This window comes from Mesoplodon bidens (genome assembly GCF_964165515.1).
Source record: "Mesoplodon bidens genome assembly, contig: HAP1_SCAFFOLD_146, whole genome shotgun sequence".
Classification (NCBI taxonomy): Eukaryota; Metazoa; Chordata; class Mammalia; order Artiodactyla; family Ziphiidae; genus Mesoplodon; species Mesoplodon bidens.
The window spans coordinates 603,821-664,037 of record NW_027672719.1 but is presented as its reverse complement, the minus strand read 5'-3'; the positions used below and the strand labels follow the sequence as shown (position 1 = coordinate 664,037).

General features: G+C 45.5%; 4 protein-coding genes and 1 long non-coding RNA gene across 5 annotated transcripts; 4 read left to right on the top strand and 1 right to left on the bottom strand.

The window, feature by feature from the left end:
- Positions 1 to 821: 821 nt before the first annotated feature.
- Positions 822 to 29,453, top strand: LOC308609773 (interferon regulatory factor 6-like; the record flags this gene model as incomplete). The annotated part of the gene is made up of 4 exons (XM_081259068.1): positions 822 to 1,063; positions 26,449 to 26,555; positions 27,580 to 27,708; positions 29,245 to 29,453. Exons 1-4 carry the CDS (start codon positions 1,032 to 1,034, stop codon positions 29,451 to 29,453), a joined length of 477 nt encoding a protein of 158 aa, XP_081115194.1. The 5' UTR covers positions 822 to 1,031.
- On the top strand, positions 17,850 to 19,878 carry LOC308609755. Its single transcript, XR_014014340.1, has 3 exons — positions 17,850 to 18,124; positions 18,651 to 18,690; positions 19,395 to 19,878. It is a non-coding gene; the product is annotated as an uncharacterized lncRNA (long non-coding RNA).
- A 13-nt stretch (positions 29,454 to 29,466) lies between the features above and the next one.
- On the top strand, positions 29,467 to 38,447 carry LOC308609772 (BCL-6 corepressor-like). Its single transcript, XM_081259067.1, has 5 exons — positions 29,467 to 29,634; positions 30,296 to 30,349; positions 30,820 to 31,006; positions 36,664 to 36,909; positions 38,169 to 38,447. The coding sequence occupies exons 2-5, from the start codon at positions 30,296 to 30,298 to the stop codon at positions 38,327 to 38,329; spliced, it is 648 nt and encodes a 215-aa protein (XP_081115193.1). The 5' UTR covers positions 29,467 to 29,634; the 3' UTR covers positions 38,330 to 38,447.
- A 42-nt stretch (positions 38,448 to 38,489) lies between these two features.
- On the top strand, positions 38,490 to 45,516 carry LOC308609764 (BCL-6 corepressor-like). Its single transcript, XM_081259061.1, has 3 exons — positions 38,490 to 38,935; positions 43,829 to 43,995; positions 45,146 to 45,516. Exons 1-3 carry the CDS (start codon positions 38,852 to 38,854, stop codon positions 45,330 to 45,332), a joined length of 438 nt encoding a protein of 145 aa, XP_081115187.1. The 5' UTR covers positions 38,490 to 38,851; the 3' UTR covers positions 45,333 to 45,516.
- A 12,163-nt stretch (positions 45,517 to 57,679) lies between these two features.
- On the bottom strand, positions 57,680 to 58,900 carry LOC308609771 (transcription initiation factor TFIID subunit 7-like; the record flags this gene model as incomplete). Its single annotated transcript, XM_081259066.1, has 2 exons — positions 57,974 to 58,900; positions 57,680 to 57,895 (listed from the first exon to the last, which is right to left on the bottom strand). The coding sequence occupies exons 1-2, from the start codon at positions 58,727 to 58,729 to the stop codon at positions 57,680 to 57,682; spliced, it is 972 nt and encodes a 323-aa protein (XP_081115192.1). The 5' UTR covers positions 58,730 to 58,900.
- Between the last annotated feature and the right edge of the window lie 1,317 nt (positions 58,901 to 60,217).

Here is a 60,217-nt window from a genome sequence, read left to right as displayed (position 1 = left end):
TCATCCCTGCAGCTGACCCACTGTTCAAGCTAGGCACTGCCAGCACAGAGGTTCCTTGGGTTCAGTGTGAACCCTCAATGCCAAAGAGTGGGAACCAAGGGTGTTCACCCCACTCCCAGCTCCTCCTACGGAGCCCCAGTGCAAGCTCTCATCCCCTCCCCTATCCAGGAGCTGCAGAGCGTACTCCCTTCTCCTAGAAACCTTTTAATTCCTACTCTAAACCCCTTTCTACACATTCGCATCCCTTCTAAGGACCCAAGGAGCACAGCTTCTCTCCTTTATAAGCTTACTGTGAAGACAGACCCTTCCCTCATGGCAGAGCCTCACTAGATTCACTGGAGGTCAAGTCTAAATTATCTGGCTCTTAGTCGGAACTGGCTCAACATTGAGTAAATATAGGGATCAGGTGGTATTCTCCTAGGAAAAATACCATACAAATTAAATGATCACTTACCCATCATTTATAAAGAGAACTTAATAGCCTTCATAATGTCATGGCAATTGATTCTTAGAACAGCCTTTGAAATACGCAGGAAAGATGAGAAACCAGATTTTATAGTGGAAGAAGCTGAGGCTCAAAACGTTGAATGACTTGATTCAATATCCCACAAGTAGTGAAATGGAAAGACCGAGGTTTATAACTTAGACCTTCTAAGTTTTAAGCCCTCCTTCTTCTAAACTACCTGGCCTCTCTTCTCAGTGTTGAGTCCCAAGAGAAGTTATTTTTTATAGAACTCAATACCCCCTCTTCTTTCTAATGCTTTACTGTTCCACTGGGTGGGCAGGAAGACTGTGCTGAGTTTATATCTTTTGTTCTCTGGGTTCTTTCTAGGGACAGCATTTCTTGCTTTATTTACCAGTCTTCAACTTTGTAAGCGAGGCGACTTTCAAGTCGACTATCGCTTTTAGGGTCCAGCCCGGAACCTGGCACACTGTCCACCTTCTCCCCAGCAGCTGGGGCCTCACCTGGGTTAATGATAGAGCCCTGGGGCTGGGAGATGTCACACACTTGATATATCTTCACTGGGTTCATGGGCACCTCCTTGGTGCCGTCGTACATCAGGTTGAATTCCCTGCTCTTGTTGAGCGCACAGCGGAGCTGGGCCTTCCATTTAGCTGGGTCGGGGTCGTCCACCCCTTCCTGGTACTTCCCCTGTCTCCACAGCCCAGGCCTGAGGGATAGGAAACTGCAGTGAGTGCCTGCTTGTTGCCCAGAAACACTGGAAAGTGTGCCCGCCCTCCCTCGTACAGACACAGATACACACAGCCCTGCCTGACCGCCCCATCACCCCAACTCCAATTTACAGAGACTGCAGCAGAAAACACCATGTTGGGGACCAGGCAAGGCAGGGCCTGAGAGAAACTAAGCCAAATGCAAATACAGTATTTTAAAAAGAGGAGCCTCATCTCAAGTGCTTGTGCCAGCATCATTTGTCAAGACTACAATGGCCTTAATGAAGGGTTGAAAATAAAGAAAAATCTGGAACACGTATACACCAAAATACTAATGGTAACTTTTGGATAGCAAGACTTCAGGTAATTTTGTTTTGTTTTGCTTGCCTTATTTGTTTTTCACATGAATTGCTTATATAATAAGAAGAGAAAGGGAGGTGGCGTATGATATGAAGAATTTAGGCTTGCTGTTCCCTCTCCCTTCAGTCTTTAATCTGATGCACAAATAACTGTTGAAACCAAGTACCTTTAGGAGTAGCAGCCCATAGGAGGGCAGGAAGCACGCTCTGGGGGTTCAGCTGGCCTCAGTGCGAGGCTGAGGGCCTCAAGTCCTAATAAACTCATACCACCTGCCTTTCCCTGCTTCCTCAAACTCCCACATTGGGAACATTTTGCTGGGAACACCAGTGGCTGGTGGCCTGGGCCAAAACCAGTGTGGCCCCGCCTCTCTGGTTTTCAATTTCCAGGTCTAACAGGCATTTATGTGTCTGTTCACGGGATATCAGCCCTCCCCCACTGTTAACCTATCTCAGATGTCTACACTTTCTTCAGGGCTGTGACGTATGTGCTGGTGCAGAAAAGGGGGATGTCTTTTGCAGAGGACTCAAGATCAAGAGAACGAGATGGACCGGCCAGACTGCTCCCACTTGATGTTAGGAAGATAAGGTCGCCATGTAGTTAGAATTCTGCAGCGGAACATAGCCTATAGAGTCTATGGGTTTGTGGATCCACAACTTTTATTTTTTCAGTAATGCCAACCAAGCTCGTAAGAGACTGACATATAATCCAGAATGCCAGTCTACTCGTTTTCAAAGGGGGATAAAGCTGGTCAGTGACCAGCATGGTTAAGTCCAATAACCTGGACATAACCATGTATGATCTCAACCAGTAACTCCTGTGTCTGGTTTCTAATGACAATTCCAAGAACATAAGACCCACTCAACATTTAAATCCAAATTTTCAGATGACTCCAAAGCTAAATGGAAATGATTTGATATTGAACTCTAAATCTGCATTATCTAGACTATCTCTTACCCAGTTGGGTAACCCAGAAGCGACAGTAAAAGGCTCCTGCTTTCCCAAAAATCACAGGGCGTAAAAATGAAAAGCACTGGAAAGGCAAGACTCCCAGTGAATTTGCAAAGCTGCTCTTGTGTCTTTTTCTTTTTGACCTTGAAGCCAGGAGAAATTCTAAAAATACAAATGTATTAATTTTTAAAACTTCACTTTACTGAATATTGTTCAGATCCCCAAGCCTACAAAAATAATTTTATTTTTTTAAAAATGCTCCCTCTTCAGACTATACTACAAAGCTACAGTAATCAAGACAGTGTGGTACTGGCACAAAAACAGAAAGATAGATCAATGGAACAGGATAGAAAGCCCAGAGGTAAACGCACGCACATATGCTCAACTTATTTTTGATAAAGGAGGCAGGAATGTACAGTGGAGAAAGGAAAGCCTCTTCAATAAGTGGTGCTGGGAAAACTGGACAGGGACATGTAGAAGTATGAGATTAGATCATTCCCTAACACCATACACAAAAATAAGCTCAAAATGGATTAAAGACCTAAATATAAGGCCAGAAACTATCAAACTCTTAGAGGAAAACATAGGCAGAACACTCTATGACATAAATCCGAGCAAGATCCTTTTGGACCCACCTCCTAGAGAAATGGAAATAAAAACAAAGATAAACAAAAGGGACCTAATGAAACTTAAAAGCTTTTGCACAGCAAAGGAAACCATAAACAAGACCAAAAGACAACCCTCAGAATGGGAGAAAATATTTGCAAATGAAGCAACTGACAAAGGATTAATCTCCAAAATTTATAAACAGCTCATGCAGCTCAATAGCAAAAAAACAAACAACCCAATCCAAAAATGGGCTGAAGACTTAAATAGGCATTTCTCCAAAGAAGATATACAGACTGCCAACAAACACATGAAAGAATGCTCAACATCATTAATCATTAGAGAAATGCAAATCAAAACTACAATGAGATATCATCTCACACCAGTCAGAATGGCCATCATCAAGAAATCTAGAAACAATAAATGCTGGAGAGGGTGTGGAAAAAAGGGAACACTCTTGCACTGCTGGTGGGAATGTGAATTGGTACAGCCACTATGGAGAACAGTATGGAGGTTCCTTAAAAAACTACAAATAGAACTACCATATGACCCAGCAATCCCACTACTAGGCATATACCCTGAGAAAACCATAATTCAAAAAGAGACATGTACCAAAATGTTCATTGCAGCTCTATTCACAATAGCCCGCAGATGGAAACAACCTAAGTGTCCATCATCGGATGAATGGATAAAGAAGATGTGGCACATATATACAAATGTATTAATTTTTAAAACTTGACTTTACTGACTATTGTTCAGATCCCCAAGCCTACAAAAATAATTTTATTTTTTTAAAAATGCTCCCTCTTCAGACTATACTACAAAGCTACAGTAATCAAGACAGTGTGGTACTGGCACAAAAACAGAAAGATAGATCAATGGAACAGGATAGAAAGCCCAGAGATAAACCCACGCACATATGCTCAACTTATCTTTGATAAAGGAGGCAGGAATGTACAGTGGAGAAAGGAAAGCCTCTTCAATAAGTGGTGCTGGGAAAACTGGACAGGGACATGTAGAAGTATGAGACTAGATCATTCCCTAATACAATACACAAAAATAAGCTCAAAATGGATTAAAGACCTAAATATAAGGCCAGAAACTATCAAACTCTTAGAGGAAAACATAGGCAGAACACTCTATGACATAAATCACAGCAAGATCCTTTAGGAGCCACCTCCTAGAGAAATGGAAATAAAAACAAAGATAAAGAAATGGGACCTAATGAAACTTCAAAGCTTTTGCACAGCAAAGGAAACCATAAACAAGACCAAAAGACAACCCTCAGAATGGGAGAAAATATTTGCAAATGAAGCAACGGACAAAGGATTAATCTCCAAAATTTATAAACAGCTCATGCAGCTCAATAGCAAAAAAACAAACAACCCAATCCAAAAATGGGCAGAAGACTTAAATAGGCATTTCTCCAAAGAAGATATACAGACTGCCAACAAACACATGAAAGAATGCTCAACATCATTAATTATTAGAGAAATGCAAATCAAAACTACAATGAGATATCATCTCACACCAGTCAGAATGGCCATCATCAAGAAATCTAGAAACAATAAATGCTGGAGAGGGTGTGGAGAAAAGGGAACACTCTTGCACTGCTGGTGGGAATGTGAATTGGTACAGCCACTATGGAGAACAGTATGGAGGTTCCTTAAAAAACTAAAAATAGAACTACCATATGACCCAGCAATCCCACTACTAGGCATATACCCTGAGAAAACCATAATTCAAAAAGAGACATGTACCAAAATGTTCATTGCAGCTCTATTCACAATAGCCCGGAGATGGAAATAACCTAAGTGTCCATCATCGGATGAATGGATAAAGAAGATGTGGCACATATATACAACAGAATATTACTCAGCCATAAAAAGAAACGAAACTGAGCTATTTGTAATGAGGTGGATAGACCTAGAGTCTGTCATACAGTGTGAAGTAAGTCAGAAAGAGAAAGACAAATACCGTATGCTAACACATATATATGGAATTTTTAAAAAATGTCATGAAGAACCTAGGGGTAAAATGGGAATAAAGACACAAACCTACTTGAGAATGGACTTGAGGATATGGGGAGGGGGAAGGGTAAGCTGTGACAAAGCGAAAGAGAGGCATGGACATATATACACTACCAAATGTAAGGTAGATAGATAGTGGGAAGCAGCCGCAGAGCACAGGGAGATCAGCTCAGTGCTTTGTGACCGCCTGGAGGGGTGGGATGGGGAGGGTGGGAGGGAGGGAGATGCATGAGGGAAGGGATGTGGGAACAGATGTATATGTATAACTGATTCACTTTGTTATAAAGCAGAAACTAATAAAAAATAAATAAATAAATAAAATACAAAAAATACAAAAATAAAAATGCTCCCTGCCTCAAAGGAGTTTACAATCCCTTAAAGGAGACAGATGAGTCCACAGATCAGAAATACAGATACTATGTGAACACCAGTAAAACTGCCTAATCCATAAAGAGTCGGGGGGTAGGTATGGTTGGCCAAGTTTATCAGAATTTATGATTCTAGGGCTGAATCTTGAACATGGGTAGAAGTTAACCAGGTGAGAAGCATGGGTCACGATACTCTAAGCAGAAGAAGCTTTATGGGCAAAGGCAGAGGCTGAAAAGCACAGTGCTTAGGGGACCTACAAGCAGTTCAGCTTGCGTGGAGGCAGCATGAGATGAAAGTCTGGGCTTGTAAGTAGGAACCATGCCAAGGAGTTTGGACCTGATTCTTAGAACACTGAGAACCACTGAGAGATTTAAGCAGGTTGTGATGGGATCAGATTTAAGTTTTAGAAAGAACCCTCTAGCTGCAGGACTGAAAAGGGTTTGGAGGGAGGCAAGGCATGAAGATAACACATAGTCTCTATATAATCCATATAATAGTGTCACTAGGGTCTGAACTAAGGAGGTGGCGGTAGGGATAGAGGATACAGGTAACGAAGGAGCCGTTAAAGACGCTGACTTGACAGAGCTTGATGAGGAACTGAGTCCTTGAAGAAGGTGAGAGAGAAATCAAGGATGATTCCCTGGTTTAGGGTTTGGGAGACTGGGTGGGGGGTGATGCTGGCCACTGAGATAGGAGCAGGTTTAGAAAGATGATTTCCCTTTGGAAATGTCGGAGTTCAAATGCCTGTGGAAGGCCTAGGGGAGGAGGCCCAGCATGCCCAGGGCAGTGTTTTATCCCCACTCACCTCTCACATCACCTGAGGGACTCTCCCTGCCTGCCTCCAGCCTGGACGAAGGTCCACCAGATTACTGACATCTCTGCCCTGTGGGCAAGGACCAATTTCTTTTCATTTCTGTATCCCTGCTCAGGCTTTAGCACACAGTTGGTCAATGTGTATTTGTTGAATTGCCTCAAATTTACAGAAATACACTTCTTGGGGAATGAATAAGTTGCTATTACAGATGCAAGACCAGAAAAACAGCCATGAGCAGAAGGCCAAGGAGACACTGCAGAAAGTGCTGGAGGAGAAAATGTGTTGCAGAACAGCAACTGCAGAGCAAACAGGTGTGGGGATGCTCCATAATCCTTGGGGCTGGGAACCCTGGGGCAGTCTGGGTGGCAAGGGAGCCAGCTGCACAACTCCCTGGAACCCCCAAGGCACCACCCTCTCCTCTGATCTCCCTCAGCGGTCCCTGGTCCTGGCCGAGCACAAGTGTGAAGAGTGGAAGAGCCAGTACGAGAGTCACCCCAGCATGCAACTGTCCCCTACCCTGCCAGCCCAGTAATCATGAATGCCGTCTTCCTTCTCTTTTTTACAATGTGGTACATATGGATTTTTTTTTGAATGAGATTTAACCAGCTTTTAAACCTTTCTTCTTTCTAACAATATCAGTACTCTCTGACTCTCCAAATGCGCCTTTTCAAGTTGATTTAATTTATGGAAAAATCACCCTTCATACTTTCCCTTTCTTTTTTAAACCTCCCCATGGTAGTGTAATGTAGTAGAAGGAGATTTGGCCTGGGAGTTTGGACACCAGGGTTCTAGCTGCAGTAACCCACAGTTACACACGTTATATTATTAAAGAAAAAAGTAACTTACAGAAATGTATGAGGCCATTATGCACATACACACAAACATATATTCACTCATATATCCATAAAAAAGTAGTCTGGAAGGTTCTATAAAATGTTAAAGGTGTTCATCCCACGGTGGAGGAGATATATGTTAACTATATTACCGTCTTAAATTTTTACAGTAAATATATATTACTATTATAATTTAAAAAGCCAAACTTTTCATTTTTAAAAACCTAAAACATGAAAGAAAACTGGAAAACCAACAAAATTAAAACAATCCCTAAGTCTGAGGCAACGATTTTTTTATCCGAGTCCAAGTGATGAATGAAAATACTAAGAATGGTGTGTGACACCTCAAAGTATAGAAAAAAATACAGTAAGGCAAGTAGGCATTAAGATAATAGAATATAAAAAGTTACCCAGATATATTCAGACAATGGACTACTATTCCAGTAATAAAAAGAAATGAATTACTAATATGAGCTACACGGATGAGTCACAACAACATGAGGAGCCAAAGAAGCCACGTGCAAAAGGGTACTTGTTGTATGCTTCCATTCATATGAATTTCTAGAATAGGAAACACTAATACATAGTGAAAGAAAGCATGTCAGTGGTTGCCTGATGCCAGGCCTGGGAAACTGACTGTAAAAGGACAAGAAGGAACTTTTTGCAGGTATTGGAAGTGTTCTGTATCTTGACTTTGGCGATGACAATATAGATATACACATTTGTCAAGACTTATCAAATTACATGCTTAAAACGGGTACACCTCGTTGAATGTAATTCATACTTCAATAAAGTTGATTTTAAAGTTAAATTAAAAAGTCACCTATGGGGACTTCCCTGGTGGCACAGTGGTTAAGAATTCGCCTGCTAATGCAGGGGACGTGGTTTCAAGCCCTAGTCTGGGAAGATCCCACATGCCGCCGAGCAACTAAGCCCGTGCGCCACAACTACAGAGCCTGTGCTCTAGAGCCCGTGAGCCACAACTACTGAGCCCGTGTGCCACAACTACCGAAGCCCACGTGCCTAGAGCCCATGCTCCACAACAAGAGAAGCCACCACAGTGAGAAGCCGGCGCACTGCAACAAAGACACAATGCAGCCAAAAATAAATAAATTAATAATAATTTTTAAAAAAATAGTCACCTAGACGTCTGAGTGAGACAGAGTTCCTTTAAGCTTTCAGTCCCAGCTCTTCTCTGAAGCCTCCCCTCATTCACCCTGGCAGCATGTGACCACTTTGCATCTCTTTAACACCTTATATTTATCGGTTCCATTCAGATTGGATGCTTGAAAAGTTTTGTATATTTTATGTCTATCTTCCATTCAACTTGGTTCCTCTAAGGCAGGAACAATCATCTCTTTCATAAATTGAGACCATTACAAAAACAGAATTATGTTCCCTTTCCTCTCAATCAGGGGAATTTGAAGTAGGATTGATGAAATCCTGGAAATCATAAGCAAAAATGTCATTTCTGCATTTTTATGGCCACAGGGTCCTGTTTTCATCAGATTCTTGAAGATATCACAGAGCCCAACAATGTTAAGAATCTCTGCTTTGAATCCATGTGCTTTCACCCAGCTCTGTGGTACAAGGCACCCTGCCCCTGGGGCAATCTGTCTGTGGTCCCTGCAAAGATGATAAACCCACATCAGAGACACTCACTCTTCTGCATGTCAGTGGACTCCACTGCCAGCTCTTCCTCCACAATGACGTCACTCTCGCCATCTTCAAGATTCATTTCTGTCTCATCTAGAACACTGTCTTCTTCCTCTTCCTCCTCCTCATCTTCCTTGGAGACATCCTTTAATGTGGCAAGTAGTCTGTTGTAACCAGAAACTTGTTCTGGTTCACTCTATGCTTCACTTTCAGAACTTGAAGTATCTATAAACTCTCCGACTAAAAGGAAAATGGGGATTTTAAAAACAAAAATTATACTGTTCTTGTTGCTACCCCACGACTATCATCAGGCCCACAGTGGAACCAAGTTCAGACTTTTCTAGATAAAAACTAGCTTTTCTGCAAATATCCAGTCCTATCTATTCAACCAGACCGAGCACCAAATTTGTTTCAAACAGCTAATCTAGCTATGATTCTAGAAGCGCTTCCTCTTCTTTGAACTGCTCATGTTCCACATGGGAAGACAGCAAACTAAACACATGGAGCTTTAGGTTATAAGGTGATCTAACCTATGTGTCAGACATTTGGCACCTTTAAAGGAGCAACAGGAAAACTTACAACAAAAAAGTGTACTTTATTTCTGAGTCTGTGGTAATGAAATAAGACCTTTGATGATTTTGCACTCTACTTTATGTTAAGCAAACATGACATTCCATCTTAGGATTCACCAAGAGCCCTCTGGTAAGCCTCCTTAACAGGTTCTAACAGGCTAATCTCTCAGGACAGTTCCATACTCTATACTATATTAGTTATCACAATGGCATTTTAACAGACATCTGCACTTTAAACTAAGCAATATTACTAAAGTATAGCTTACAACTAAAATCAAAGAGAGTGGAAATGTAGCCAAACTTTACTACCATATATAATCTTAAAAGTAACAGTCCAGAATCTACTATCATAAAGAAGGATAAAGCATTACCAGTTGACAGGTCTGTGGTTTTGCTTCCTTTCTGGAAACCCTGAGAAGAAACAGGCAATGTTAAACTTTAACTACTAGTATGTAGCAATTAGGAAAAGTCTAATGATACAACTTTAAATGAACATGGCAGACTATACCGTTATAACTACATTATATCTATTGTCAAGTAAAAACTCCATATGCATTTGGACAGGTTTTGGAAGGATATGCCAAATAGATAATAAGAGACGAATGAAAAAGTCTAACAAGACCACATGACAAATACTACAGTCACACAGTAACAGGCTCTCATCCAAAAGACGGGAAATTTTGGCAAATAAAAGCCCTCAGGGTTCACCTTTTCTAGCAAATTTCTTAAGTAGACTATCCCTCTAACTGTTGATAAAGCAGCCCAAAGGGGTGGGATGAGCACTAAGATCATAACTGAGAGTCTGGACACTTAGAGAGGAACCCACAACTACCCAAACATTAGTTTCCTCATGGTCATTGAATAGATAGGTGATGTCGAGGGTCCCAAGCAATTGTTTTTTTATTTTTTTTAACTTATTTATTTATTTTTGCCTGCTATGGGTCTTTGTTGCTGCGCCCGGGCTTTCTCTAGTTGCGGCGAGAGGTGGCTTCTCTTGTTGCGGAGCAGGGGCTCTAGGCTCGTGGGCATCAGTAGTTGCACCACCCTGGCTCAGTAGTTGTGGCTCGCGGGCTCTAGAGTGCAGGCTCAATAGTTGTGGCGCACGGGCTTACTTGCACCGCGGCATGTGGGATCTTCCCGGACCAGGGCTCGAACCCCTGTCCCCTCCCTTGGCAGGCGGATTCTTAACCACTGCGCCACCAGGGAAGCCCCCAAGCAATTCTTTAAAAACATAGAAAACGAACACAAGCTTATAAAATCTCTGCCCAGTCGCCACACAGGAGACGTGCCGTCTAGCATAAAACTACAGGCTCAACAAAGGGTAGGAAGACCGGCGAAGAACCCCACCTCAGGCGGGAAGCCGCCAGGATCCCCGGGCGAGCTAGGCCGGCGCCGGGGCAGCGTGGCACGCGGCGGGAGCTGCCCTGTCACTACCCCCGGGGCACCGGCGGACCAAACGCGGGGACACGCGGGCTCCCACCGAGAAAGGACGCCGGCAGCGCCGGTCCCAGCCTCGCCTCTCCATACCTGTCATAGAAGGGATGCTCCTCGCCGAAATCCCTTAGATGCTTCTTCTGCTTTTTAGTTAGGGAGTTGAGCAGCTGGCTCTGGCTCCGGCTCCGGCTCCGGCTCCGGCTCCCGCGTTTGCCCATGGGGAAGACGTCAAGTCAGCCAACCTCCAAGAATCGCGTTTTTCACCTGGCAGTCGTCTCGTCAACCCACTCACGCGGGATTGCCAACGGCGCTTTACGGCGGAAGCAGGGTGCCATAAAGCAGACCCGCTTTACGTCGCGCTTGTACGACAGGCGTGGCTGTGAGAATCAGCCTGCATAAACGTGTAGTAACTGAGATGGTTGAATGCAGTGCCTTTCTATTATGCCATAATACAAATACCAACTAACATTTAAGGCTGCCGGTGCATCTCAATTCATCCTCACAACAGTAAACAAATAGGCCTTGTTAATAAGCCTGATATTGGAGATGAGAAAGCTGATGCTTACAAAAGGTTACACACACACTAGCAAGAGAGGAGATGGAAACCTAATTCTCTCTGATGCGACCACAGGCTTTTCCCACTAGGATCTGCCACGTGCGTGTGCTATGTGAAGAATGAGGACGCAAGGCTGAGATTCCCGCCCTTACCCTACCCCCTCATTTTCTGAAAGTATTGCAAGGGCCCTTGGTAACACATCTGTTCTGGCATTTTTCATGTTATAAAAGCAAAAACACATCCAGAGAGGTAAAGTGACTTTCCTAAATCACCCGGAGAGTCGATGTTAGAGAAAGCAGTAAATCTCAATAAAGTGTCTCAAAACTGAATTGGGGCAAATTGGGATGGAAAACTTTTAAAGGGTAAGTAACTTTTCTATATCTGGGTCGTGGTGGTGGTTACACCTGGTATACAATTACCAAAATTAATCAAACTGTACCTTTGAAATTGGTACATTTTAATGCAAGTAAATAATAATCTCAATAAACAAAGAGGTAAAAACAGCGCAACTGGACTTAATACTCTAGAGACAGGCAGAGTGTGCAGGGATACTTAAAAACCACAGGATAGGGCTTCCCTGATGGCGCAGTGGTTGAGAGTCCGCCTGCCGAGGCAGGGGACGCGAGTTCGTGCCCCAGGTCGGGAAGGTCCCCCGTGCCGCGGAGCGGCTAAGCTCGTGAGCCATGGCCGCGGAGCCTGTGCGTCCGGAGCCTGTGCTCCGCAACGGGAGAGGCCACAACAGTGAGAGGCCCGCGTACCGAAAAAACAAAACAAAAACCAAACGATAAACACAGAGACACTTTTTTTCTAATAGTAACTTACAATGTCAATCATAAACCACAGAATTCACCTGAATATTTAAGGTAAAATAGGAGCCATCAAAGATAGTGTTCACTGCCTCTGCTATTAGAGGAGTGTCTGTGAGAGAATTGGAGCTTTGTCCAATACCATGTCACACCTATAGAAGTCGCACTACAACTATTAACATCCTAGTTTTGTCGTCCTGGGGACCATCTACTCCTAATTAGATTCTGGGAGCTTAGGGTGGCATACAGAGGCAAGGGGAGGGAGTATCAAGAAAATGTGCAAACAGCAGGTAGTGCCAGCAGATGGCCCAGCCAAGGAACCCAGAAACAAACAGACATGTGTCTTCTGTCTCATTTCAAGATAAAAAGTACAGTCACTTACGTAAACAAAAGGCTGCTTGCAAATGTCATCATACATACTAAGGCACTAACCACAGTATAACCTGGCTATGACAATAAAGTCATACAATGTTTTTTCTCCTCCCACCCTATTCCAAGTGCCCCAGCTTCCCTCCCCAGAGGAAACCAGTTTCTTGGTGTTCTTCCAGAGATCTGCTATAAAAAGCTATACTCTTGAGCACTTGATGTGACTCTTTACTCTCTCCTGCTTTCCATGTCATTGTAGTCCTATGGACAGCTCTAGACTGTTCCCAGGTTCAGACACAACTGTGCCCTAGCTTCACCCAAGTGCTCTCATCATTGGCTCACTGAGCCCGCTTCTGAAAATATTTATATTAGCCTTTGACAACATAAAAGGGGATGCTTTGTGAAATTTTAACCTGAGAGTTCGGAATTGAAACATATTTTTCATGCCTCCAGTGAAAGTTCTCTTAGTAAAACCCACACAAAGAAGATGCATGTGCCAACTAGTGAAGGCCCTGGGAAAATTGTAATAAAGGCAAAATTTGTTCTTCCCTTTCTTCTTCTCACGCTCAGCCCTTCCTTTTCCCTCCTGCAGGGTTTTCTTTGCCCTTTTGCCCTCAGGGACTCAGTATTTTCTGGGGTAAAAACAATCCAGGAAATAATCTTTTATACTAGTTTGTAAAGAGAGGCTGATGAATTAATGTTACTTGGGTACTTTCAATTCGGGGAGACTCCCTAGGATAACGATCTCAAGGGGTGGGAGGGGGGTGGCTGTCCCTTAAGACAAGATGGTCCGAATATTCAGAAAAGTGTTAGTTTTTCTTTATTAAAAACTTTTTCTTTGGAAAATTTCAAGTATATACAAAAGTAGACAAAACAGTATAATACACTCCCATGTTCCCATCCCTCGGCTTCAATGCAAGGTATGCCCACCCACTACCCCTACCTCCCGCCCCTGTATTATTTTTGAAGCAAATCCCAGACATTGTATTATTTTATCTGTAAATATTTATTTCTAAATATCTAAAAGATAAGGGTTCTTTCTTTAACATAGCTACAATGGCACTATTTCACCTAAAAAAAGATGATAACAATTATTTAATATCATCATGTAACCAGTCAGTATTCAGATTTCTGATTGTCTCATAAATGTCGTCTTTTTTTTTTTTTTACACTGTTAGTTGAACATGTTCTGCTGTTCTCTGTGTCTCTCGCGAATACATTGTGGGATTTAGAACTTTGATCAGATTTCATTATAGCTGATGTTTTATACTTCCATCAGGAGGCGTATACCGTCTGGTTGTCTTTCATTTTGTGATGTTACCAGTCATTGGTAGTCAATGTCTAAATTCGTTAATTCATTAGAGGTCACATTCTAATTCTATCATGAGGTGATATTCTAATTCTATCATTTCTTCTTCACTTACTTGCTGGACTATTTCTATGAAAGCAAGCTTTTCCTTCCCCTAAATTTTGCTTACCCAGTGGTACTGTTTGTATAGGAAAAGCAGAAGAAATGCTTGATTCTCTCCCTTCATTTACTAATTTTCAACACAAGGAGTCAATTCACTGGATCTTCTCATGTTGACCAATCAAGTTTTTTTTTAAATTTTTAGTATCATTATGAACTCATGGAATTATACAAATTGATGTGTTTTAATCCCTTGCAAGTATTATGGTGTACATGATTTGAAAGCGCTTATTTGACATATAGTGATGTATTTGAAAAGACAAACTATGTCCTAATACAAACCACAGAAAGTAAACAGGAGTCTATCTGAGATTCTCAACAGAGCAGGAATGGGAAGGTGGGGAAGGAGCACAATTTGAGGATACAGATCAGATGCTGGGGAAGTTTGAGTTTTGAAATCTATGTGATAATATAAGTGGTAACAAGGGCACATGTGTTCAAGATATGTTGACAGGGAGCCATAAATAATCCAAAGGTATGACTCTCTAATTATGAAAGCTCTGACACCTCAGCTACTGATTTGGGAAGATTCTGGGGAAGGTGTGTGTGCACCCACACATCTGTCTCCTCCTAGATGCCTCAAATCAGACAGTCTCCTCCACCACATGTATGCATACATGACTGTCTACACCCCAAAGCCATCCAGCCTCTTCCTGAGAGGGCTGGCAGAAATCAGTCTCTCGCTACCTGTATAATGAAATGAGCTTGTTTATTCATTAAAAACATGTACTAAACACCACGTGCCAGGTGCTGTGCTAGTAGCTGAGGCTGGGGGAAGAATAAGATCCATTCCAGCCTCTGCAAGGAGCTCTCAGCCCATCCAGGTATGGATACGTATGCAGACTCTGACGATACACTGTGATGAATGCTAAACTGATAGATGCTGGGTGCTAAGGAAGCAGCTCAGTCAGAGTTTTGGGGCTGGTGGGGGTTGGGGGCCAGGGGGGAGGGTCATCTGCTGCCTTTGAGCGTTTGTCAGCCTGTCACGCTCATTGAACATCGGTATTGAACTTGAGACTAATCTAGATTCTAGATTTTAGGCTGTATGAGTTGTTTCAGCTGACTTCATGAACAGCATGTATGTGTGTTCAAGACAGGGTATGAGGGATATAGGGCAACAGGAAATTAGAGAGCTGGGTAGTCATCGGATTCCACAGCGTTTATTGTGTAAGGAGCAATGAGCTTTCTAGGTGGAGCATGTTTTAGATAACGAGATTATGTCTGAAAAGAGAAAAGCTTTGTAATGCATTTCAATGCACTCTACATAACTTGAAAATGTAAAACACTATTATATATAGTGCCTATTCATATTATATATAGTGCCTATTCATTCACTTTCTATTCATCTGTACCCAGAAGAACTATCCATTGTGAAACCCAGAGACTGGCATAGAGTGACCTGTAATAATTATGTTTCCTCAAGCTTATCAGAGGTTGTTTTATATTAGGCCTAGCCTAAAACTGAAATATTTTATCAGATTATATTCACCTGACTGAGAACAAGGCTAAAATGCTACACTAGAGGGGATAAAGTTTTACCTCCCTCTCTCTAGTGGAATGTTGGTGTAACTACATTCTGTTTTTCACATTTTTCTGGCAGAGGCTTAGCAGGCAAACCTTCATTCATTTATCAAACATTTTCTAAACAGTTACCATGTTCCTGTCATAATGTTAGGCATTAATGATTTAAAAAGCTCAGACCTCAGGCTTTCCCCTTGAAAGACCTCATAGTCTAGTTGGGGGAGACAAAGCAAGGAACAAATAATTATGTTGTCATGGGCTAGATTAGAAGGGTGTCTACAAAGGGTTTTAGGAACCCAGAAGATAAAGAAGCTCCTCTTTCTGTGGAGGAGAGAGGAAAGGTCATGGGGAGTTGCACAGAGGATGCACTGAGTCAGGGTTTCCTGGGAAAGAAGGTTCCAGGGAGAGGGAATAGCATGAGCAAGGTGGAAAGATGTGTTTGGAGAACTGTCTGTGGACCCTGTTGCTGAGGTGGGTGAGTGGGAGTAGAGAGGTTGGAGAGACGGACAGGTGAGGATTCAGCCCACTAAAGGCCTTGCATGCCTTGCTGGGGCATTGAGGCCCAATCCCATGTAAGGTGAGGAACCCTTAAAGGATTTCAAGCAAGGGGGTTATGTGAACCGATTTGGACTTCAGCGAAATCACGGTGATGTCTGTATGGGTGACAAGGACATTAAATCTTCCTTTCCGACGCCTTCCTGGAGCAGCCGATTCGCTACTGATGCTGCCCACCTCCAACAGACTTTGGAGACTTTTTCATGTTTTGTTTGTTTGTTTGTTTTCGGTACGCGGGCCTCTCACTGTTGTGGCCTCTCCCGTTGCGGAGCCCAGGCTCCGGACACGCAGGCTCAGCGGCCATGGCTCACGGGCCCAGCCGCTTCGCGGCATGTGGGATCTTCCCGGACTGGGGCACGAACCCGCGTCCCCTGCTTCGGCAGGTGGACTCTCAACCACTGCGCCATCAGGGAAGCCCTATCCTGTGGTTTTTAAGTATCCCTGCACACTCTGCCTGTCTCTAGAGTATTAAGTCCAGTTGCGCTGTTTTTACCTCTTTGTTTATTGAGATTATTATTTACTTGCATTAAAATGTACCAATTTCAAAGGTACAGTTTGATTAATTTTGGTAATTGTATACCAGGTGTAACCACCACCACGACCCAGATATAGAAAAGTTACTTACCCTTTAAAAGTTTTCCATCCCAATTTGCCCCAATTCAGTTTTGAGACACTTTATTGAGTTTTACTGCTTTCTCTAACATCGACTCTCCGGGTGATTTAGGAAAGTCACTTTACCTCTCTGGATGTGTTTTTGCTTTTATAACATGAAAAATGCCAGAACAGATGTGTTACCAAGGGCCCTTGCAATACTTTCAGAAAATGAGGGGGTAGGGTAAGGGCGGGAATCTCAGCCTTGCGTCCTCATTCTTCACATAGCACACGCACGTGGCAGATCCTAGTGGGAAAAGCCTGTGGTCGCATCAGAGAGAATTAGGTTTCCATCTCCTCTCTTGCTAGTGTGTGTGTAAGCTTTTGTAAGCATCAGCTTTCTCATCTCCAATATCAGGCTTATTAACAAGGCCTATTTGTTTACTGTTGTGAGGATGAATTGAGATGCACCGGCAGCCTTAAATGTTAGTTGGTATTTGTATTATGGCATAATAGAAAGGCACTGCATTCAACCATCTCAGTTACTACACGTTTATGCAGGCTGATTCTCACAGCCACGCCTGTCGTACAAGCGCGACGTAAAGCGGGTCTGCTTTACGGCACCCTGCTTCCGCCGTAAAGCGCCGTTGGCAATCCCGCGTGAGTGGGTTGAGGAGACGACTTCCAGGTGAAAAACGCGATTCTTGGAGGTTGGCTGACTTGACGTCTTCCCCATGGGCAAACGCGGGAGCCGGAGCCGGAGCCGGAGCCGGAGCCGGAGCCGGAGCCAGAGCCAGCTGCTCAACTCCCTAACTAAAAAGCAGAAGAAGCATCTAAGGGATTTCGGCGAGGAGCATCCCTTCTATGACAGGTATGGAGAGGCGAGGCTGGGACCGGCGCTGCCGGCGTCCTTTCCCGGTGGGAGCCCGCGTGTCCCCGCGTTTGGTCCGCCGGTGCCCCGGCGGTAGTGACAGGGCAGCTCCCGCCGCGTGCCACGCTGCCCCGGCGCCGGCCTAGCTCGCCCGGGGATCCTGGCGGCTTCCCGCCTGAGGTGGGGTTCTTCGCCGGTCTTCCTACCCTTTGTTGAGCCTGTAGTTTTATGCTAGACGGCACGCCTCCTGTGTGGCGACTGGGCAGAGGTTTTATAAGCTTGTGTTCGTTTTCTATGTTTTTAAAGAATTGCTTGGGGGCTTCCCTGGTGGCGCAGTGGTTAAGAATCCGCCTGCCAAGGGAGGGGACAGGGGTTCGAGCCCTGGTCCGGGAAGATCCCACATGCCGCGGTGCAAGTAAGCCCGTGCGCCACAACTATTGAGCCTGCACTCTAGAGCCCGCGAGCCACAACTACTGAGCCAGGGTGGTGCAACTACTGATGCCCGCGAGCCTAGAGCCCCTGCTCCGCAACAAGAGAAGCCACCTCTCGCCGCAACTAGAGAAAGCCCGGGCGCAGCAACGAAGACCCATAGCAGGCCAAAATAAATAAATTAAAGAAGTTAAAAAAAATAAAAAAAGAATTGCTTGGGACCCTCGACATCACCTATCTATTCAATGACCATGAGGAAACTAATGTTTGGGTAGTTGTGGGTTCCTCTCTAAGTGTCCAGACTCTCAGTTATGATCTTAGTGCTCATCCCACCCCTTTGGGCTGCTTTATCAACAGTTAGAGGGATAGTCTACTTAAGAAATCTGCTAGAAAAGGTGAACCCCGAGGGCTTTTATTTGCCAAAATTTCCCGTCTTTTGGATGAGAGCCTGTTACTGTGTGACTGTAGTATTTGTCATGTGGTCTTGTTAGACTTTTTCATTCGTCTCTTATTATCTATTTGGCATATCCTTCCAAAACCTGTCCAAATGCATATGGAGTTTTTACTTGACAATAGATATAATGTATTTATAACGGTATAGTCTGCCATGTTCATTTAAAGTTGTATCATTAGACTTTTCCTAATTGCTACCTACTAGTAGTTAAAGTTTAACATTGCCTGTTTCTTCTCAGGGTTTCCAGAAAGGAAGCAAAACCACAGACTTGTCAACTGGTAATGCTTTATACCTTCTTTATGATAGTAGATTCTGGACTGTTACTTTTAAGATTATATATGGTAGTAAAGTTTGGCTACATTTCCACTCTCTTTGATTTTAGTTGTAAGCTATACTTTAGTAATATTGCTTAGTTTTAAGTGCAGATGTCTGTTAAAATGCCATTGTGATAACTAATACAGTATAGAGTATGAAACTGTCCTGAGAGATTAGCCTGTTAGAACCTGTTAAGGAGGCTTACCAGAGGGCTCTTGGTGAATCCTAAGATGGAATGTCATGTTTGCTTAACATAAAGTAGAGTGCAAAATCATCAAAGGTCTTATTTCATTACCACAGACTCAGAAATAAAGTACACTTTTTTGTTGTAAGTTTTCCTGTTGCTCCTTTAAAGGTGCCAAATGTCTGACACATAGGTTAGATCACGTTATAACCTAAAGCTCCATGTGTTTAGTTTGCTGTCTTCCCATGTGGAACATGAGCAGTTCAAAGAAGAGGAAGCGCTTCTAGAATCATAGCTAGATTAGCTGTTTGAAACAAATTTGGTGCTAGGTTTGGTTGAATAGATAGGACTGCGTATTTGCAGAAAAGCTAGTTTTTATTTAGAAAAGTCTGAACTTGATTCCACTGTGGGCCTGATGATAGTCGTGGGGTAGCAACAAGAACAGTATAATTTTTGTTTTTAAAATCCCCATTTTCCTTTTAGTCGGAGAGTTTATAGATACTTCAAGTTCTGAAAGTGAAGCATAGAGTGAACCAGAACAAGTTTCTGGTTACAACAGACTACTTGCCACATTAAAGGATGTCTCCAAGGAAGATGAGGAGGAGGAAGAGGAAGAAGACAGTGTTCTAGATGAGACAGAAATGAATCTTGAAGATGGCGATAGTGACGTCATTGTGGAGGAAGAGCTGGCAGTGGAGTCCACTGACATGCAGAAGAGTGAGTGTCTTTGATGTGGGTTTATCATCTTTGCAGGGACCACAGACAGATTGCCCCAGGGGCAGGGTGCCTTGTACCACAGAGCTGGGTGAAAGCACATGGATTCAAAGCAGAGATTCTTAACATTGTTGGGCTCTGTGATATCTTCAAGAATCTGATGAAAACAGGACCCTGTGGCCATAAAAATGCAGAAATGACATTTTTGCTTATGATTTCCAGGATTTCATCAATCCTACTTCAAATTCCCCTGATTGAGAGGAAAGGGAACATAATTCTGTTTTTGTAATGGTCTCAATTTATGAAAGAGATGATTGTTCCTGCCTTAGAGGAACCAAGTTGAATGGAAGATAGACATAAAATATACAAAACTTTTCAAGCATCAAATCTGAATGGAACCGATAAATATAAGGTGTTAAAGAGATGCAAAGTGGTCACATGCTGCCAGGGTAGATGAGGGGAGGCTTCAGAGAAGAGCTGGGACTGAAAGCTTAAAGGAACTCTGTCTCACTCAGACGTCTAGGTGACTATTTTTTTTTTTTTTTTTTTTTTTTTTGTGATACGCGGGCCTCTCACTGTTGTGGCCTCTCCCGTTGCGGAGCACAGGCTCCGGACGCGCAGGCTCAGCGGCCACGGCTCACGGGCCCAGCTGCTCCGCGGCATGTGGGATCCTCCCAGAGCGGGGCACGAACCCGCGTCCCCTGCATCGGCAGGCGGACGCTCAACCACTGCGCCACCAGGGAAGCCCTAGGTGACTATTTTTTAAAAAATTATTATTAATTTATTTATTTTGGGCTGCATTGTGTCTTTGTTGCAGTGCGCCGGCTTCTCACTGTGGTGGCTTCTCTTGTTGTGGAGCATGGGCTCTAGGCACGTGGGCTTCGGTAGTTGTGGCACACGGGCTCAGTAGTTGTGGCTCACGGGCTCTAGAGCACAGGCTCTGTAGTTGTGGCGCACGGGCTTAGTTGCTCGGCGGCATGTGGGGTCTTCCCAGACTAGGGCTTGAAACCACGTCCCCTGCATTAGCAGGCGAATTCTTAACCACTGTGCCACCAGGGAAGTCCCCATAGGTGACTTTTTAATTTAACTTTAAATTCAACTTTATTGAAGTATGAATTACATTCAACGAGGTGTACCCGTTTTAAGCATGTAATTTGATAAGTCTTGACAAATGTGTATATCTATATTGTCGTCGCCAAAGTCAAGATACAGAACACTTCCAATACCTGCAAAAAGTTCCTTCTTGTCCTTTTACAGTCAGTTTCCCAGGCCTGGCATCAGGCAACCACTGACATGCTTTCTTTCACTATGTATTAGTGTTTCCTATTCTAGAAATTCATATGAATGGAAGCATACAACAAGTACCCTTTTGCACGTGGCTTCTTTGGCTCCTCATGTTGTTGTGACTCATCCGTGTAGCTCATATTAGTAATTCATTTCTTTTTATTACTGGAATAGTAGTCCATTGTCTGAATATATCTGGGTCACTTTTTATGTTCTATTATCTTAATGCCTACTTGCCTTACTGTATTTTTTTCTATACTTTAAGGTGTCACACACCATTCTTAGTATTTTCATTCATCACTTGGACTCGGATAAAAAAATCGTTGCCTCAGACTTAGGGATTGTTTTAATTTTGTTGGTTTTCCAGTTTTCTTTCATGTTTTAGGTTTTTAAAAATGAAAAGTTTGGCTTTTTAAATTATAAAAGTAATATATATTTACTGTAAAAATTTAAGAGGGTAATATAGTTAACGTATATCTCCTCCACCGTGGGATGAACACCTTTAACATTTTATAGAACCTTCCAGACTACTTTTTTATGGATATATGAGTGAATATATATTTGTGTGTATGTGCATAATGGCCTCATACATTTCTGTAAGTTACTTTTTTCTTTAATAATATAACGTGTGTAACTGTGGGTTACTGCAGCTAGAACCCTGGTGTCCAAACTCCCAGGCCAAATCTCCTTCTACTACATTACACTACCATGGGGAGGTTTAAAAAAGAAAGGGAAAGTATGAAGGGTGATTTTTCCATAAATTAAATCAACTTGAAAAGGCGCATTTGGAGAGTCAGAGAGTACTGATATTGTTAGAAAGAAGAAAGGTTTAAAAGCTGGTTAAATCTCATTCAAAAAAAAATCCATATGTACCACATTGTAAAAAAGAGAAGGAAGACGGCATTCATGATTACTGGGCTGGCAGGGTAGGGGACAGTTGCATGCTGGGGGTGACTCTCGTACTGGCTCTTCCACTCTTCACACTTGTGCTCGGCCAGGGCCAGGGACCGCTGAGGGAGATCAGAGGAGAGGGTGGTGCCTTGGGGGTTCCAGGGAGTTGTGCAGCTGGCTCCCTTGCCACCCAGACTGCCCCAGGGTTCCCAGCCCCAAGGATTATGGAGCATCCCCACACCTGTTTGCTCTGCAGTTGCTGTTCTGCAACACATTTTCTCCTCCAGCACTTTCTGCAGTGTCTCCTTGGCCTTCTGCTCATGGCTGTTTTTCTGGTCTTGCATCTGTAATAGCAACTTATTCATTCCCCAAGAAGTGTATTTCTGTAAATTTGAGGCAATTCAACAAATACACATTGACCAACTGTGTGCTAAAGCCTGAGCAGGGATACAGAAATGAAAAGAAATTGGTCCTTGCCCACAGGGCAGAGATGTCAGTAATCTGGTGGACCTTCTTCCAGGCTGGAGGCAGGCAGGGAGAGTCCCTCAGGTGATGTGAGAGGTGAGTGGGGATAAAAAACTGCCCTGGGCATGCTGGGCCTTCTCCCCTAGGCCTTCCACAGGCATTTGAACTCCGACATTTCCAAAGGGAAATCATCTTTCTAAACCTGCTCCTATCTCAGTGGCCAGCATCACCCCCCACCCAGTCTCCCAAACCCTAAACCAGGGAATCATCCTTGATTTCTCTCTCATCTTCTTCAAGGAATCAGTTCCTCATCAAGCTTTGTCAAGTCAGCGTCTTTAACGGCTCCTTCGTTACCTGTATCCTCTATCCCTACCGCCACCTCCTTAGTTCAGACCCTAGTGACACTATTATATGGCTTATATAGAGACTATGTGTTATCTTCATGCCTTGCCTCCCTTCAAACCCTTTTCAGTCCTGCAGCTAGCGGGTTCTTTCTAAAACTTAAATCTGATCCCATCACAACCTGCTTAGATCTCTCAGTGGTTCTCAGTGTTCTAAGAATCAGGTCCAAACTCCTTGGCATGGTTCCTACTTACGAGCCCAGACTTTCATCTCATGCTGCCTCCACGCAAGCTGAACTGCTTGTAGGTCCCCTAAGCACTGTGCTTTTCAGCCTCTGCCTTTGCCCATAAAGCTTCTTCTGCTTAGAGTATCGTGACCCACGCTTCTCACCTGGTTAATTTCTACCCATGTTCAAGATTCAGCCCTAGAATCATAAATTCTGATAAACTTGGCCAACCATACCTACCCCCGACTCTTTATGGATTAGGCAGTTTTACTGGTGTTCACATAGTATCTATATTTCTAATCTATTGACTCATCTGTCTCCTTTAAGGGATTGTAAACTCCTTTGAGGCAGGGAGCATTTTTATTTTTGTATTTTTTGTATTTTATTTATTTATTTATTTATTCATTTATTTTTTATTAGTTTCTGCTTTATAACAAAGTGAATCAGTTATACATATACATCTGTTCCCACATCCCTTCCCTCATGCATCTCCCTCCCTCCCACCCTCCCCATCCCACCCCTCCAGGCCGTCACAAAGCACCGAGCTGATCTCCCTGTGCTCTGCGGCTGCTTCCCACTATCTATCTACCTTACGTTTGGTAGTGTATATATGTCCATGCCTCTCTTTCCCTTTGTCACAGCTTACCCTTCCCCCTCCCCATATCCTCAAGTCCATTCTCAAGTAGGTCTGTGTCTTTATTCCCGTTTTACCCCTAGGTTTTTCATGACATTTTTATTTTTTTTTAATTCCGTATATATGTGTTAGCATACGGTATTTGTGTTTGTCTTTCTGACTTACTTCACACTGTATGACAGACTCTAGGTCTATCCACCTCATTAAAAATAGCTCTGTTTCGTTTCTTTTTATGGCTGAGTAATATTCTGTTGTATATATGTGCCACATCTTCTTTATCCATTCATCCGATGATGGACACTTAGGTTGTTTCCATCTGCGGGCTATTGTGAATAGAGCTGCAATGAACATTTTGGTACATGTCTCTTTTTGAATTATGGTTTTCTCAGGGTATATGCCTAGTAGTGGGATTGCTGGGTCATATGGTAGTTCTATTTTTAGTTTTTTAAGGAACCTCCATACTGTTCTCCATAGTGGCTGTACCAATTCACATTCCCACCAGCAGTGCAAGAGTGTTCCCTTTTCTCCACACCCTCTCCAGCATTTATTGTTTCTAGATTTCTTGATGATGGCCATTCTGACTGGTGTGAGATGATATCTCATTGTAGTTTTGATTTGCATTTCTCTAATGATTAATGATGTTGAGCATTCTTTCATGTGTTTGTTGGCAGTCTGTATATCTTCTTTGGAGAAATGCCTATTTAAGTCTTCTGCCCATTTTTGGATTGGGTTGTTTGTTTTTTTGCTATTGAGCTGCATGAGCTGTTTATAAATTTTGGAGATTAATCCTTTGTCAGTTGCTTCATTTGCAAATATTTTCTCCCATTCTGAGGGTTGTCTTTTGGTCTTGTTTATGGTTTCCTTTGCTGTGCAAAAGCTTTTAAGTTTCATTAGGTCCCTTTTGTTTATCTTTGTTTTTATTTCCATTTCTCTAGGAGGTGGGTCCAAAAGGATCTTGCTGTGATTTATGTCATAGAGTGTTCTGCCTATGTTTTCCTCTAAGAGTTTGATAGTTTCTGGCCTTATATTTAGGTCTTTAATCCATTTTGAGCTTATTTTTGTGTATGGTGTTAGGGAATGATCTAATCTCATACTTCTACATGTCCCTGTCCAGTTTTCCCAGCACCACTTATTGAAGAGGCTTTCCTTTCTCCACTGTACATTCCTGCCTCCTTTATCAAAGATAAGTTGAGCATATGTGCGTGGGTTTACCTCTGGGCTTTCTATCCTGTTCCATTGATCTATCTTTCTGTTTTTGTGCCAGTACCACACTGTCTTGATTACTGTAGCTTTGTAGTATAGTCTGAAGAGGGAGCATTTTTAAAAAACTAAAATTATTTTTGTAGGCTTGGGGATCTGAACAATATTCAGTAAAGTCAAGTTTTAAAAATTAATACATTTGTATTTTTAGAATTTCTCCTGGCTTCAAGGTGAAAAAGAAAAAGACACAAAAGCAGCTTTGCAAATTCACTGGGGGTCTTGCCTTTCCAGTGCTTTTCATTTTTATGCCCTGTGATTTTTGGGAAAGCAGGAGCCTTTTACTGTCGCTTCTGGGTTACCCAACTGGGTAAGAGATAGTCTAGATAATGCAGATTTAGAGTTCAATATCAAATCATTTCCATTTAGCTTTGGAGTCATCTGAAAATTTGGATTTAAATGTTGAGTGGGTCTTATGTTCTTGGAATTGTCATTAGAAACCAGATACAGGAGTTACTGGTTGAGATCATACATGGTTATGTCCAGGTTATTGGACTTAACCATGCTGGTCACTGACCAGCTTTATCCCCCTTTGAAAACGAGTAGACTGGCATTCTGGATTATATGTCAGTCTCTTACGAGCTTGGTTGGCATTACTGAAAAAATAAAAGTTGTGGATCCACAAACCCATAGACTCTATAGGCTATGTCCCGCTGCAGAATTCTAACTACATGGCCACCTTATCTTCCTAACATCAAGTGGGAGCAGTCTGGCCGGTCCATCTCGTTCTCTTGATCTTGAGTCCTCTGCAAAAGACATCCCCCTTTTCTGTGCCAGCACATACGTCACAGCCCTGAAGAAAGTGTAGACATCTGAGGTACGTTAACAGTGGGGGAGGGCTGATATCCCGTGAACAGACACATAGATGCCTGTTAGACCTGGAAATTGAAAACCAGAGAGGCGGGGCCACACTGGTTTTGGCCCAGGCCACCAGCCACTGGTGTTCCCAGCAAAATGTTCCCAATGTGGGAGTTTGAGGAAGCAGGGAAAGGCAGGTGGTGTGAGTTTATTAGGACTTGAGGCCCTCAGCCTCGCACTGAGGCCAGCTGAACCCCCAGAGCGTGCTTCCTGCCCTCCTATGGGCTGCTACTCCTAAAGGTACTTGGTTTCAACAGTTATTTGTGCATCAGATTAAAGACTGAAGTGAGAGGGAACTGCAAGCCTAAATTCTTCATATCATACGCCACCTCCCTTTCTCTTCTTATTATATAAGCAATTCATGTGAAAAACAAATAAGGCAAACAAAACAAAACAAAATTACCTGAAGTCTTGCTATCCAAAAGTTACCATGAGTATTTTGGTGTATACTTGTTCCAGATTTTTCTTTATTTTCAACCCTTCATTAAGGCCATTGTTGTCCTGACAGATGATGCTGCCACAAGCACTTGAGATGAGGCTCCTCTTTTTAAAATACTGTATTTGCATTTGGCTTAGTTTGTCTCAGGCCTTGCCTTGCCTGGTCCCCAGCGTGGTGTCTTCTGCTGCAGTCTCTGTAAATTGGAGTTGGGGTGATGGGGCGGTCAGGCAGGGCTGTGTGTATCTGTGTCTGTACGAGGGAGGGCGGGCACACTTTCCAGTGTTTCTGGGCAACAAGCAGGCACTCACTGCAGTTTCCTATCCCTCAGGCCTGGGCTGTGGAGACAGGGGAAGTACCAGGAAGGGGTGGACGACCCCGACCCAGCTAAATGGAAGGCCCAGCTCCGCTGTGCGCTCAACAAGAGCAGGGAATTCAACCTGATGTACGACGGCACCAAGGAGGTGCCCATGAACCCAGTGAAGATATATCAAGTGTGTGACATCCCCCAGCCCCAGGGCTCTATCATTAACCCAGGTGAGGCCCCAGCTGCTGGGGAGAAGGTGGACAGTGTGCCAGGTTCCGGGCTGGACCCTTAAAGCGATAGTCGACTTGAAAGTCGCCTCGCTTACAAAGTTGAAGACTGGTAAATAAAGCAAGAAATGCTGTCCCTAGAAAGAACCCAGAGAACAAAAGATATAAACTCAGCACAGTCTTCCTGCCCACCCAGTGGAACAGTAAAGCATTAGAAAGAAGAGGGGGTATTGAGTTCTATAAAAAATAACTTCTCTTGGGACTCAACACTGAGAAGAGAGGCCAGGTAGTTTAGAAGAAGGAGGGCTTAAAACTTAGAAGGTCTGAGTTATAAACCTCGGTCTTTCCATTTCACTACTTGTGGGACATTGAATCAAGTCATTCAACGTTTTGAGCCTCAGCTTCTTCCACTATAAAATCTGGGTTCTCATCTTTCCTGCGTATTTCAAAGGCTGTTCTAAGAATCAATTGCCATGACATTATGAAGGCTATTAAGTTCTCTTTATAAATGATGGGTAAGTGATCATTTAATTTGTATGGTATTTTTCCTAGGAGAATACCACCTGATCCCTATATTTACTCAATGTTGAGCCAGTTCCGACTAAGAGCCAGATAATTTAGACTTGACCTCCAGTGAATCTAGTGAGGCTCTGCCATGAGGGAAGGGTCTGTCTTCACAGTAAGCTTATAAAGGAGAGAAGCTGTGCTCCTTGGGTCCTTAGAAGGGATGCGAATGTGTAGAAAGGGGTTTAGAGTAGGAATTAAAAGGTTTCTAGGAGAAGGGAGTAGGGTGTGCAGCTCCTGGATAGGGGAGGGGATGAGAGCTTGCACTGGGGCTCCGTAGGAGGAGCTGGGAGTGGGGTGAACACCCTTGGTTCCCACTCTTTGGCATTGAGGGTGCACACTGAACCCAAGGAACCTCTGTGCTGGCAGTGCCTAGCTTGAACAGTGGGTCAGCTGCAGGGATGACAGTGCAACGTGAGCGCCTCACTTTTGACCTTTGTGTGTGTGTGTGTTTCTCGGGTAGGATCCACTGGATCTGCTCCTTGGGATGAGAAAGATAATGATGTGGATGAAGAAGATGAGGAAGGTGAGCTGGACCAGTCACAGCACCACGTTCCCATCCAGGACACCTTCCCCTTCCTGAATATCAATGGTGAGTGGGGTGGGGGGTGGGACAGAGGCATGGAGAGGATGTAAGGGGCTTTGATTTTGCAACCGTTGACACCATATCCACCATTGCACTGGGAGCAGCGACCAGGCCCTGGGGCCAGGCTGCCAGTCTGTTAGCAAGTAGGAGTTATAGGCAAAGAAACTCTGTAGGCATAGTTATCCCAGTGGGGTGGCTTCTAGGCAGAGAGAGCATCTTCTGAATCTTATGTGATAATTCAGAGAAATTAAAAAATGAAATTCATTCTCAATCCCGCATACAAATACACAAGCTGTTACAAATTTTGCTGATTTCCTTCAGGCCAAGTGCAGGGATCCTTTTCGTGAATTGTAGGCAAACTCTTCTGCTATTTCCCTCGGTACAAATTTTCTGTCACTGCCTTAACAGCCTCTGCTAAGGCTGTATCGTGGGAAACTTGTGGCTCTACAGCTCTTAATACTAGGCTCTGATAAAATTTCTCTACTAGAGACGTTTATCTTTTTAAAATTTATTTATTTATTAATTTATTTTTTGTGGTACGCGGGCCTCTCACTGTTGTGGCCTCTCCCATTGCGGAGCACAGGCTCCAGACGCGCAGGCTCGGCGGCCGTGGCTCACGGGCCCAGCCGCTCCGCGACATGTGGGATCTTCCCGGACCGGGGCACGAACCCGTGTCCCCTGCATCAGCAGGCGGACTCTCAACCACTGCGCCACCAGGGAAGCCCTCTCTTTTTTTTAAATTGACTCTTTGAATTCAGCTTCCCAGGAAAGATGCGTTTAGAGGTTGGAGGGTCCCTGTGAGACAGAGCAGGTACTGCACCTCCCATTGCACGTTCTGAGGACGCTCAACCACAAGGTGAACTGCTCTTCCACAGCATCTTCACGTGAACTTTTCACTGACATGCTCCTAGTCATATGACTTGCATTCAGTTGAGTAGCTTTTCACTACTTTTCTAAGTTCCATCTGGCTGCTAGGGTCAAATGAGATACTTTTGCCACCTTGAAAATTTAGTATATGAAGAGGATTCCTGTAGGATTTTGGAGTCCCCTTCCCTAGGTGATGCCCCTTCTTTTGAGAATCAGGAAATGACTCTTATCTGTCTACTTGCCCTCCTTCACTTACCCTGTCATTTAGAACCTTGCAACCAAGTGATGAGTAAAGACAACGATCATAGAGCTCTCTCAGGTTAATACTGCCACAGCTACATTCCCACTTGGTGCAATTTTAAGATTTGGACATTTGGAAATGTGAGATCCTTTCCCAAATCTTTGGCTCACTCATTCTGTTATTCTCACCCCTTAAACGGATGCAACCCATTTCCAGGATCATGATTTCCCTTTTTTTTTTTTTCATGTTTTTTTAAAGCTAATATTGTGTGTCCGTACGTTATGGGCCACCTTGGATCCTTTATGGAAACATGTGAACATATATTAAAAATAAAAAAGTAAAATGTGGCCCTACAGCCACACCGGGATTTCATTGCCCTGAGAGAGGAGTTGGGGCACATCAGTGACTTCCACGAAGCCTATACTTTCAAACAGGCTCCGGGCCAGCCAGTTTCCGGCTTCAGCAAGGAGAATGTTCCAGCGGTAACCAACAAGGAGAACCTGGCGACGCCGGTCTCGACTCCATTCCTGGAGCCGACCCTGGGGAGCGACGGCTCTGCGGTCACGTTCGGGAAAACCCAAGAGGATCCCAAACCATTTTGCGTGGGCAGTGCCCCACCGAGTGTGGACGTCACGCCCACTGACACCAAACACGGAGCTGACGAGGCAGGATCAACCGATGGCAAAGTTCTGAACCCGAAGCCATCTAAGCTGGCAAAGAGAATCGCAAACTCCGCTGGTTACGTGGGTGACCGGTTCAAGTGTGTCGCTACCGGACTGTACGCAGACTCTAGTCAGCCTGGCCGGGACCAGCGGGCATTGCAGGTGAGCCCCCCCCCAATCCGAATTTCAGGAGCCTGACCAGTTGTCAGGTTTTTTTAATGTGTGAAGAGGAGGGGGCCGGGGGTATGATAGGGCAGGACACCGGGCTGATTTGGTTAATGAAGCTTAGGGTAATTGAAATGTTTGAAATGTGTCCAGTAAGGGGACGTAAGTGGATACTTGAAGTTATTCTGTAGATTTTAAGCGAACTCCACTCGAATGCTGATAACGGAAGTTTTAATTATTGCGAAGGATGTCTAAAAGACTGCATGACATTTACCTATCAATCGCTTTGATTTCTCTGCCGTTACTGTACGTTAACAAATATACCTAAAAGCGCTGCTTAGAATGCCTTACGTGATACTTGGTGGAGGTGTGTAGCGGCCGCATGTCTGTGAGATTCGTGCAATTTTTTTTTCCACCCAAAAAACAAACAAATAAACAAAACAAAAAAACAAACCTTGCTTAAAGGGATAGAGTATGTATTTAACTTGCTAGTGAATGATAGATGTTGTATAGGAATTTCCTTAAGATATTTTACTTTTAATTAAAAGACAAATAAAGCCAAATTGTTTTGCAATGTTAAGAAAAAAATTGGTTTATGCTTATAAAAATGGCTGAAGTTATCTAAATGATCCATTGAGTGCCCATTTTAATTACATAGATGGAAGGATTACAAGAGGACAGTATTTTATGTCTACCCGCTGCTTACTGTGAGGTCAGTTCTTCAAATTTTTATTACTAGAATCTTCCATAAACCTTTTGAGTTAAATTTCATTTCCAAATATACAAAGGGAAGTTTGTGGGCCATGGTCGTCTTTATTCACTGTGCATTTGTTTTCTTTTCTGTTGTGTTTTTGTTTCGTTTTCTTTGCGTTGTGTTTTTGTTTTGTTTTATTTACCTTCGAAAGAGAATGTCTGTCTCTATGCCACAGTGTATGTATGGCTATACATACACACCACATATATCTCTACATACATATGGCTTTACAAAGAAAGAGTGTGTGACTAGTTACACATAGACACTCTTACGTTTTATCGTTCAATTTTAAAATATCTCAGTTGTATCATAAATTGTGGTTGGTTTTGGGCAAACTTTTCTTTGAAGATACTTTCCTTTAAGGTAAGGGCAGTGAAATAGCTTTGGTGGTAAGGTGTGTCTTTTTTCCATCTCCGTTCTCTTTGTAGCGTGCAGTGATGCGCTTCTCAGAGTTGGAGATGAAAGAGCGAGAAGGTGGCCACCCCACGACCAAACACTCCGAGGTGCGCAAATTCAGCCCCGCTGACTGGGAAAGGCTGAAAGGAAGTCAGGACAAAAAGCCAAAGTCGGTCGCCCCGGAGGAGGCCATTGCCGACCAGAACGACAGTGAGAGATGTAAGTGAACCCAGGCGGCTCGCGTGTGGTACCACGTCGGTGGGAACGGGGCGCTTCCGCTCCCAGTGCCGAGGGAGGTGAGAGGAAACAGTACGCTTCCGACGGCCCAGCGTCTGGGTGCTGGCTGTTCGGAGAACGGGCTGCTCTGGGCACCCTTCCCAGCTGTGGATTGCAAGGCTGGTTGTCCTTTGGAGCGTTGCGGCATCCAGGAGTGAAGCACCTATGAAATGCTGTTTCCTGGCACGCGTCTCCTTTTTCCGGAGCAATGCTAGTCCTGTAGTTAGTAATAGTCTGATACAGTAGAGCAGAGGAATGGCAGTGCAGGACCTCCGGCGTAGCAGGTATGTGTTCTGTTGTGTAGCAGGTACGGACACGGGTTTTTGGTAGCAGTGGGATGACACTTGCAGCCAGAGCCAGACCCTCCAGAGTGACAGTCTCCTGTGGGAGGGGGTGGAGAGTACTCGGACTCTCCCTCCAGAGGCAGAGGTTTCGTTCACGTGCGATGAGGGCTGATGAAGGCCCCAGAGAGATGAGCATCATTGTGTTCTGTGGAGGCTCGTTTGCAGTCAGGAGGAGCTGACACCACGCTCCCAGGCCGTGGGATCAGCGAGGCCGTTCTTCCCACCAGACGGGTGTGTTCTGTTCTGGAGGCCGAACTGGAGAGAAAGCTCGTGTTGGCCTCGAGTCACACTCTGCGGTCCCCTCGGCTGCTCCCCCACTGGGGTTGACTTCGGGCTTTGCCCTCGAGACTTCCTGGGCTAATGAGATGCGTTGGCAGCAAGTGGAGGTCTTTCTCCCGCTTTCTTCAGTGTGCGTGCTTGTGGCCTGTGGCCTGCAGCCTGCTCCGGACCCCAGAAACCTCACCGGTGATGGTGAGTGAGGGCACCTCGGTGAACGTCGAGGACAGGGTGGGCGTGCAATCCTCCTGAGACGGGACAGTCGGGGGTGGTGGGCACGTTTGGGAGGCCCAGGCCCTTGGACCCAGTTGTAGGGTCAGCGTTGGCCCGCACGCTTAGGTCGTGGGTGCCTGATGCAGTTCGGGAAAATTGTGGTCAGCAGCAGCGTGTGCTTCTCTCTGCTGCTTGGAGCACTGCCCTCCCCCAGCTTATGTTTGGGGTCAGAGAAAGGCCTGTGGCCAGGGTTCTGGGTAAGCCACAGCGGGACCGGTGTGTCCCACGTGGCTCCCATAGAAGGGGATTTCTGGGGCTAGTCAGTGGCGGCCTTACCCGAGGGATGGGGCTCTTGATGTGCCTGGAGTAGACGATTCCGAGCTCCTCCCCCTCGGGATTGGAATGAAAAACGGAGGGTCCAGGCCACCCTGGAGTGAAGCAGCAAGAAGGCCTCCCTCCTTGCCTGTGCTCACAGCTGACACGCAGCCCTTACCCTCCTGAGTGGCCTCATAACTCAGCTCCTAGGGAAGTTTCTCAGAGAGATGTGGTAAAAGTGGGCAAGGCCAAGTTCACGGGGATGCACTTTTCTGAGGAGGGAATCTGCCTGTTGCGGGTGGATGGTGAGGGAGGCTGGAGGAAGGGAGCGGGCAGTTAACCGGCCTCGAGTCTTCTCGCCCTTTTCTCCAGCAACGTGGCCAAACCCAGGGTGGCCGCTGCCCTTCATGTCTCAGTGGCCTCACCCACCCTTCTTCCCAGAGACGTTAGTGTGCGTCCTTCCCAGTCTTTCCTGCTGACCGTGGAGACGAGAACTCGGTGTGGCTGATGGGGAGCAGGGCCTGAGCCCCAGATGATTCCGAAAGCCCCCTCCCCCCACCGCCTGCCTCCAATCTCAGACCGACCGACGGGTCTCTTCCTGGAGCACCCGGGACGTGGCCCAGTGAGCCATGAATCGCCACCATGGGAGGGCAGGAGAAGGGTTGGGGAAGGTGAGGGGCTCCGTTTGAAAGGTTGGGGCAATGGAGGTGGGTTCCCCACCCACCCTCTGTCTTGTAGAGACGTGGGGTTTGTAAATAGCTGGTCAGGAAAGGTCACCTGAAGGGGCCACTGTTCTTACTGCAGCCTCCACGTCCAAGGCCCAGCAGGTGTTCATTCCATTCAGCTGGATATGAACGGGCCTTCTTGTTCTTGGGCCATCACGTCTTCAGCTGATATGGGCTCAGGTCCTTCTCATGGGTGTCGGTGTGGCCGAGAGCCGAGCTGTGAGCACATGGGAGCTGGGGCGGGGATTTGGGGCGGGCATGGGTCCCAGAGAGGGTCCAGGACGCCTTCAAGATGCCTTCCCCCTTCTGAGGCAGCCCCTACCCATGGAGGGCCCAGGAGCTTCTAAGGTGGTGGGTGCTGTTTGCACGGCCCTGGTTGTCCTGGCGCGGGTGCATCTTGTTGCTAGGGGTTTTTTAAAAAAAGGAATTAACTTGAAAACACAGTGGCCGAGATACTCATTTATTCTTTATGATCACATGGGTGGCTGAGTGAAATTTTTATTTTGGAAGTTCACCAAATGAGTTTGGAGGTTCCTCAGACTTGGAAGTTCATCACTAGGAACCCTCAGTGGCATTTGAAGATGGGGCGGGGCAAGGAGGCATTGGTCCCTTCCTTCTCAAACTTGGAGTAACCATCTCCCTTGCGAACCACTTGGCTGGGACAGGCCTAGGTCCTGCTCAGTGGCAGTGCCTGGCCAGGAGCTGGAGGAAGGCTCAGTCAAGGGGCTTCATGAAACTTCTTTGCTCAGGGAACTTCTCTTCCAGCTGAGCACCTGCACGTTTGTAAACTACTTTGGAACAGAGATCCCCTGCACTCCTTCTGTAGCGGGTGTAACTTTGAACAAGGTTAGCCCTGACTGGAGGTGCTATTACAGTTAAGCTACAGAGAAGGGGATTTTAATCCTGGGGAGCCTTGCAGCGACTCAGAACCCTCTCACCTTGTTTAGGCCTCACTGGGCATGGCTCAACAGTGGTGAGGGTGCTTTGTTGCCACAGTGACTTGTAAATGTTGCTGTGGTGATGCTTCTGTGAGGTGATGCTATGGTACAACCATAATGAATTTGGGATATATGTGCTGTGAGTCATAAGACCATGCTGCAGGGACCACGTTCACATCTTGCTTAGACTGGGTGACCAAGGGCACATGGCTTCCCACTTTTAGAAGGGCCAAAAGTAGCAATGATGGCAAAGCCTGATGGTTAGGATCCCCGTGCATCTATTTATCTCCCCATCTCTTTTGCCCTCAAGGGTCATCCTCGTGTGGGTCGTGGTTAGAACAGTCTTTGAGAAGCTCCAAGTGACACGGAGCCTCTACCCCATAGCTGGTGGCCATGGGCATCTTGGGCAGTCGGGGTGGGTGTCCTTCAGGGTTATTACTGGCCTGGGTAAGGTCACACTAGCGTAAGGTCTTGGGGGGCCTTAGCTGAGGGGAATTGAGATCTTTGCCCTAAAAGGCTCTGGGGTTGGGGGAAGGGTGGATGGACCTAGTTTGGAAAAAGAAACTTTCAACTTGGACATGGGGGTTCTTAAGGTAGCCCTTCCATCCCTCCATGGATCCCCTCCCACGGAGCTTTTAGGGAAGGCTGATTGGACCAGAGAAGTCCAATGGTGTAACCAGCAGGGCTCACCTCTTAAAATTTCCTACATTTCAGGCCTGAGATTCAGGCTGGTCTGAAAGTCTTGGCATCTTTTGGTTAAAGGGATTTTTCCAGCCTTTCTCTGTGCTGAGCCCGGCCCGTGATTATGAAGCCCACCCTGGAGGGAGGCTAGCAGTAACATTCCCACTTTTTTTTTTTTTTTGCGGTATGCGGGCCTCTCACTGTTGTGGCCTCTCCCGTTGCAGAGCACAGGCTCCGGACACGCAGGCCCAGCGGCCATGGCTCACGGGCCCAGCCGCTCCGCGGCATGTGGGATCTTCCCAGACCGGGGCACGAACCCGTGTCCCCTGCATCGGCAGGCGGACTCTCAACCACTGCGCCACCAAGGAAACCCAACATTCCCACTTTACAAGTGAAGGGGGCTGAGTTGTAAAGCGGCGCCATTCCTGCCCGAGTGTTTAAGAGGGTCACAGAGCAGCCCGAGTGAGAGTTGCAGCACGCCGTCTTCACCGGGCCTGCGGTAGCCTGGGCTGCATCACCCGTAAGCACAGGCCAGGAGTTTGGGGTTTCTCCTGCTGCCATGGCAGGAGACCCTCGCGGTTGGGGTGATTCCACCATTCCGGCAAGACTAGATGGGGATCTCTCCCACCTTGGGATACCCTTGGAGAAAAGCTAAGTGTGTTCCACCCTTGAGAACACAGGTCAGGCTAGCCCAGGCCAGGGTGAGGTTCATCCCCACAACTGGCTGCCATTAAATGCTGGGAATGCCCCCCAAGAGAGGCTGATCAGGGGACCAGCCGGCTGGGCAGAAGTGGGAGTGATACTTGAAGTGGTCTAGGGAGAGGAGGAGGAATGCGAGCAGCATGTGAGGGGTGTGTCCATGATTTCATCTAGAAAAACGGGCTGTGGGAGCTTAGCTCAGGTGTTAACGAAATACCAAACTCAGACACCCACCCCCACCCCTGACCGGTGATGGACACAGGGTCATCTTCGGGGAACTCTTTAACAGCACAGTGATCATTATGGAATTATTTGTGTGTTAGAAACAATGTGACTAGCAAAGCAGTTGAACTGTTTCTTTGGCTAGAGCAAAAGTGAGGAGTGATGTTAGGCTGGGGTGGTTGGAGGAAAAGCCCTAAGTGGATGCTAGATTGAGCAGAGGGGCAGGAGCAACACAGGCGGAGCTGAGGTGTGAGTACTTCAGCCCTGCCCGCCGCACCCCCCCACCCCACCCCCACGAAGGGGGTTGGAGTCTTGTCTTTGAAATGTCCTTAGATGCTTGTTGCCTGGGAAGGAAGGCGTGGAGACGTGCCAGGTGGGTGACTGGTGTCACTGTGGGCCTTCTTCCTAGACAGGAAATAGGAGCAGCCCCTCGATGGCAGTGAAATGCTTTCCCCCCACGGGTGTGGAAAGAGGACAGACGGACTTGTAGCAATCTGGTTGAGTTCTTTGAAATTGCCCTTGACCCTTGTGTGTGCACCAGGAAGCCTTTCCTTTCCCTTTGCCAGGCTCCTCTTGCCTTGGTCTCCCCAGCTTCCCAGCCTCCCACCATTCTTTCCCTACCCTTTTTCTTCACCCTCGCCCCTGCTGACCCAAGTGAACATTGGTGCTATGTCTGTGTAGATGGCAGTTGGGGGCTATTTGGTCTCTTGATGACATCAGCCTTTTTTGTTGACTAGCAGCTGTTTCCATAGTCATTTGTAGCTCTGCCCTGATTGGTTGGATCTTACTGTGAGGTCACTCACCCCCCGTTGTAGCTCTGCCCTGATTGGTTGGATCTTACTGTGAGGTCACTCACCCCCCCTTTAAAAGTAAGCCACCTTGGAGAGTTAAGCAGTTAGGGAGTGATCTCACATGCCTATAGACGGATGGTGTAGATGCCTCACCTTGACCCTTGAAGGATGGATTGTGAGTGGGCTACGCGCCTCATTTTCTGCTTTCTTTGCTGGTTGTGTTCAGCTGTCCTTCCTTTGGGACGTCTTTCTGAGGGTTTTGTGCTTCTGGCGTGTGAGGCCCCTGGTCTCCAAAGGGGGGTGGTCTGTTGGTAGCAGATTGCCTTGGGCGTGGGGGTCCTGCCTGCTCCTGGTGACCTTTGTTCCCTCCTTTCCGGGTTGTCTCCCCTCCCCTAGGGGAGTGTTATGACGGAAGCAAACCTGACCGCTTTGAAGCCCCAGAAGACAGTGATCTTCCTGAGGATATGGACACGGAGCCCCCCAGAGAGTCCCCCGCCGACCAGGCGGCCCCGGACGCGTCACGCAGCCCCACCCTCCGGCTGAACAGAAAGCGCAAGGTGTCTGGCAATAGGAACCACACTGAGACCACTGTGCTCCCGGAGGACTCTCTGCTGAAAGCCAAGCGGAGACGGGTCTCCAAAGGTGAGCTCGGTTTGGCTTCGGGCCCGCAGGGCACCCTACGGAAGTCCTGGAGCGGAGCAGTGGAAAGTTCCAGTCCCACCCTGGATCCCTGGGGGGAGCCACTCACACCTCCCCACCCCCCACCCCCATCCCACCCCCCACCCCCCCAAAGCCAGTTGCCGGGGCTGGAGCCCAAAGGTGGCCAAAGGCAAATAGGCCCCCTCCCGAGACTTGGTGACAAGTTCCAGCCAACACAGTGACCACACCCCTCCCCTCCCCCACCCCTGTTAGTGATGTGTAAGACAGTTTGTTCGGCCCACCCCCCCGCCCTGGGGGGCTTCTTCTTTAATTTGTAGTTATTTGTCCATTAGCTGACTGGCCTGAGAGGGAAATGACAAACAGTTCCTCTAACCACTTACAAGAGCCACATTATAGTGAGCTGACCAACCTGAGGTGTGCATTGAATTAACAGGGCTCCATCCCAGAAAGCAGCGCTGCTTGCTGCACCTTAGAGGACGTCGGGAGCAGAGAGCAAACCTGGCCGGCAGGGCAGGAAGGAAGTGACCCAGGCGGTTCAGCCTGCGGTCACCCCCCAGGGCAATAGCATCTCCGAAGAGAAACCTGGCAGGAAAAGGGCAGAGGCCAAAAGCAACAGCAGCTGGTTGGAGGAGTCCCTTAAACGCAGTGACAATGAACAAGGTACGCACGGGGCGGGGGGCGCTCCTGGAGGGTGGATCACCCGCCCTCTGTGGGAAACGGCCCTGGAGGGGACCTGAGCGCCATCCAAGTTGACAAGAGTAGCGTGTGGCGAGCGGGGAGTTTTCTTCCTGAGGTCCTTTCAGCCTGCACACTTCCTTATGGAATGGACAGTGAGGCGGGAGCTCGACTTCCTGGGCTGCTCCTCATCACCCAGCCCGCGGCTGGGCAGGAAGGGAAGTTTTGGGTGACCCCGGGCGCTTGTCAGTGCCCTCATTCCAGCCTCAGGCTGTCCCCAGTCGCCCTGTCCCGAGCACCCAGGCCCCCCACGGGTGGGGACGGGAGCGCACGAAGGGCTGGCTTCTGCCCTCTCTTGTGGCCCTTTGAAGCGACTTGCCATTTGGCGTTTCGTGGGTTAGCCTATTTGCCGGTTGAATGTGGGATGATTAACATATTAGCGCTTTGAAAACATAATTGGTATATCTTTAAAAACTGAAGCTGCTCCAACGATCAGTGCTAACAATGGGCTTTTCTTTCCTCACCGGCTACAACTGTGTAACGCCCGCTGCTTCTCCCCCTGACAGATGTGCTGTGCATGGACGAAGAAATGGATTGGCAGCCTTCGCCCCTGCCGCAGAAATACACCGACAACAGCGAGAAACCATCCGGGAAGCGACCGTGCAAAACCAAGCATTTGCTCCCTCAGGAGCCCAGGCGGGGCTTGCCGCTGCCAGGGGACTCCTAGGTGGACAATGCGGATGGCAAGGTACCTCTTGCCCCTGGCTCTCCCCCGCCCCCCGGGCCCGTGCAGGCACATCCCGCCTGCCTGCTTCTCTGCTTCTGGGGACAAAGCTTTCCTTTTCCTGAACCCCTCCCCCCAAAACGTCCCTGCCCCTTCCTAGGGGACGTGTCTCCTGGGTGGTGGTGAAGTTTCCAGCTAGTAAAAATGCAACCCCTTCCTCGCGCCCCGCCTCCCCCAGACTGAGAGGAGGAAAAGTGCTTTCCTCCACTCAGGTTTGTAACTCAGGGAGGAGGCGAACCAGGCGGGTGGAGGAAGGACAGCCTGAAATGTGTGCGCTGCCTGGTTTCGTGATAGGTGACCGTCCGGAGATTTTGAAAGCGGCCTGAGCCCAGTTCCGGCTATGATCTTTCGCCGGCCAAGCAGGACCAGAAGCCCTTGGACTGTTTGCAGCAATTGTTACCAGCTTCCCAGGCCTCGCAGCTGACATGGTCAAGCTCCCCTCCAGAGACCACCCAGTCCCGCCCGATGCCACCGGAAGCGCGGAGACTTATTGTCAATAAGAACGCGGGCGAGACCCTCCTACAGCAGGCCTCCCGGCTTGGCTACGAGGTGAGCATCCTTGTGGGTGCCCTGGATCAGGATCCACCGGCTGCTGCTCCTTGGGTGGGGGACACACTGGCTGGGGATGGGGGGCGGGTCTCAGAGCCCAGCCCCCTCCACGTGGCGGGCTGGGCTGGGTGTTCCAGCAGGGTGTTTGCGTTGGCTCCCGCTCACACTGCGGGCTCTTTGGTGGCTTGTTCAGTCGTGGTGTGAAAAGAAAGGCAGGCCTCTCTGATGTTCCGTTCCCGTTCAGGCAGGCAGGCTGCTTCGGCCAGTCTGGCTCACTTATCTCTGATATAAAATCTGACCTAACCCAGGGCTTGGCGACCAGGGGAATTTTAATGAGCCCTTTTGGATTCTGAATAGCAAGAAGGAGAGTAGGAGAGTAGTTATTAGCTCTACTAACTTGTGCTGTTTGGGGCAGAGTGATGCCCCTGTGGGGTAGCGGGTGGGAAGTGTCTGTGCAGAGTAGGGGTGGGAGTGGGGCAGACCTGAGCAGTCTCTTTCTGAGAGGGCACGGGAGCCGAGGGCTGATGGGCGGGGAGCAGGGGTTGAGCCTTGCACAAAACTCCCTGTCCACACTGCTGTATCCCAACCCAGCACGGCTGATGACAGTGATGGCCTCTATTGCTAGAGCAACATAGAAAGATAGCTGCTATCTGCCTAAGCCCGTGTGATCTGTAGTAACTCCTTTCACCCTTTTAACATGTTCACTTGGGAGTAACGCGTACTAGCCCACTCTCGGATGAGGAAACTGAGCCTCAGAGGGGTTAGCTGATACCCGTACAGGTAGCAATCCAGCAGTGCTCCACAGCCCACCACGCTCCTCAGCAAGACTGGCTCACACTGGAATTGCCCTTTTTACAGTTCAAAACCTCTGTGAGACAGATGACTCTCCATGCCCTGTGCAGTTCCCCCACCATACTTGTCAGTAGCAATTGTGATGTAATAGCCCACAGGGCAAAGGCATTTTTCTGTGCTGGCATCAGCCCTCTGGGAGTTGAATGGTGACAGTAAAACGCGGTTCAGCAGGCTGAGCGTGGAGGTGTGGCTGAGCACTGGGGTGGCAGGACCCAGGCTGGCCCGGAGCCCTGGCGCCCACACCCTCAGCCAGCTCTGTGCCCCTGTCTCCCGTCTCCCATCGTGTCCCCCCTCCCCGGTCCATAGTGCCGTGAGCCCTTGGAAGTGTGCCTGCCTTGGCCTTAAGGCATGACTGTGGGTGGGAAGTTCGAAGCACTAGGGCTATGCTTAGTTTGGGGTGTTTTGTTGTTGTTGTTGTGGGTTGAATGTGCTGTTGTTTATATCTACACGTCTCTTGGAGACCTCTCCATTAGCTAGAGAGCACTCTGTGGTAGTTAGCGCAGTTACTTGCAGGTGAAGTCCAAGGAGCACCCAGTTGGTTTCCCAAGAGCTGAGAGCGGGCGCCTAGGAGGACAGAGCAGATGTTGCACATAGTGTTGAGCTAGACCCCCCCGTGGTTGAGAAGATAGTCTCCTTGCTTCCAGCAAACGCTGGAGGTGGGGGGGAGACCCCTAACCCTAACTTTTGGGTTAGGGTTGAGAAAGTAGACTCCCGCTTCCAGCAAATGCTGGAGATGGGGGGGCGGGGTGCTGCTGCACCCGCCGTGGAGGGCGGGGCTCCGAGCCCCACCTGTGAACTTGGCATCATTTCCAGCAGCCTCCCTTTGGGACCAGAGAGGTCAAAAGACCCTCGTTGGTCCTCTAAGACAGTTTCCATTTTGGTTTGGTGGCTCTGAGGCCTGGACCAAGGGGCACTTGATCCATCCTTTTTTAGGCTACCTGGCCTTTGATTGCACAGGAAGCCTTGGGAATGTTTACGGTGGGATTTGTTTTTTTCTTCAAATGTAAATTTCAATATGTAGATTCCACAGATCACCAGTGTTGATGCTGAACATTGTGACAAGTAGATGAACGCTTTCAACTTTGAATCCAACTTTCTGGGATTTCTCTGGGCAGAATTTTAAATGTTGGGATGAAGGCCCAGTTGGGAGATGTGGCAGCTTCAACCTTTTCAAATTGAAGGACAGTTTGCTTAAGCAGATAAGGGTGTGGTTTGGGAGGGTTTTCCTGAAGTTTTGTCTTCAGCATTCTTGGTTATTTTCTTCTGCTTAGCCAAAGATACCATGTGCAGTATAAAGGCTGTCTGAGCTTTATGTCATGATAATGTGGTTCTGGAAGTTTAGAAACACACTCTGGCTTCAGATCCGAGTTAAATAGATCACTTGTGTGGCCAAAGACCTCAAACCTTTCCCTCCTGGGAAAAAGGCTTCTATTTCTTAGGCTAAAACGCTAGTGTGCAACCACATGCTTGTGCCTTTAGCGGTGATGGTTAAATTTTCTATGAATTGAATAAGTCATGTTTTTTAAAAAGTTAATGAGGCATTTAATTAACTCACAACGTCGGGCTTATGGCCTTTATGGTTACATTTTGCGGGTAGTGGCATTCGGCTTATAGCCGCTGAACAGAGAGCTGTCCGACAAAAGCAGTTTGACTTTGCTCTGGAATGGCTGGGCTGCCCTTCAGACACTCCCGTTTATTTCTAGCGGAGAAAATAAACCAAGGAATGTGTTGCGTCGACAGACTCGCCCCGCCTCTTCACCTTTCAGTTAGAGAAAGTGCTGGTGGCGACGGTTGCCATCCATTTAGAGGCCATCACCCTCTTAGCTAGGAGAGTGTAGTTAGCCCACTTGACCCCCAACAGAGAAGGCCTGTGGGGTGCTCGTCACAGCTGGATTGCATCCCTCTAACTGGGGCCCTCTTGGGCCTTTTGAATCTTCCCAGCTGACCAGGTACCAAAGACCTGAGTTTTAGGTCTAGTACTTCATGTTAATTGAACTTGGGGTTTAATATCTCTGGGCCTCAGTTTCCAAGTGTTGAATGAGGATAGTACTACCTTCCTTTCCTGGTAGCTCCTGGGTTCCTGTGGGTGACAGAAGACGTCCTCATCTGGGGAATGAGAAGCACTGTGTAAACAGTGGGATCAACGTGGTTGAGTTAGGACAGCCCGTGGCAAAAAGTCTGACCTGGCCGTGGGGCTACTGCTGCCTTTGCTGCCATCTTCCAGGAGAAGAGAGTTGACTTACCCACCAGCTTGGACGGCCTTTCATTTCTAGGTACCCTTGAATCTGCCCTAGTAGTGATGAAGGTTTCCAGGTGAAGGCCATGATTGTCACAGCAAATAAACCCTGGGTTGAGTAAATTGATGTGTGCACAGCAGTTGGTGGCGTTCAGACCTGATCCCAGAGCCACGTGACAGGGCCTCTCCGTGGCTGGCGCACACAACTCATTAGCTTGCAGCCGTCCACTCAAGTCTGGCTAGTGAGGGCCTGCTAAAAGAGCAGCAGCTTCATGCGGTATCCTGGATACCAGGGCTCGGGGCAGGTGGCCTGGGAGCCCAGAGGATTGTGGGCTTTCTGGCAGGTTGGGATGTAAATGGAGAAATGCATTCGTGGGCGTGCCTTTTCTCTTCCTCCTCTTGTTTTGGAAGGGAGCTGCTGCAGTGACCTGAAGTAACAGGGCACCAATGACCAGGTTTACCAGCATGCCCCATTAGGTTCACGTGGTAAGCAAATGGAACATTCTAGTTCGCTCCCAAGTGAGTGGTCACCTTTGATTGGCGTGTCCTCCAAAGGGCATAAAAGGTTTTACAGAACCCATCTCGCACTTATGGGCGGCTAGAATGACCCCCGTTTTAGGTTTAACAGATGAGTTACCTGAGAGATGTCACAAGGAGGCCTGTTCTGACCCCATCCCATCCCCCCTTACCCAGCAGACCATGTGTTGGGCCACATGCACGTTCTGCCTACTCCCAGCTCTCAGAACCTGACGGCTCTCTGCTGGGCACGACTTACCCAGTATAAACAGTATAATGTGTTTTCTGGTGGCAAATGCTTTCGATGTGTCTGAAAACTTTCTTAAGGTAATAAAACATTGAATAAGTTCCTGCTCTGCTTACTGGGAGTGGTTCATATTAATATTTTAACAAGCCAAAGAAAGAAGGTTAATAACAGTGATTCTAATGCACAGTGTTGACACAGAACATCTCCGGGGGCGGGGGTGAATGTTTTATTTGATTCTTGAAATGTGGAGGTTGCAGCCTGTGGTGTATCAGGTTCCTGTCATTAACTTGAGTAAATATGAGAATATTAGACTGATTCTGCCCCGAGAGGGTGGAGTGAGGCAAAATAGAGGGTGGGGTTATTGGAGGCATTTTGTGTCATTCCTCGAGGATGGAGGGAGAGAGCTTCTCTTTAACTCTACTTAACGTACAGACAAGAGCATCTGAGGCCCAGGTTCTGATTTGGGGTCTTAACAGGGGGCGCGAGGATGTAGCTGACCTGTGTGTCCCTGCTTCTCTAAGCTGGGGAATGTTCTCCGGCTGATTTAAGCTCTCTTTAAGTGTTGGTCATCCATACTTTTATCTAAACTTGTGTTATCGTCCACTGCCACTGACTGAACAGACCCATCAAGTGAGAATGGTCTGTGCTTGGCAATGTGTCATCTAAGATGTTAGCAGCTGTGACACTTCTGTACTGGTCACGTCGGCCCCTGGGCTGAGGGCTTTCATCGCTATCCGAATGCGTCCTCTCAGCAGCCCTGTGGAAGCTTGGAGAAGTTCAAGGGTAACTTGCCCATGGCCAGGCCACTGGTGCAGCAGAGCCTTAGACAACACTGTCTGCATCTCCAAGCCCTTCTCACACACTCTCACCCCCGACCAGGATGCCTGCCGCCTGCCCGCGCTATGGTGGGCTTTTGGCCCCAAGGATGTATGCCTTTGAAAGTGGGCACCGCCAAGCTATGGGGAGGTCACCCTTACAAGGTTCACTGTATGGTTGTCTGATGGTATCTCCTCTCCTCTCCTCTCCTCTCCTCTCCCCGTAGGAAGTGGTCTTGTACTGCCTGGAGAACAAGATTTGTGATGTGAACCACCGCGACAACGTGGGTTACTGTGCCCTGCACGAGGCTTGTGCAAGAGGTTGGCTCAACATCGTACGACACCTCCTTGAATATGGCGCCGATGTCAACTGCAGTGCCCAGGATGGAACCGGGTCAGTGGCGGTCTTGCTCTTGGCCTGGCCCTGCTGGGGCATAGGCAGTGGTTCTCAGGGTGTGCGGGGAACCCCAGAAGGAAAGATGGAGAGTGAGTGCCATGTAAGCACACTGGTGGTGGAGTCCTCTAGAATGGAATCGGACAGATCTTTCTGGCAAATTTACATAGAACTTTAAAACTCTGTGACACTCTTATGGACAGAGGTCCCTGAAAATGTTGAGCCTGCATGAATAATCAGGGGTGTTCTCTTTTAAGACCCTGGACTCTTCACCAGCGTCTGTTGAATCTCACTCTTGAACATATATGTGAGTTGAAAGTTGCAGGAGTACAGACAGGTCCAGTGGCAACTGGCTTGATAGGACCTGCCGTGTCCACCCACATCCCCGGGCCTGGCCCCCACTCTGTCCTTGACCTCGGTTTATTGGCCAGAGGCCCAGGTCTGAGTCAGCCCAAGCATCTTCCTGGTTGTACCTGGGATGCCACCACGAGGCAGGGCACTGGGGCTTTCCTGACGGTCATAACATTAGCAAAACTGTAAGGTATTTGGTGGTTCGTGGTTTCCAAATCGCATCCTTTCTGGATGGGACTGCGGACAGTGTTCCTGACCCCAGCGGACACGGGCAGGAGGACTCTGTATCCTCCTGAGAACTCGCCCTGCCTGTCGACTGCTTCTGGGCGAGAGGGTTGATCACTCATCTCCAAGTTGGTTTCAGGAGAGGTTCCACTTTGCCCCCAGTTTCTTTGACAAACTGCACTTTTTGGGTTTTGTTTGTAATGGTATAACAATGGCTTGTCGTATCTGCTTCCGTGATGCTGGAATTCTTCCCCCCACCCCTCCGTACGTTACCTTCTTACAGTCTGTCACTATTTAAGTTCATTGGAAACGTTTTCATCGTGGCCTGAGTTCCTCCTTGGGCCATGCATTAAGAGAGATTTGCATTGAAGAATTAGGCCTGAGATGGTCCCTTCACCTGTCCCGTAAAGGGTTATGTGTTGAAATAACAGAGTAATTTGTCGCAGCGACCGTACACTCACCTCCTCGGTGAAATAGCGCGCCTACGAGGCTTGGCCGCACACGCTGGATTTTGCCCCGTGTCCTTAGAAGCAAGCGTCGCGTGCACGGGTGTAATCCCCCGCTCCTCTCCTAGGCCTCTCCACGATGCTGTCAAGAATGATCATCTCGAAATTGTCCGCTTGCTCCTCTCCTACGGTGCTGTTCCTACCCTGGCTACATACTCAGGTAGAACCATCAAGAAAGTGAACCACAGCGAACTTCTGGAGAAGTTCTTAACAGGTACGGCAGAGGTCAAGACACGGTCTTGTTCAAGCATCTAGACGGTGACTTCACAGCCTTTCACCTGGGTTCCCCCTACCCCCACCCCCCCGTTTACTCTAAGTGACCCTTTACTGGGAAAAGCGGCCCAACGTTAGTCTGTCAAAGAAGAGATACATACTTTGAGTTTTGCGAGGTGGGGGGCTGGAAAACTCTTAGCTAGCCAGGCTAGCTTTTGTTTGGCAGGCTGGGGCGGTGAGGCGGGCAGTCCCTCAGGAAGGTGGGTGGACGCGTGGGGAGGTTTCAGTCAGATACCTGGAGGCGTGTGCAGTGGGACTTGTCAGGAGGTGACACCAGCCCCAGCGTGAGATGTTCCCGAACTCCAGCAGCATTTGCCTCTTACCAGCAGGCGTTATCTTGTTTCTCTCTCTCTCTCTCTCTCCCCCTCTCTCTCCACACTGTTGAAATAACCTGCAGGCTCCTGACGACGGTAACCCCGGTTGCTCTTCGGAGTTCTCTGGCAGCTGTGTGTGTGGTGAGCAGCCTTGTTCGTTTCAGTTGGGCTTGTGGGTGTGGGGGTGGGGGTGGGGGTGGTGCTGTGAGCAGGGCTTGCTTGGGAAAGAATTTTTCCAGGGTCCTTTTTGGAGAACAGCTGGAATCTTGCTCCAGCTTACTGACCTCTCTCTTGTTTGCCCCCCCGGTTAGAACCAGATGATGAAAGTGGTTACGATGTTTTAGCAAAACCCCCAGGACCGGAGGACCAGGATGACAGCAACGAGGCCTATGGTAACCTATTGGAATCTGAATTTTCCGAAGACCCCGTTTTGCCGTGTTATAACGTCCAGGTGTCCGTCGCTCAGGGGTGAGCGTGGCCAGCGTGTGGTCGAGAGCCAGCCCAGCTGCTCTGTGGGGTGGCAGGAGTTAGAAATCCCCTTCAGCAGATGAGGGTGGATGGGTTGGGGGGTGAGTGAATCCCTCACCAAGTGTCCACCGACCTCACATAATGCAGTGGAACTTTTCCAGAAAAGTTTGGGGGATGGGAGGGCTCCCCAGCCAACTGCCCTCATTGGAACACACCCCTAGAGCCCAAAGGACACGGGAGTCAGCGACTGCAATTGCACAGTTTCAGTCACTAAACTCTTGGGGAAGGGATCCTCCCCAAACGGCTACCATAGGGGCCTTCCAAGGCGTGTGAGGTCCACGGGACAATACTGATGTGTACCCTCTTCTCGTATAAGATTAGAGAAAGCCGTATGTGGCACCTGGGATCTTACGTGTCTTCAGATTTGCTTAGATCGAGTCTTGTCCCCACGGTCGGGCCACTGTGCCCCATGACCAACCCTTCGGAGTGAACACATCAGGAAACCTTGCTCTGCTGTGTGTTGACCCCGGTGCTTAAGGAGTAGCATCCTCCTTGGACTCTGAGGCTGGGACCGTGTCTGCCTTTGTGGTGACATTGTATTCGGGATAGAGATGATAAAGCGTGGCAGGGTATCAGGAAGGATTGTACCACCTCCCTTCTCGAAAAAGCCTCACTCCCGGCAGCATTGAGGGGCGGGTTGGAGGTGTGGGAAAGGCAAGGAAAGCCAGGTGACCTCGAGTGTTTCTCATGCTCTCTCCGTGAGGGCCAGAGGAGAGGAGAGGTCAAAGAGGTGTTTGCCATCTCCCTTGGGTTGGCATACAGACTGGTTTTCCCCAGTGACTAGAACGGGGTGCACTTACTTGGAGAGGGGTGACCTGAGTTGTGGCCAGAGCCAAGGCAGCACTGGGGTGGCCTGCAACGAGGCTGGTTCAGGGGCGCTGCTCCTGCTTTTGTCTAAGTTGGCTGATCTGCCCTAGGTGGTCTCTTAACACATGCACATGAGTCCAGAGTTCCCCCGCTAGAAGTAGATCTTCCGGGCTTCCCTGGTGGCACAGTGGTTAAGAATCCGCCTGCCATTTCAGGGGACACAGGTTCGAGCCCTGGTCCGGGAAGATCCCACATGCCACGGAGCAACTAAGCCCGTGCGCCACAGCTAATGAGCCTGCACTCTAGAGCCCGTGAGCCACAACTAGAGAAAGCCCGTGCACAGCAACAGGCCCAATGCAGCCAAAAATAAATAAATAAATTAAATAAAAACAAAAAAAAAGTAGTAGATCTTCTAAGGACAGTGAGAAGTGGGGTGGGGATGGGGTAATCAAAGTGGAAGTAGCAGGCCCTTTCACCGCCAGGAGACGGGTAGTTTATAGTTGGGAGCGCCTCTAATTTTGCCGGAAACTCAAACCACTGTCCTTTCTCTGGTGTAGGCCTCGTAACTGGCTGTTGCTCTCAGACCTGCTCAAGAAACTGCAAATGTCCTCCTGCATATTCCGCTGCAATTTTCCAAATGTGGAAATTGTCACCATCGCGGAGGCCGAGTTCTACCGGCAAGTGTCAGCAAGTCTCTTATTCTCTTGCCCCAAAGACCTGGAGTCCTTTAATCCGGAAAGTAAGGAGCTCTTAGATGTGGTGGAGTTCACGAACGAGCTTCAGACTCTGCTGGGCTCATCCGTGGAGTGGATCCTCCCCAGAGACCTGGACTCAGACGACGCCTGGTGAGCTCGCCCGGGCCCGCCGTGTACAGTGTGTCATGGTGTTAATCCTTGTGCATATGTGTCCTAATACGACTATTTCTGTAAAGAAAGGACACGATGAGACACGACTCCAGTCGGAAGGACTTTGAAACATGTTTTTTTCTTTTTAAAATTTTAAGTCAGTTTTTATGAAGTTGTTAATAAAGTTTCTTTACTTTTCAATGTACACATGCTTCGGAATATGTTTGTTTTTACTCGGAACAATTGTTTCTTTTCTTTTTTAAGGAGAAAAAAAAAAAGGCAAAGGAGCTCCACACTTTGACTTAATTTCATACAAAGCTCCGACGACAGAGGCCATAACTGTTGAGAGTTGCTTTGGGGGCAAATTAAACCAGTAAAATTTTAAACTCTTCCTCCATATTAAAGGGATTGAATAAATGGGCCACTTTGGTGCACCTGTGTCCTGCGAATTGTCCAGTTGGAGATGGAGGTTTAGGAAGTGAGTTTCAGTCTTGTTTAAGTCTCTTCCCATCAGACTGGTCTCGTGATTTCCTACACACCATGTTACTTCCTGTCTACCTTTCCTTGGCGTTGTTCATGCCTGGATTATCTCCTGTACCTGCTCAAACCTTGGTCCATTCTCATTTGTACCATGGAAGTTTGTCATGCTGGATACTGTCAGAACTAATTTTACTTAAGTTTGTGTTAAGGTGCAAAGCACACGTTTTGTATATTTTCTGTTTTTTGTGTTTGTCTATATTTTATGGTTTCGCTTCAAGAAATATTATGGGAAGGGAAATAGCAAGATGTAAAGAGCAAAAAAGTCATCATTCTCTTTCAATTGTTAGAACATCTATCTGCAATCATAATTATGATGCACTGTGGTATGTGTTAAAATAGTAAATACATGTAACGTCCCGTAGGAGCAGCAAACTCTGGTGTTGGTGAGGGTGTGTCATGGAAGTAATCACAAAGCAGGTGACTGTTGGTTGGGGTCCTGAAACATTAGTGTGCCTTCCCTGTGTCCAGTAGTGGTCTGGAGGGGTCAGGAAGCCTGCCTTTGAATTTGAGGGAACAGAGGGTTTGAGGTCCTCTCTCTTCTATTGCTCTAGTACACTGCATAGCAGCAGTATACTGGGTTTACAGTTGACGTTTAAATCGCTGATTGATCATTAAGATTGGGATGTATCTTTGGAAATGAAAATAGGAAGAATCGTATGCTTTTTCTTTTTTTTCTTTTTTTTCCTATATCTGAAAAGGTATGTAGTACTTTGCTGAGTGGTTGGGAATAAAGTTTGCAGTACTCAGTGTATTCAGTTTTAGTATCTAAATAGAATTAAACTGTTGCTGTAAAGTGGAATAGCACTTTGTTACTGACAAGTTTTAGAATGCATCTGTTCGTCAATTACCTGTTTGGGAAGATTGTAGTTAATGATTTTGAGAATGTGGCTATAAACCTCCAACTGACTCAAGAAAAGCAAATAAGTCAAGATTGACAAATGTATAGGCTCTTCATCTTTTGTGTGTGTGGGTTTTTTTTTTTCCTTTTAGTTATTTGTCAAGGTATAAAGAATTCTATCACACTTAAGACAAGTTAAGTAAACGTCACGGGGTGTATTCTGACATGGCATGGAGCAGATCACATGGCCTAGATCTTAAAGGTGATTTTATGTTTAAACTTTCATGAAAACATATGTGATTGAAACACATTAATATATTGATACAGAGGGCAGTTAATTTTTGTCTTTTTTTGTGTGTGTGTGTGGTACTGTTGTGGCCTCTCCCGTTGCGGAGCACAGGCTCTGGACGCGCAGGCTCAGCGGCCATAGCTCACGGACCTAGCCGCTCCGTGGCATGTGGGATCTTCCCGGACCGGGGCACGAACCCATGTCCCCTGCATTGGCAGGCGGACTCTCAACCACTGCGCCACCAGGGAAGCCCTAATTTTTGCCTTTTGATACATGTGAGCACAGCTTTCATTTTGCTGAAAGAATATGACCAGTTTTCAGTTTGGGATTCTACCATTTAGGAAAGATAGTCCACTTAATTTTAGAAATAAGAGATTTAATATATAATACGTAATAATACTTTTATGTATTTTTTTACTGAAAACATTTATTGTAATACTGTGAAGAAACTATGCCATTCTAGTCTTCAAGACTTAAATGAATCAAGTGTTTATTAGCTGTTGTAGTTTTTAAACTAATAAAAGTCAGTACATCAGCAATTTGTAAATACAGTTTTTGAAATAATGCCTTAACAACTTTACAGTGGTTATAATGACTGTATTTAGGCCTAAAGTTAGTTAATAATTTGACATGAAGGCTTTTTAATAGTTTGATGGTGCAGATCAGGGATAGGTAAACTCTGGCTGGTGGGCCAGATCCAGCCCGTCGCCTGGCTTTGTAAAGGAAGTTCTTCTGGAACATAGTCGCACCCATTGTTTACGTGGTAGTTATGGCTCCTTTCACCCTACACCAGTGGGGCCGAGTAGTTGCAACAGAAACTGTATAGCCCACAAATCTGGAAATGTTTAAATTTAGATTTTAAAAATTGAAAACTTCTTTGAGCCTATACAGGGCAAGTCCATTGACCCCTGAGGTAGAAAACAGGAACTTGGGTGCGGAAGCCAAATGGCCTAGGTTCAAATTCCCTTTCTCCCATTTCATAGCTAGTGACCATGGGCAAATCACTTAACCTCTATGCCTCATTATGAGGTTTAAATGCACTTATTTGTATAAATAGTGCCTGGCACATACTAAGCTCTGTGTAAGTGATTGCTGTTGTTTCTGCTTGGAGCTTTAATAAGTTATTGTTAATAGAAAAATGACACTAATGATTTTCCTTATAGAGTAACAAAGGCACTTTGAGTCTTTTACATTTTCAGGAATGTAATAAGACTTTTTTCATTGACAGTCAGTGTTCCCTGTTACCAAAATTTACTTTATTAATATAAAGAATTGAATATCTTCAAGACAGTACTTTTGCTTAAATGTCAAACCATTATTTTCCCAAGGCACATCAAACTGGCTCTGCATAGTCCAGGCCTCTAAAGCTTGTGTGCACACCCTAGGTAGCATGTGAGATACATTTTGTAAATATAGTTTTTTAAATAATGCTTGAGACTTCCCTGGCGGTCCAGCAGTTAACACTATGTGCTCCCAATGTAGGGGGCTTGGGTTCGATCCCTGCTCAAGGAACTAGATCCCACGTGCCTGCCATAACTAAGAGCCCACATGCCACAACTAAAAGATCCGGCATGCTGCAACTAAAGACCCGGCACAGCCAAACAAACAAACAAGCAAATAAATAAATAAATCTTTATAAAAAAATAAGTAAAATAAAATAATGCCTTAGGAGTTAGGAAAAGGAAATATTAGAACATTTTTACCTTTGTATTATTTTTAAAAATCTGTGTAGTTTATCATGTACATAAATTATATGTATGGAACTTTGTGTATATAATTTGTTAATAAATAAGATGCATATTAAAAAGTTTTCTTATGATTTGCCCAGTCAGGTGTTTGGAGGCCATTGGAGGACAGGATGATGAAATATAGGGCCTCAGCAAAGATAGAATTTAGAACCAATTCCCTGACTTAGAAGATAAGGAAAATAATTCATAGACTGTAATTGAGTTGTCCAACTTTACATAAGTGTTCAGAAACAGGAAATGCAGTGGCTAGAATCTAATCACTGACCGAGCAGAATCTGGATCACTCACTGGACTCGTAAACCAGAAGTGACTGTTGAAGTTCTCAGGTTGATGCTCCTGGCATATATGCTTGATCTGTGTGTGTGTGTAAATCTCTGACATAAGAAGCCATACTCAGGCACACCCTGTTTCCTTATTCAAGCATCTTAATTTCATCCCATTAAATCTTTGAAGTATCAGACTACCAGAAGGCATGAAGAAACCTGGGCTGAGAGTCTACATTCCAGGAGACGTGATCTTGACTGCATGGCTGGTTTGAGGCGCATCACTCTGAACTGCAACCCGCTCATTGGTGACCTGGGTGCAAGTGCTTTGGCAGAATCTCTTAGTGAGGATTTATGGCTTAGAGGGAAATTCTAAAATTGAAAATATTGAATTTTTAATATGCTTAGCTTTTGGCATGATACTATTGTGATAGGATGTTTTAAAGCCTCATTTTACTGATAGCTTTTATTTTGCTTTTAAACTTTCTCTAAGAGTTGCATATATCCTTTACAGAAAATACAGAGTTACAAGAGAACCTATAATTTTAATACCCAGATATAATCACTGTTCATTTTGGCGTATATACTTTCAGTCTTTTTTTCTTCTACAAATATATATGTACACTTAGGGATTACAAAAATAGAATTGTAGTATACTTGCTATTTCACATTCCTGCTTTTTTCACTTAAAGATGTATCATGTAGTATTGCGTCGTATTGATGTCCCATAGTTTAATCAATTCTTTGCAATTCTATTTAGACAGTTTGCTTTTCCCTGTCAGAAACAATGTGAATACGTTGTATATACATCTCTGTGTCCATCGGGATTACTTCTGTAGAATAAGGTACTACAAGTGGAATGACTAAGTGTGACCTATTTTTAAGACATTTGATACACATGGCCAAATTACCACCCAGAAAGGTTATGCCAATTTGTAGTCCACCCCAACAGTAGATGGGAAGCCTGCCTCTCACAAACACTGGCCTGTAGCACTTGTAAAAAAATGTGAAACTACAAAAATGAGTACCTCTCCATTTTCTATGCAAGTGGGATTACTCCAAATTTTATAACTTTTTTCAATTAATTTAGTATGAGCATTTTAGCAAGTCAGTAAATTTGCATCTCCTACATCATTTTTTGTGATTGTTCAGTATTCCATTATATGAATATGCCACAGTGCACATAGCTTATCCATTCTTGTATATAAGCTTTGTCCAGTTTTTCAGTTACAAATAGTACTCTGATATATATCCTTACCTATATCTCTGACTATTTCTTTTGGTTAAATTCTTAGAAAAAGAGTTCTTGGATCCAAAGGGTATAGACATTATTTAAAGGCTTTTCTTACAGAATCGTGGCTTCATCTGATAGGAGAATAACCACATTTTGTTTTATTTTGTATTCATTTGATTGACTGGTGAGGTTTACTGGCTGTTTGTATTACTTTGGCTATTTGGTTAATTATACCCTGTGTCCATTCTTCTGTAGTGAGAGTTTGTAAGGGTTGTATCATATCCTGTCAGATCCGTATGTCTGACTTGCTATTTCTATGTGTCATGGGGGTGTTGAAAGACTCCAGTTATTTTAATGTGATGGTCCACACAACACTTAAACAAAAGACTCATGATAGTTTCCTTTCATGTAATAGTTTTTAATCCCTGTGCTTTAGTGATGATCCCTTTGGTTTAAATGAGTAGGTTGTTCAGCCCCAGAACTACTAGAATTCATGATCAGTTTTTCTGGGTTTTGTCTGACCTTTTACTGCGAGGGTTCTTGACCATCCTACTTTCATGATAGGTTTTTAGTATGTATTCTCTATTCACACATTGTTGAAAGTTTTTATTATTTGTATCCTCTTAGATTTGTCTTTTTTTCCTCTAAAACTAACAGTTATTACATTTCTTCTATTTTGTTTTCCCCTTTGAACTAGTTTCAAGTGTGATTTGGAGCTGAAGATCATGATCAAAAGAATGCAGTGTATTTCTGAGCTCCACGAGGTTTTGCTTGTGAGGTTTACATGCCCCTGCCGCCCTTGCTAATTATGAACTGAGATTCATTTTGTGATGCTTTTTGCTCATAGGTTATATACAGTTATTCTTCAGTTCTGTAATTGTAAAATATGTTGTCTGATTTATTGGTACTAAAGCCAGGGTTATCATTGCACATCCAAGAAGAGGTTTTTAAATTGGATTATGCATTATGTGTGTGCATATATGTCTCTTTTTTTCCATAGCCAAAATTACAAACCTGCCATGACTTGTCCTGTGCAGGACTCTTCCACACGTGAGAAAACGAGAGTTGTCTATATGTTAAATCTGTAGAGTTAGCAAGTGACCTTTTGTCTTTCATCGAAAGCACTTGACCTGCAGCAGTGCGGCCTCACCAGTGAAGGAGCAAAGGCTTTACTAAAGGCCCCTGAAACCAACAGAACTCTGCTCGTTCTGGATATAAGAAAAAATCTGCTGGTTGGTATGTGGTCACTTTTTTTAAATTGATGAACACATAGCAAAACAAAAAGAATTTGTTCAGGTATTGACAGTTTTTTAAAACTTAATGTGTTTAACTTTCCTCATCATATACAGTTGGCCCGTGAACAACGTGGGGTTAGGGGTGTCGACCCCTACACAGTTCAAGATCTGGGTATAAGTTTATAGTCAGTGGTTCCACATCTGTGGATTCAACCAACCTTGGATCATGTAGGACGATAGTACATATGTATTGAAAACTATGCGTGTGTCAGTGGACCCGCGAGGTTCAAACCCATGTTGTTCAAGCTTCAACTGTACTTTTCTAGTGTTGCACTTCCCTTATGTTTTTAGCAGCTACTGTACTAACTAAAGTGAATTATACTTGTCAATTTTTCTTATCTCTACTCTGAATAGAGGTGAACCTAGATACTAAGCCTGCTTCCACCAAGAGCATTCTTTCTTTCCTGTGCAGCCTCTGAATTCTTGCCAGGAGTACTTTATTCATTTGTCAGATTCACAAGTAATTTTGTAATCATCTTCTGTGTGCCAGATACGGGTTTAGGGACTAGGGATAAAGCAGTGAACCAGACAGACAAAAGTCTTGCCCTCATGGAACTTACATTCTAGTGAAGGACATCAGATAGAAATGAGTAAACAGATAAGTCATATAATTTTAGAGAGTAGGAAGTGCAAAACTATCTTAATGTAAGGAGAGTGAGGGAGAGCAGGTAGGACTCCATTGGATAGGTTTGTTAGGGGACAGCTTCACTGGAGAAGTGGCATTTGAACGGAGACCTGAATGAAGAGAGGAGCAAGCCATGGAAGATGTGGAGTAAGCACATTCCAGGACAAGGAGGCAATGAGTATGTAGGCATGTAGGTGGGTGGAGTATTTAAGGAAAAGCAAGGAGGCCAATCTGGGCAGAGTACTGAGTGAAGAAGAGTGTGGTATGACATGAGGTCAAGGAGCTAGCCAGGGGTCTGCTCTTGTAAAGTCTTGAAGGCCAGAGTAAAGATGTGGATTATTCTAAATGAGTAGAGGGGTTTGAACTGGAAAAAGGCATGATCCAAATCGTATCTGAATAAGGTGACCTGGTATAGAGAAGGGACTTGGGAGGATAAAGAAGAGGAACAGGGGGCTTCCCTGGTGCCGCAGTGGTTGAGAATCCACCTGCCGATGCAGGGGACGCGGGTTCGTGCCCCGGTCCAGGAAGATCCCACATGCCGCGGAGCGACTGGGCCCATGAGCCATGGCCGCTGAGCCTGCGCGTCCGGAGCCTGTGCTCCGCAACGAGAGAGGCCACAACAGTGAGAGGCCCGTGTACAGCAAAAAAAAAAAAAAAAAAAAAAAAAAAAAAAAAAAGAAGAGGAACAGGGAGACCAGTTAGGAGACTATCACAGTGCTCCAAATAAGAGATGTTTATGGCCTAGGTTAGGTTGGAAGTTTGCAGCAAATGAAAAGTGGTTGAATTCAGGTTGTGTTTTGAGGGTGTAGCTCTCAAGACCTGCAGATAGATGTGAGGTATGAAGGAAATAGTAACAAGGAGACAAGTCGTTGATGATTATGTGTGCAACTGGGTAGTATCACTTAGAAGAAGGGAGCTGATGGGAGGAGCAGCTTTTGAGGGAATATCAGGACTTGGTTTGTTATCTTGGATGCCCTGGTTTGATATCTTAGATGCTCTTTAGGTATCTAAGCGTCTGGACGGTGCTCAGACTGTACTTTGTATCCAAAGGTATCCAAAGCCACTTCAGATGCAAAATGTTTCAAGTTGACCTTTGCTGCTGCCAAAATAGTAGCCACTGTGGGCAGTCTGCAAGATGGCATCTTAGGTTTCTGAGGAAGAAATTAGAATACACAAAGGGGGAAATAAGTGTATAATTATATAATGTAGATTTCATATTTAAATGTCTGGGAAAAGCAATAATTAGTTGGCTTTTGGTTTTAAATGGAAATAGCCACTCATTGGAAAATAATTACTCTAATTTCAATTCATTTTACTTTAGATCATTCTGTGATGAAAACAGTTACCAAACAAGTTCTCCAGATAGAAGGAGTGCCAAGTCAGAGGTATATAGCATGTTTCAGTTCTCTTGGAAGAATTTCTCTTTAATGGCTTGGTTTTCTTTCTTTCTTAAAAGAAAATTATCAAGGTACTTTCTGCCATCTTAAAACTAAGATTTTAGTCAAATCAAATGGCTTTTCTGTTTTTGAAAATGTTGTGTGATGCTTTAATTTAGGTTCCCAGATATGCAGATTGAAAACCTTTTAACTTTTTATTTTCTGTAACATATTATCGTTAGTCACAAATAGTCTTTTTTTTTTTTTTGGTGATAAGAATGAATAGCAGGAGCAGCATTTGTGAAACCAAATCTAATATGAAACTGACTCTTTCTTGTGAGTAAATTTGAATATTGAAACAGCAAAACAATAAGGTTTAATAAAAAGCAAAATAAATTTTTTATGTTTATGATCTGCCAATTTCCCAGAAAGGGTTTTGTGGTGACTTTAGTTATATACCAGATATATTAAAATCACCAGTGGACAACACATCTTTTATTCAGGTGCCCTCTGAAAGTTTTAAAAATTTGTTGACTTCATATCAATGAACGGTCCACTTTAAAATGGTTAAAATTATAAATTTTCTGTTTTGTGTCGTTTACCACAATTTTTAAAAAATGTGTTGTTTGAAGATTTTTGGGTTTTATAAAGGTATTAGCATAAAAATGAAAAATTTAAAAGACCACCTCTAATCCCATTATCCTATCAAGCAATATTTACATTTTAATTTTCTCTTCCTGCTGTCTATAAACATAATTCCACATAGCTTCAATATAATTTGCCATTCTTATCTTTTCATACTAAATTTAAATTCTGTGATTCATAGTTATACTTTTTAACATTGCATTCACATGGTTTCATTGAGTAGGTCAATTTTTTAAATTGGTGAAAAATTGGAAATAACCTCAAATAAACTATTGTAAACATCTTCATAAATACAGCTTTTTTTTTTTCTACTTCAAGTTGTATGTTTTTGATTCTCTATTAATCAACTTGCTTGGACAATAGTGTATTAAATAAGTTGTTAAGAGTGTTTATGAAGTCAAAAAAAAGCTTATGATCGTCTGCCAATTGTTATTTCAAGAGTGATATTTTATTTTTTTTAAGGTGAAAATTACTTGCTTTTATTTATTGTTAAAACAACTTTATGAAATGATTTGCAATGCAAAATGTGGAAAACTGCTTTGAATAACTGGGAAAATAGCTACAGCATGGGAAAACGTATGTAAACAAACTTCACTGCCACCAAACTAGAATCTACTAATTTATCTCAGATGGCATCACAGAGTAGCAATGGCAGCTTCTGGTAAACGGAGAAACAGCAGCAAAGTCCTGCAGTGAAGCTGTGATTAATTACCAAACTGAACTGTTCACTCCACTAATCCTACAACTTCCCTACATTTATCTGTCTATACATTCCTACTTACTACAGGACAAACACCCACCGAAGTGGTTCCAAAAAACAAATGAGATAGAAATTCACAATTATAAAACAAATCCAATAGAAGGCAGTGGAGGAAACTGGGAACTACTGCAAAGTTTTACTGTCTAGTCCAGGTGATGAAAACAAAGTTTTTCTTTCAAGGCTGACCACTGTCAGGAATGAAATTAAGTATCAAAACTCTCCTCACTTCTCTAGGAGTGATTCTAGCTCTTCTTGCAAAGAGCTGAGCTGCTCCTTTTCTCGGTCTTCCTTTTGTTTCAGTTCATCCAGCACAGCCTGAAATCTGTTCTTGAGAGCCAGGTTCTCCACTTTCATGATGAGATCCTCCTGTCGCTTTGCCCTGTCCTGGGTCTCTTGGAGCTTGCCTTTCATGTTATCAATCTGTTTCTGAATTCCCATAACCAGCTGATTAGTTCCCTCGTTTTCTTGGTGGTGTTCATCTGACTCATTTAGCTTGTGCTGTAGCTGCCTTTCCAGATCTTCCTCAGTGTCAATGATGTTTATATCTTCTTCATCTTGATGCTGTGTCTCATCTTCATCTTCACTGCTGCTGCTGAGGTCATTGAATATCTCCCGAAGCTCATCATGTTCTAATGAGTCATGGCCCTGCCTGTGGCCAGACATTCCTGGGGAAGAGATATCAAGGCCTTGACTTTCTGCTTCTTTTGTTTCATCTTCAGCAATTATTTCCCAACGGGTACTGACAGCTTCAGCATCTGTGCTCAGCAACCGCTTTACTTCTTTTTCCACATCTGGAGACTCAATATATTTCTTCTTTGCTGTCTTACGGAACCTTCTCTTTCTGACATTTTTTAGAGGCAGAGTAATTCCATGGTTCCATATAAACTTTTTCTCTTTGTCCTTATCCTTTTTCTTGCTTGCTTTGGGATCAGCAGTGGCAACTGGTTCCTCAACAGGAGGATAGAGATCACCATCAGCTGTACAGACAAGCATCTGAGAGATATCAGCTGTCTTGTAAAAGGTTTTTTTATCAATGGTTTTCAAACTTTCCATAACACATGGCAGATCTACCAATTTTGACGCCAATGGGACCTGGTCCACTCTGACAATTCCATGACGCCCATCAGGGTGTAACTCAATTGTCAGTCTGTCCTTCAGGTTGACATGACCAGACTGTATCGCCCGCCTCACAGTAGAGGCATACTCCGGAGGTAGGCGTAAGATAAACTGGCTCTCTACTTCGTGAGGAGCATCATCTTTGCTCTTACTCATCTTTACTTCTTTGTGACTCAGTTTTTCTCTAATAACCACTTGTTGCACTAAAAAATTTCAGCTATTTCAACAGAAAGACCAGTTCTTTATAAATTGACGTCTTTAATTACAAAGAGTTCTAGGTAGAAGAGCAACTAAGCGTCTATTCGGAATTAAGTTCCAAGTCTTTCTAAATATGCTGTGACAATACCAGTCGTTAATGACGCATTGCCTTACTCAGGTCCATTTAAATCTGTTAGCTGCAATGCCAAGTTCCAACCTCTAGATAGAGGTTGTCCTGCCGCTGCAGGACAACGCAGGGAAAGCAAATGGCGGCTCCTACGGAATGATTTTCGGCACAGAAAGTAAGGCTCAGCAGATACTCCCAATCCACAAACTCTCCCGGAACAAAGATACGCAAAAAGCGGGGCGTAGTGAGCTCTCTTCGCCTCGGGTACTTACAATCCAGTGACGGTTATAAGTCCAGTTTCTCCGGACAGGCGCGAGCGGGAAACGAAGCCACTCAGAGAAAGGCGGCCGGGAGCCGAGAGTCTCCTTCCGAATTCCTTTGTTCTTCCCGGCACTTGGCAAAGCGATCCGCTGATTATCGGTGAAACGGCTGAGGACGGGCAACGCGAAATCTCGCCAAGAACCGCAGCTCCGAACGCCAGATTCTGCAACTCCGCAGCTCAGGCGGCCTCCGTCCGTTACAGCAGACCTAGCCGAGGAAAAACAGCTGCGTCACCACGCGAGACCGGCAGCTGCTGTGAGTCGCAACACGCCTCGGGCGGAAGTGCGAGCTGCCCCAGCGCGCGCAGGCACAACGTGCGATTAAGCTATCCGGCGTCTTGTCGTCTCGCGAGAACTTAGCCTTAAAGGGATGAAGACTTTCGCCAAGAGCTGTTGGTTTAAAAGTATTTAGAGGAAACGGTTCTAAGAAGGACGTGGATTCTCCCGCGCGCCTCCGCTACCCCCTCCGCTAAAGAGAGTGATATTTTAATAATCAAATAGTACATTCAAAGAAGTTAAGATTTGTGATATCACACTAATTAGATATTATTATTAAAAATTTATATCCTATGTAAAGCATTCTTAAAATAGCTACATTGACTTTTGCTATGATATTAGAAATGGAAGGATATATAAATAAAACATGTATATGTACAACATATTTGGAATTCTGTAAAATTAGTACAGAATAATAGGGCATCATGGAATGAGAACAGTTAAACATTTTTTTTTAGTTAGCATGATTAAACAAAGTGGAAATGTAACTGAAGTATACAAGCTCATTGAGCTCTTTTAAGAGTAATTTTATTTCTTGGGCTTTTTTTTTTGTATTTGCCTCAGTTATTTGGAGACATAGAGGTAAGCCAAATCAGTATCTGGGTATATACCTAGATCCAGGGGAGTATAGGGGTGAAATAATGGTGTGAATTGTGTCCCATTTATATTGTACTTATGTATGCCTAATAAAAGATGGGAACTTTTATTAGAAATTTTTTAATC

Coding starts and splice junctions, on each gene's coding strand:
- LOC308609772 (XM_081259067.1), top strand. CDS start 30,296: ATGGAAGGATTACAAGAGGACAGTATTTTATGTCTACCCGCTGCTTAC. Junction 30,350..30,819: donor TACCCGCTGCTTACTGTGAG/GTCAGTTCTTCA, acceptor TTCTCTTTGTAG/CGTGCAGTGATGCGCTTCTC. Junction 36,910..38,168: donor GCGGAGACGGGTCTCCAAAG/GTGAGCTCGGTT, acceptor TCCCCCTGACAG/ATGTGCTGTGCATGGACGAA.
- LOC308609764 (XM_081259061.1), top strand. CDS start 38,852: ATGCCACCGGAAGCGCGGAGACTTATTGTCAATAAGAACGCGGGCGAG. Junction 38,936..43,828: donor CCTCCCGGCTTGGCTACGAG/GTGAGCATCCTT, acceptor CTCTCCCCGTAG/GAAGTGGTCTTGTACTGCCT. Junction 43,996..45,145: donor AGTGCCCAGGATGGAACCGG/GTCAGTGGCGGT, acceptor CTCCTCTCCTAG/GCCTCTCCACGATGCTGTCA.